Source organism: Anas platyrhynchos, chromosome 1 (assembly GCF_047663525.1).
Source record: "Anas platyrhynchos isolate ZD024472 breed Pekin duck chromosome 1, IASCAAS_PekinDuck_T2T, whole genome shotgun sequence".
NCBI classification, from domain to species: Eukaryota; Metazoa; Chordata; class Aves; order Anseriformes; family Anatidae; genus Anas; species Anas platyrhynchos.
In genome coordinates, this window is record NC_092587.1 from 62058834 (window position 1) to 62130922 (window position 72089).

Sequence of the window (72089 nt, forward strand, 5' to 3'; positions counted from 1 at the left end):
TTTTCCAGAATCTGCTGTGAACAAAGAAAATGAATCATGAACTACCGGTTAAGAACTGAGAATTAAGCTCAGTCCTGACACAAACGGACATAATTTCTGTTGGGAGTAAATGGCATTGTACCCACTTAAGTCAAAGCTAAATTTGGCCAGTAACATACACCAAGCTCCAAACTAGTGATGATAGAGATAATTAAGAAATAATGACAGTGGAATAGGACAATGCCACAGGATAAAGGTCTTCTGCTACTCAACAAATGCTGAAATGAGGCTCATTTATCATGAATGAATGTGGAGGCAGAGTTGGTGTCTTTACTCTTTTGACAATGCTCAGTAGTATTTGTTTCTATTATGTGGAACTAAATGATTATATATATGTAATAATTTTGTTCAGTGGCTATTGATAGTGAAGATGAACAGGTGTTCATTTCATAAATAGTTGACCTATTTTATTCTAATTAGCTTAAACAGAAGATATCTTAATGTATTGTTGTAAAAGAGTGTATTCCTTTTTTCCTGTAATTGCACAGCCACAAATTATTTCAAAGTTGAAACTGAGTTCCACTAAGATTGAACTTTGTTACAGTGAGACAGAGGTACAAAATAAGGGGCTACAAAATCCTTAATTGATTAGGCTTTTCAATGAAATATTTTGGAAACAAACTTTGTAGCTGTTATAGAAGGAACTTTGCCATGAAACAATCAAGTACTGAGAACAAAACCAGAACAAAAAATAATAATCATCAAACAAACTGCTTTTGGCTGGATTCAGTTTGGTAATAGCTTTTGGAAATCAATAAGGAGCATGTTCATAGCCATTTCACTAGAAGGCACAGAGAAACATCAATTCATTAGATGCAGATGAATGACCTAAATTCATCAGCAAAATCTGGCTGCTTTGAACCACACTAGTAGCAAAACATACCTTATTCCACCAAGGCTTATGGCTAGCTTACACTATTAGAGACAGAGTACTTTTAGGAATCTGACTTTGAGGAAAAACTTTCAAAAGTCTTTGAGAAAGAAAAAAAAAAAAAAAAACAACTATTGTCCTATTCAGAATTATTCTGAATTATTTGATCCATCTACTTCCTAAATCACAACATTATTCCAGCATGACTTATCCACAGCTGAAGAAAACTCTCTACTACCAGTCATAAATTCATATCTCAATAACTGAAACTAAGAGAAAGAAGGGAAGGTGAAAGGAAGAAAAAAAAAAAAAGGCAAGATTGCTAACATGCTACCTGTTGATATAATATGTCCTTTTAAGGCACTGTGTCTTACACACTTGTTCAAATACATTGAATACATTGCTTTTGTGTGACTTTGCCTTTCTTCTGTTTTAAGTAGGTGGAAAAGAAAATAAATAAATAAATAAATAAATAAATAAATAAATAAATAAATAAATCAGAGGAGGACACTATCTCCAAATCACTCCTGTCACCTCTGCCAAAGCATAATCAGCCATCACACAACAGGAGTCACTGTTGCTTTGCTCCAGTATCTGTCACCAGACTGGAGCACCTCACCACGAAACACCACATCTTCAACCACCGTTTCAACTCATTTATGACAGAATATTAGCCAGATAAGGTTTTCTAAGCACTCCTTACTTCCATCTACTATTAATTACCACCATTAATATATCAACTGACAGGACCCTCAGGGCACTGCTGGGCCAGACTGTCCCTGCCCAGCTCCCCCAAGGGCTCCTCTACCCCACGTCAGCCCAGGGCCGTAAGCACCTGCCCCAGAGAGACTGCTGCATGGCCTCAGTGTTCCCCAGCCTTCACAAGCCACCAGCTCCCTCAGCCCTGCCATGCTCAGCCCGAGGATCAGCCCAGCTGGGCCTGCCCATGGGCCCATGTCCCAGCCTGGACACCTTATTTCTCTCAATTCTGTGACCCTCAGTAAGCTACCTGCCCTTCATGCACCCTGGCATCAACTGACATGTTCATTTCATGATAATTAATCAATGAACTTTCACAGTTCCTTTGTACATTATCGGGCAGGTAGGTCTTAATATCTTTACATGAGGCACATGGCATGCAGACCACGCAGCCCTTCCCCAAGATAGCCAGAGTGGTCTCTTGGGATCTGCTAGTTTACAGATCCCTTTAGCTTTGCTATTCTTTCCGCTCAGAGAGACACAAAAAAGACCATACCACATGCTTCAGGCTTTGCAGAAATAGTAATAATAATAATAATAATAATAATAATAATAATAATAATAATAATAATAATAATAATAATAATAAATCCACAAAATTGCAAACATTATTTGCTGCTGACTCTCAGAGTTGCATCAGCAACATTCTGTACACATCCTATATATGTCCTGTAGGACTCTTTTGTCTTTTAATCTTAAATATCAACTTCACGACATTATGTGGAAAAATAACATTGTTATTGTTCAACATTTCTGAAAATCAAGGGAGCATATGGTTGGGCTAAATGGGGAGGAAGAGGTTTACATATTGTTTTTTACTTATAGGGAATTAGAAGTTGAAAAAAATCACACAGATTAGGGCTCCATTGTGCTAGATACTATGAAAAAGGTAGGAGTGAGAAGAGCAAATTTGAGAAGACTGTTATAATAATGGAAATTTAATATTTTGTTTAGTACTGTTGAAACTTGAAAGGGTTACTGTTCCAAAGTATTCAAACTTATGTAGGATAAATATATATATCCTACTATGTATAATATATATATAATATATAAAATAAAGGATAATAGAAAAAATTACTAGTCAAGAGAATCTACTCAGAAAAATTAGCAGTCACTCTCAAATTCACAGGGACAGCCTGAAGACTGATCAAAGTAGGAACTCACACCCAAGACCCTTCACTGCTGTAGCCATGAGGCCTCAGTCCTCTTCCAAGCAGGAAGTTTTGAATATTCAGAAAGCTTGAAGCTGTCTCCCTCCTTGTACAATATTTGCTCTGATGACAAAACAATGCCAAGCAGTTACTTTTTCATATCACAACAAGGAAGGAAATTATTATGTTGGAATCATGTGCCAGACTTTCACTTTAGCAGAGCACTTTTTTTGAGCAGAGGCCTAATTGTGACAAAAATGATCTGATCTTCATTCAATTTGGATGAAAAAGAAGAACAGTAGCATTCTTATATCCATCTGACATAATGTTTCAGTCTATTATTACATGCACCTCTACAAAGCTTACAGTACCTTCTCTCTAATTTGAAGGTTAGCAACATTCCTCTTTGACTGTCTCATGGATTGCTGCATAACTGTAATAATGCCTGCTGCTGTTTGTTTTTTTTTTGTTTGTTTGTTTTTTTAACATTAGCAGGGAAAGATGCTTGTTACTGAAAATTAGACAGTTAAAACTATTCAGACAAAGTACAGCCATCTTTAATGTTTTAGAGTTTATTTTTCTATATATATGGGATTTAAAATTTAAAAAGATGCTATCAGGAAAAATTTGTATGTGTAACTGTTACAAATAAAAATCATATTTGTAACCTGTATCTTCACCTTTTTTTTTTTTTTTTTTTTTTCCTACTGGTAGCCTCTTAAATGCTGAAAGCTGAAATTTTTCTTTTTTCCCCAACTCTGTTGCTTTTTTGGTATCATCATTGAATCCCAAATCAAGAAACCAAGGCCAAATTCTCAGATGAGGTAAGAAAATACAGAAATACTTGAAGCTTACGGCTAAGATGAGGGTACCATTTTCTTAAATATACAGAGTATATGAAAAGAAGTACATGATGTACAAGAAACAGAGGACAGCTGGTGAAAAGTGCACAAGTCAAGGCCTAACCATTCAGCTGTATCTACAGAGCCTCTAGTTGGCCATGTCCAGCAGTACCCTCATGGCCAGTCTCTACTTACAAGCACAGCTACAAATTCGGTCACAGTCCACTTTCTATTGCAGACAGACATCTTTGGCATCGTACACTGCCACCCTAGCTGAATTTCAGACACCTGCAGCAGAGAGAGTACCTCTCACTCAACACCTACTAGACCATCTTTCCTTTGTGCGTTACCAGTTTTTCACTCATTTACACTAGATAAATTGTGGCCTTACACTTAGCAGTGCAGTTTAGTTCTGTAAGACATCTGAATTATATCTGTCTTTAGGCTATCCATACTGACTAAACTTCAGAATTCTTATACAGTGTCTGTTGAAGGATACATCTTACAAAACTGGGTATTTCTTCCATCTTATTCCAGTCCAAAGTATAATACCTTAACCATTAGTTGGATATTTCATTGACAAAATGGGGATATGAATATACAGAAATAATGTAAAGAAAATTGATTATTTTTCCTTTGTCAATGTCAGTCACCAGAAAGCAGTCAAGCCAGTATGAATTTTGTAATGACCAGCAGTCAGTATAGTAAAAGTGGGTATGGTCTGGTGCAATCATGGAAGCCATGAGGAATGAGTCCACCATGTCTTACCAAATTACACATGGTGAGACAGCCTGGGAGCACTTCCAAATGGGAAATAAGATAACTGGGCTTTGTAGGCACAAGGACACACAATGCAATTGCATATTCACCTGAGAACTGGCAGACTATTAAACATACAAGTTTTGGAAGCTGAAACTAGAAAGCAAGCATGTATGTCCTTTCAGATGCAGGAAAAATAAATAAATAAATAAATAAAGTTTTCCACTGAAACAACATGTTGAAGAAAAATGGCATGATTTCTAACCTGAATTCACATTTTTAACTAAACTTCTCAATACAGATGGGAAGAATTCCCTTCATGAACAACTTGTCTCCAACAACAAAAAGTATGTCTGGATACGACTTAGGATAAGACTGTCGTGTCTCATGAGAAGAATTGTTCATCTCCTACTAAAACTCATCTCATAGTACTAAGGCTGAGAAAAAAAGAGATTGTTGATGAAACAGAGTTTAAATCAATGCTACTTACTAAAGATTAGGATAAATATGCAGTGATACTACTGACTGTGGCTGGTACTTTCTGTGTACATAAAAACATTTTCAAAAGTACTTAGGACACCTAAGAGAGGTATCTGGTTCCAGATACCTATATGAAAATCTCAGTCTTCATAAATTTTTCATATATACCAATGTTGAGTATACATAGAATAAGCTTTTCCTTATGTATGTACCTATCAATACTATGAATGATAACAGCAATAAGATGGTATGCTCTTCACTGAAACAAAGCTTTTGTGTGCAAAAGCAAACAATGTAAGAATGTACCTAACTCTCATTATATAAGTGAATAAGCAGGGTTGCAAGCTAATTTACGTGTGAAATGTTGACTCAATTGTATTCAATGGCAACAGTGCCAGTAACCTTAGATGATAGATTTCACTCATGAACTCTGATACAACCATTGGCACATAGAGTCTGTAGACAAGTTCAGAAATAGAGCAGCTTAGCTCTCTGGCTTTAAATGCAGTCCTCACTCTCTTTAAAACCAATTTCTGGTCAAGACCCTTTCTTCATCAGTCTGTAGGTGTATCTCCTGTAAGCTTCTGTTAGAGTTACGAATTTGTCTCAAAGATAAACAGACTGCTTAATTATTAGTTGGTGGTGCATGACAGAATTTTGGGAACAGCACTGTTAATGTCACATGAACAGTAAATATGCTCATGCTTTGAAGTTTGGAAGTAGGTACCAGTTGCCTTCACTATAATGAAAATATGCACTTTATTATTATTATTATTACTAGCAAGCCTATTTTCATGAGATAATCATACTGATTTAGATCCCTATGAAAGCTGAATGACTGCTCAAATAGGGCTCCTCAGTTCTGTGCCCTGAATAGTTATAATAAGAGTCCAAACATTCTAGGAATTGTCAGAACATTTTGCAGCAATAACATAGAGTTTTGACAATGCTAGTCTCAGTAAATGCATGAGCAGTGAAAGATGTATTTAGTAGCATCTGATATTTCTGAAATGCCTGCTATGTGTGTGAAAAAGCTTTGAGGAACATAATTTCTGTAGCTGTTACAGTTTGTGTACTACAGAATCTATTGGTTTCCTAAGATTTTGAAAAATACCTGTGAATGAATTAGTATGCATAAATGCAGGAGCCTTCAAAATGCCAAATGGCTCGTTTTCAGAAGCAACTTTTCTTTTTTACAAGCATCTATACTATACAAAGTACAGAATTTCTGAATTAAACCTAGATAAACATTTCTGTAGTATTTCATAATTTACAGTTATTGATGGTTATAAAGCTTTCAAATGTTAAGCTTTGCATTTTGTTAGAGACAGTTATCAATATTCAGGTAACAGATTTAAAAAAATGAGATCGGGGGAAAAAAGCACATCAGTACACTCATGCTTATGAAACCAAGCCACACTAGCAGTAGACTACAGGCAGTGCTGTTAAGCAATCTGCTAGCGGACTTCCTTTCAACTATGCCTAATTAGAATTAAGTATTGAAAGACACATATGCCATCAAAGTAGAAACATTTTTCTTCATAAACATAAAAAAATAAATCAGAATGTCAGGAAGTATACTAACAAATAGCATAAAGTCCTGTTCTGCTATGCAGCCAGTAACTTAAACAACTACTAGCAGTATATGCTGTACTGATTTCTCCATGTGTGTCGAGCACACACAGCACAGAGAACTTTTTATCCATAAACAAACTTAAAAGAAGAAGAAAGAAAGAAAGGAAAAAAAAAAAAAAAAAAAACTTTTTGAGGAAATACACCAGACAATTGCAAGCTTACTCTAACTCCTTTGCAAGTTAGAGGAACAGCCGAAGTCAACTGTTTCATAACTGCTGCTGAAAAGCGTCTTGGAGATCTTTTTTATTATTATTTTGTTGTTGTTGTTGTTTGTGAATGAAATTATCTGATGTTGCTCAGCAGACGGTATAGAAGATTACACTGCCCGGCTCATCTAAGAAATGATGTCCTGGGAAAAACGACGGGGCCGGGTGCTCAGTAAACTCTTCTTCTTCCTTCTGCGACCAAAGAACCCCACGGGACCCCCACCCGCCTCCGCCAGCGGCACCCCCGCCCCTGAGCTCCCGGCGCCCCTGAGCGCCGCCGCCGCCGCCCCGCCGCGCTCCCCCCGGGCGCCGCCGCCCCTCAGCCGGCGGCGGGGCGGGGAAGGCAAACTTTCCCCGAGGGATGCGAAGGGCCCCCCCGCCACCTGCGCCCCCCTTCGCCAGGCTGCCATTGGCCAAGCCGCCTACCGAAGCCCGCTAGGCACAAAAGGCGTTGCTAAGTGGATGCTTTTTTTTTTTTTTTTTCCTCTTTTGATTTTTTTCCCCCTCCTCCCCCCCCCCCCTTTTTTTTTTTTGGCGTCTCCCCCCCCCCCCCCCCCCCCCCAACCTTCACTACTTCTTCTTCGGATGAGAGCGCGGTTTCACTCGCACCGCACCCGGCGCTCCGCCGCTCCCCGCTGCCGCTCCGCTCCGCCCCGCTCCGCTCCCCGCGGGAGGCTGCGCGGGTGCCGGTGCGGTGCGGCTCCGGTGCGGTGCCGGTGCGGAGCCGTCCCGCACCGGCCATGGCTTAGAGCGGCCGGCCGGGGCAGAAGAGATGAGTTTCTCCGCGGAGGACGGCGTGGGCAGCCTGTGCCACAAGGCGCTGCAGATCATCTCCGAGCTGTGCCTGGGCGGGCAGGTGGAGCGGGAGAAGTGCGCCGGCATCTTCCCCCTGGAGACCGCCCGCCAGGGCATCGGCGGCACAGGTACCGCGCCCGTCCCGCCGCCGCTCCCGTCCTGCCGCCGGCGTGGGCGGCCGGAGAGCGCAACTTTTTCCTTTGCCTTCCCTGCGTGCCGAGGGGGCGGATGGGGGGGGGGGGGATTAGGGGGGCAGGCTCGCAGCCCGCTTTAAAATCCTCTCCCTCCCGCAGCCGACGGCTGCGTTTGATGCTTGGGCAGCAGAGTCGGGCGTTCTTCAGTGCTGCGGGGGCTTTGCGCCCCGTCGTCCCTTTTTTCTCATCTCCCCAGCTGCCCTTCGGGGCGCTCCGTTACGCGCTGGCGGTCCCCGGGCTCCAGGCACCGAGCGGTGACCCGCGGCAGCGCGCTGCGGGACAGGGGTGCGCATCCCCTGTGTTAGCCGGGGGAGAGCTCTCTGCCTGCCGGCAGGAGACAGCAGGAGCAGCACAGCCCTCCGGGTCGCTCTGGTCCAGGACTCGTCCGGGAAAAAAATTTTTTTTGGGGGGTGGGATGAGGGAATTCGTGTAAATTTAAATATTCCGAAGCCAGAAGAAAAACATGTCAGGGTCGAAACCAGCTAGACTCCTAATGAGTTTGTCTTTGGTCATTGATTTCTGGACTGTCTGGATCTTCTGGAACTGGCTCTGCTCATTTGCATTTTTCTGTTCACTACACTCCAGAACCACTGTTTTGCCATGGTGCTGGTTTTGAGGACAGGGTTTGAAAATTAGTCCAAGTTCTTAATTTCTGCCAGAAGTGATCGCTAACCTATTCTGTAAGTTCATAAATGCAGCAGGACAGCTTGCATTATGGCCAACAAATAACAAGCGTACAGCGCAAATTAAATAAATTGACACCAAGTCATGAAAAGCAGCAGGTTCTGAGCATGTGCCCCAGCTGCGTTGTTGCTACCACGGCATCTGTTAGTTGTTTTTTTTTGTTTTGTTTTGTTTTTGTTTGTTTGTTTTGGTTTGGTTTGTTTTTTTTTTTGCTTTTTTTTTTTCTCCTTCTAATATCAAATTTACTGCAAATTCCGAGATATTTAGTATCTCAGCACAAAAACAAACAAACAAACAAACAAAACAACTGTTACTGCTACCGTCCTTAGAGAGGAGCAATTCTTTCAGACTTGGGTACCTGCACGGTTCTCCTGGGGCTTTGTGCTTGAGGCAAGTGCTCAGTTTGCAGCCTGTGAAGGCTGCAGGAGGGGCCCGGACCAACCCATCAGGGCTTGGACAGCCAGGGCAGCAGGGTGAGGGGGTGTAGCATGCTTCCACCAGCACGGATTGTGGATTTGCTGTGCTTTGTAAATACCATCTGACGAGTATATGTACACTCTTTGAGCCGTCTTGTCCAAATCGTAAAAGGTTGCATGAAAATAACCTCATGAAGCTTTGAAAACTGGGCTCTGAAAAGATTAGTTTCTCTATCTGATTTTTAGAGAGTGCTGCACAGGGAGTCAGTATTAGGTGTCATGTAAAAAACAAATGAATATAAACAGGTGGGTAGTGAAAGATACAGAAATGTCCCACAAGGTAAACCAAGTATTGCTGTCTAGCAAATTTGAATCTCCCAACACTTGCCTTCATGTTGTACTGTGTATTACAGAAGCTTCTTTTGAAGAATTGTCTACATTTTTGAACAAATATCTTCATTTCTTTAAAGTCAACAATATTCTTGGTGATTTACATACAAAAACACTAACAAAGTTGTAATTGTGAGATTAGAAAAAAATAATAATTGACAATTAACCAAGAAAGGGCTTGAATCACATGGTTCCACATCTCAACTGAGTTCCTAAATCTAACTTTTTCCTCCAAAAAGAAAAACATTAAGGGTGTCGATTTTATTGACACACACATTAAATTAAACATTGTCTCATCAATTACTAACAGTGCTAGTAATCATACTTTAATACTTTATGACTTCAGAGGAAGAACAGACACACAGTCATTGTTGATAATTGACAATATTTTAATATGTAAACACTTGGATAGACAAGATGTAAATATTACTCTCATGAATTTGCTGAGGTGAAAGATAGTAAATACAGTATCTAGGCTGAGAAAATGTGGTCATCGAAAGGTAAACCGTGCCATAGAGAGGTATTTATTCTGCTCTTCAAATGCATTTATATTTCCATCTCTATGTGTAAAGTTAATGTTGTCCACAATGTTGAACATCCACAGCTGCTGTTCATTAAAGGTAGAAACCTAAAGTGTTCTCCATCTTCATTTGGAGAATAAAGCCATAAATGTTTGTGTTTTCCTGAAACTTTGGTGTCTGGTACATGGGCTTACCAGTATTTGGTGTGAGAGTCTGTGGCAGTGGTGCTGTGGCTGAGTAAATTCTGCACAATTCTGGTGTCATGCAACTGTAGCTGTAGGGTGAAGAAGAGCAATGGCTTATTTAGCCCTATTGGTTTTGCTGTATTTTGCTCTAGCCTTCCCCAAATGATGATGTGGGAAGCCCTTTCCCAGTGTTTGCCCAAGCTAGATAACACGCATCATGGACCATTTCAGTTACTTGCTGTCTGGGGCTTTGTGCAGCCTGTCAGGCATTAACCCCTGCAGCAAGCACTGAAGCATGTGGTGAAGAATCTACTGTAGTAAGAGTAAGAAGATACTTGAGCTGTGAGAAGGAGTTCTGGAGGATGTGGAGATGATATAGAAGACTGAGAGGGTGATTAAAGAATGATGGTTTATTACTGTATGTTTTTATATTATAGAATCAGCTAAACTTTCAAATTCAAAAAGCAGAGTCAATGAGACAGCATAAAAAGAGGTGCAAAAATTAAAAGAAAAAAGAAAAAGTCTGTATATTGTCCTTTTGAACACTAAATTCATTTAGTTTTTCTCATCTCAAAAACAAGATACCTGAAAGTGTCACAAATGTAGTATAAGGAAGAATCAATAAAGAAATTTCATGAGAGGAAAGAAGGCTAAAAGATGAGGAGACCCATATTTGGACAGGAAAGAATAGTACAAGAAACATTTCAGAAAGAAAAAAAGTAGATGATAAAAAGGAAAAAAGACCTTTTCTATTTAATACATGAATACAAGCATGTTCTGGAAGTTGAAAATTTTAAAATAGGTAACTAATACTGCTATGATTTGGTTTTGTTGGTGCGTGTGATAATTGCTTTCTGTTCAACTGGCCTGTAAAAAGCAGCTGAGCTTCTCAGAGGAATCACCACCAATTCACAGGCTCAAAGTAAAACATGAGACAACATTGGCCCTGTGACCCAGGATGTTTCATTGGCAAGTGGAGAGGCTGGGTACTGTTTGTTGTTGTTGTTGTTTTGATAGTGTAGGTGTCTACATATGAGAAAGAAGACAAGGGTAACAGAATCAAACACACAAGAGGGAGCTAGAGACACAGAACAAGAAATGGAAGGTTTGGCTTTGGAAGGGCAGAATAAAAAGTAATAATAATAATAATAATAATAAATGAATCAACAAATCAGGAAAGAGAGCTACTGAGGTTTACTGCCAGCTAAGAAAAAAAATAAATAACCTCCATGTGTTTGGTTCCCCTTTTTCTTACAGAAATAAGAGTTTGGACATTCTTTGCGGACAAACAGGATTACATCAAAGAAATGGCTGATTCTTCAATACATTTTTTTTTTCTCAGTGACAGCAACAAAACCTTAGGACCCTCAAGCTCACTGCTTGGGTCAAGAAGGGGTAATCATATTTAGTGTAATGGATAATTAATCCATGGAACTCAGAGGAAAGAATCTTATTGAGAGAACACATTTTGTAAATTTCCAAGAGCTTTAGACAATTAGTGAAAATACAACATCTGCTGTTATATCTTCTGCCCTGGTAATTACAAGGACTATTAATTCTCTTATCTCAGGGGAATGCTCAAGAAAAAAAAAAAAAAAAAAAAAAAAAAAAAAAAAAGATTAGGAAGCTGTTTACCTGTTTACATTTATGGTACTTCTATATAGTCAGATGACTGTGAGATTTCTTCTGAAGAGAATAATGTTTTTCGTAAAATGCTGAATTAGATGTGCAACTGGTTTATTTATTTTTTACACCTCCTTTATGTCAAATAGATTTGGACAAAATTACTAAGATGTTTGTGAAAAAAAGAGAAGAGTTCAGGTAGAAAATATATGGGAGATAGACGTGTGCAGAACTGCACCTCATAAAATTCATCTTTAATGCAAATAAATTATCTTCTAGAAATGCCCAAAATTCATAGGTACAGCTTGGTTATACCTGTATTTACATTCAGGCTTGGTTATACCTGTATTTACATTCAGGCTATATGATCAATAAGGAACTCCAGGTTTTTGTTCCCTTCTTTTTCTTTCTTTCTTTCTTTCCTTCTTTCTTTCTTTCTTTCTTTCTTTCTTTCTTTCTTTCTTTCTTTCTGTCTGTCTGTCTGTCTGTCTGTCTGTCTTTTTTCTGTCTTTCTGTCTTTTTCTATTTTTCTGTCAGTTAAGCATCCCTCTTCATTTTAAGGAGCCAAGCATATCGAAGTCCCAGCTGGGAGCATTTCTGAAAACAGCTGCATAAAGTGTACCAAGAGGAAGTTAGGCTTCCTGCTCTAGGGACATGTTCAAAATTCACTGCTATCACATATCCTCTGCAAATGGTGGGCACTTACTGCTGTCTTTGCTTTGTTAGGCCTTCTGGTCCTGCAGAGTTTAAGAACCTCATTATCCATTCTCATGGGGAACCAATGTTTATAACAGAGCTGGGAACACAGTTCCTTCCCTGCCAGGAGGACATTTTAGTCATCTAGTGAGCTAGATGAGGGCTAGAGAGTTCTTGAGGGCGATGTTTGCTCTTGCTCTTTTGATTGTCAGATAATGATTTATTTTTATTTTTAAAGTTGACCATGCAACAAGCATCAGCTTCTACAGGATTGTTTTCTATTCACCTAAGTATTCCACTCACAATTATTTTACTACCATAGAACTTTAACCTGACGTTTCCAACCCCGCCTTTGATTGACAGTTTACTACAGAAGTACAGAAGGAGTAAGAAAACTCAAGAGCATCCTAAGCATGGCCATTCTGTAATATAGCCTCGTGCCTCCCTGAAGAGCAATGTCACTGGGGGGGTTCCTTCTGCTGCAGCCAGCATGAGTCTCCTGTTGGCTGTCAGCTCCTTTTCTGCCAGTTCCCATCCTGATGATTGCAGTTGGTGGTTTACATCAGTCCTGGATCCTTTAAACATACTTGTGTGTACATGCATGTGTGGGGGGATACACATGCAGAGTATAAGCTGCAGATACACTTGAACCACCTGGTTATGTTTAGGGGGATAGAGGAACAGATTTATCCAGTAGTATGCTTATAAGTGCTTCTCAACTGTGCCAAAAGCAAGCACAAAGGGGACTACAAATGTGAAGAGTACTGTGATCAGTGTGAGAGTATCATACAAGAAAGGAACATATTTCTTCATAAGAAAGTAATTGTTGTGTGAAACAATTGAGCATTCTGTTACAAATAAATGTGAGAAAAATAAATAATAAACTTTTGAACAGTTAAAGAGAGATCAAATTTTTTATGGTATAATGCATCACCTGGACAGAGTAAAATTATTACCAGAGAGAAATATGGTTTGGGAGAAAAAAGTGCAGGGTTACTGAAAACTGCTTTCTGAAATGGATGGTAACAAGCTGTGAAAAACAGAAATAGCTAATTCAGCAATGTAGTGGTAGAAAAGAGGTGTAAATGCACCACAGAAACAAGATTAATTTACAGTAATGTGAAGACAGTCACAACAATGCAGAAGTGCTCAACACACATACAGCAGTGATGCACAGTAAAGGCAAGCATTTATAAAGGAATCTTCCTCTGTACATATTTTGCAAAGAAAAAATACAGAAATGTTTACAACAGCAGGGGGACAAATCTGTAATAATGCCAATTTTGTGTGTTTTGCTAGGTTTTATCATGTGTTGTATGTTCATTATATAATGCTATGTATGAATAAACTTAACCATGCCAATTCAAAAATGACACTTAAACTATGTAAACCTGGCTGTAGCTACAACATGCTCATAACTGTCAGCCGTCCAAAGGGCCTGTGATGCGTTTTCATGTCCTTTTCTTTTCTGAGAGAGGATAATGAGGTATTCTTGCAGATGTTTAGATATGCTTGCAAATGTGAGAGCAGAATGGGACCAAGCTCAAAGCTGTGTTTTTTGTTTGTTTGTTTGTTTTGTTTTGTTTAATGGAAGGCAGAGGGGGGAAAGAGGCTGAGCAGAGATGGAAATTTATCTCCTTTTGAGATTAAGTGAGAACTAACAAGTATGAAAGTAGCTAAACAGGTAGGTCAGAGAAAGCCTTGGAAGTGGAGGCTTCCAGTTTACATTTGGTATGTTAGAGTGGAGAGGCCAATGTTCAGTCCAATGTCTTTTGCTTCCTACACTGCAGGCAAAACACAAGTATCCAGCCAGGCAAAGTAAAAGCCATCCTTTTTAATTATATACAGCATGCAAATCATGTACCAAGACTTATGGATTACATTGCTGCTGTGGCAAATTCCTTCTGATTTCTGGAAAGCAGAAGGTGATGTATAGAGATGGAAGAAAGCTAACAAGCGTCTGGGAAATACCCAAGATCTACTATACATCCTAAAGTATAAAGGCCTATATAGGGAGTTTGAAATGGTAAAAGAGGATGTTCCATTTGTGGTTGGACAGAAGTAGATTATCAGATGCATTAATAAACAATATAACAGATAAAATTATTTTGACAAGAGATTAATAATTTTATGTGCTCTAAAGATGTAGTAAAACACAGTCATACCTGACTTCATTCAGTTCCCTTGCTGCTAAGAAATATTCTACCCTAGAGTTCTGTTAGCACTAAGAAGTGATATATGAGCCAGGAGGTGGTGATGGCTATTTTGAACAAGTTCAGACATCAGACTGAATTAGCAGCATAGGAGGGAACACATTCACAACAGGGCAAGAGTCAAAAGATTTGGGGAAGTTATTCAAAGCGTGTTTCATTGTGAGACCAGTAGAGGATACTACATGTAGACTTTTAAGTGAAAGGTTATTTTTGTAGTTTGAAGTGTAAGTCAGGTGTTTTGACGGGTTCAGGTTAAAAGAAAATAAGAAAGATTGAACCTGCCACTTTCTGAGGTATGCTATATCCCTATCTGTGGTGATTTAGACAATACTGAGGTAACTGTGGAAGATCTGCTAATGCCAAGTAAAAATGAACACCTGCAACTTTGGATGTTCTTCAGAGTTCCCCAAAGAAAACTTAACAGCAAAAATGATGGGCTGGGACAACTAGTTCACACGAGTAAAGGAGGTTTATCAGACCCAGACCATTTATAATTAATAAAGCTTCCGCTTCTCTTCAAATTCTAGAAAATCAGAGACATATTAATTTATCTGAATGAGCCAACTGCTGATATTCCAGACTACAGAGTTCCATTCAGAGTAGTCCCTATGGAGATGGTAGAGTTGCTTATGGATGATTAACAAGAGAGAAAAAAATAGTTAAAGAAAATTGGTCTGAGAAAACCTTACGTGATGTTGAACTTTAAATGTTTAAGAGATCCAAGATCAGCTATAGACCAAGAAAGGGGTCAAAAGAGGATACAAGCCTTCTTTTTCCAGAACATCCTTTCCTGCTGTTGCTTTGTTGGGAAAGGTACATTCTCTGTAGCTTTGTCCATGTCAGATGTAATTCATCTCCTGCCTGCTGTGAACACTCACAGCACATTTCTAAAGCCAAAGCAAGGCTGTTGGGCTCTGCAACAGTCCTGAAGTATGAGTCCAATATACAGTCTTGTTCTGCAGGCATATCTCTTTTACCCCAGCTGGAGCAATGCACTTCGGCATATCTTCTGGCATGTGATGTGATGTGAGAGACAGCAAATACTGTGACTTGATACAAATGTAGGTGACTGCTCCCTCCTTGCGCTGCCTGCCAGTTATGCACGTGGGCAGCCGTGTAACCACATAAACTGGTCTCCTCTTCATATTCAATACCATGTGTTGGTGGAGTATCCTTTTTCTCAAGCTAAGCACTAAGGGCCTTATGTTTTCAGGGCACTGACTGAAATGGAAATGAACTTAATTTGGTCTGCACATGGAAGTCTGCCAGTGTGCATGTTTGAGAATGGATTCACATGCAGAACCTTCCTGAGGCAAATTTCAAACAAAAATTTGTTGCAAATGATAGTACAGAAACCATTGCTCAAAATATTCCTTGCATCCAGAAAGAAAAAAAATATATGTTTCTGCAGTACTTGCCTAATATCAAACACTGGCTGTCAAGGATCCTCTTATGCTGAATGTGTTTCCAAGGATATTTTTAAAAAATGCAGAGAGAAGATTGTGAGGTAAATATAATTCAGGCATTACCCAAGTAGGTGTGTCTTTCTCAAATGAGAAATATAAAATTGTCCAATATTGCACAGCTTCAGATAGTAGTTTTAAATAGAAAACCATGAAGAAACAGGACGCTTTCTTTCAGACATGACATTTTATCAAGACTATGAAGATGGCATTAAAGAGAGGTCGGTAAAGAAAAATGACCATGAGTGAAATGTTAATTCCAGTGAAATCAGTGAAAGATTTCCCACTGATCAGAAGACGGTGTGAGAGAACGGGAATTTTCCTCACATTGCTAAAATTATCCAGCATGTGAACAAGAATGGCAAAAACATAATTTTGTACACCCTGATGAGTATGCAGAAAGATGTCCTATTCTGTGTAAACTTGTAGTATTGAAGACAAGATGTAATTACAAAAAAGAATTGTCAAAAAACTGCTTGTGGTTGAAAATTATTTTTCTTTTACTTCATGCCGGAGACAAGTGAGAACGTTATTTACAACACTGACAGTTAGCATTGTCCCAGAAGATTGAGTGTTCTTCTGCCTCTAAAAACCTAGTCAGTCTTTGAAGTTGTCACCATCTTTATATAACGCTTACATAAGTAAAGCACAATCCCAGCCTAAAGACACAGACATCCTTTGGTACCCATTTTTCTTCCCAAGCAGATTTCCTTAATAGGGGTGTGAAGAAACTCCTCATCTGCAGGAGATGTTTTGGGGGCTTTTTTTTTTTTTTTTTTCAAACCAAGCTTCCTCTTAAGAGGTAATACATGAGATACATCCGGTGTAACATGTAAAGTGTCTAGGAAGCTCCATTTACTGCTGTTCTACAGATGATTCCAGTCTTCACATAACAGCAAATCTTTCACAGTAGTTACTCAACCAAGGGACTGTCAGAAATGAGGAAATGAAACATGATATTCACATTAATGTATATGGTATAGTGGTTGCTTTTTAGCAATTATGGCTGTAAATGAAATAAATATATTTTTATCCTAATGAACTATTTTTTGGTCCAATTTCTGACAATTACTGTATTTCATGATTTTGTTTAAGAATTTGTTGTACTATCAAGTGCAATATGTGAAACTCTTTAACTTATTATTAAATAGCAAATATGGAGACTGTAGTTTGTACAACTATCTCTAGAAATAGCTCCTACATATTTTCGCTGCTCTTAAGACTTCAGATGTTTCATGTGATTATTTCAGTGTATGAAACTTACAATGTCTGTAAAGATTTTGGTACTAAGTTAGAGAGAATTTAAAATAGTATAATAGAAATATAAAAAAAATATATACATAAAGAAAGTCGAAGAACTAGAATAGGTGTTGAAAAGAGACACCAAGTTATTTGAAGGCTTGAAAAGTGTCTTGCAGTTAAAAACTTAAAATAAGATTGGCTAGAAATGCTTTGATAGAATGTTTTTCAGCTGATAGTGTCTGCTCATCAAATTGTAACCGCTGGAAGGCATCAATGATCATATTTCTGATTTTGAAATAATTTCAGCTATTTCAAAGTACTTACACATCCTGTTTCAACATTTTCTAAATGAAAAATTATAATTTTCAGTTCTAAAAGCCTTCATTTCCAAACATAACCTAGTTATGCCAACCACATCTAAACTGAGCTGGAAATACTGCAAATGACCCCAAATTGAATTTCTTTTTGGTTTTCTTTTTTCTTGCTTTCTGAAAAATCATTAACCTTTTGCTAGAGTTTTACATTTGGTCAAGGTTTGAGAATGGAGAATTAACCAAAAAGAGTTCTTTCAATGGGGCATACCTCTGTATTCACTTCTTAAATTTACTTATGACCATTCCCTGGCACTGAGGCCAATTCACATGTCACAGCCTCTGTCCATACACTTAAAGTCTGTCTTCTACTAACATATAAGGACCACATCCAAAGTGCATATAAAGAATGATTGTTGGTCTTCTGTAATTCCTGATTCATGCTCAGGAATTGTCTGGGACATTATGAAGTACCCCAGGTTAAAGCCATTCAAGGGACTGGTGTAGGTGATTGACTTTCAGGCCTTGTGGGTGTTTTTTTTCCAGCACATTTTGCTTAGGCATGTCTTATGAAGCAAATCATAGCTTTTCACCTCTCATATGAAGACATGAAAGAAGAAATGACTGTAAATTAGAACTACAGAAGTACAAATCAGAAATACAAATTTGCAACAAAGTGATTAATCATTAAACAAGCCGTAAACTCAGCATCTCCTAATGCCTTCTCTTGCTGTCAAGATCAGACACTGCTGTGGCATGTGCACAAGCCAAATAAAAGTTATCAGGCTCAGAAAAGATCTCAGTGTAAACAGTAGATCAAACCAAATAGCCTAATAACCCCTATCAGTCATTAATTCTCTAGAAAAATCATATGCAAAAATATTGTTTGCTTCTTGTGTTACATTGCTATTAGGTATAATTATGCAACCATTCATTTTATGGACATCTTAAATCAGAATTTAGCATATGAATTTCTCCTTAAGCTGACATGGATATTCCAAGGGCTACATTTTGACATTTAACTACAGGCAGAAAAGGATGACACCTTTCCTAGGACTGTCAGAAAATGTTCACAGAGGCATATTTCTCTTCAAGGCAGGACAGCAGTTAGTGCCAAATGCTTTAAATGCAGAAGCACATCCCCTTCTGATTCCTCCATGAAGCTGGCCATGATGTATATGAAATAAGGTTAAGTAGAAACATGTCTTTCAAATATCCAAACTACAAACATCTTCTGTTTATGTTGACTGTTCTCACCTAGTTTCGTGCTGAATGGGCCTTAAGCTCAGTATTATTTAGTGGGTGATATTGGTGATTAGGGGGACAGTTGGACCAGATGACCTTGGAGGACTTTTCATACCTTAATGATTCTATGATTTGTTACTGATAGACATATTTGGAAATGAAAGAAAAATTTCCTAAATGAACTTGTTGAAACTCAATATCCCCAAAGTATTTGTGAGATACATACTGTTTCATAGATTCAATACACACCTAGAAGACTATTTTTCTTCCTGTGAGCCTTTATTAAAAAATACGCTCAAACTCTGGTTGCACTTTTCCATGAGTTCAGTTTAGTAGTCTGTAGCCTGGAGCTATGGATACAAAATATTAGTTGTTAAATTGTCAAATCTTGTTGTAACAAGCAGCAGCAGCCGTTACTTGAGGGGCATTTAGGCAGGGCTTATTGAATATTTTTAAAGCATACAAAAGCCTCCTTTCAAAAGGAAGGGGATTTTTTAAGTCCAATTTTATAAGATTACATGATACTGGAAAAATCAAACTGAAACATGTCACATAGAATAAAAATCCTAATTAAGGCCCAATTGGCATTTCTGGTGATCCACCATTTCCTAAAATGCACGTCTGTTCCCAGAATTTAGTTGGTATGAAATCTGTTCTCCTTACTTTGACAGAGCTATTGGATATGTTAATCCACTGTGGCAGAAAAAGTCAAATGCTTGGCAGCAGAGATAGCAAGTGTACAGTAAGATCTCCATACAACCCAGGGCATTGTATAGTGTACTCTGAAGCCAGCTTCATTTTCATAGCATAATTTTAGATACCAAGATATATGTGTTGTCGTGGTCTATCAGTGCTTAAGATTTAACCCCTGCCACTTATTGGTTGTGACAGACTATATCTTGCTCCTGCTTATCCAGGTAAATGTTAGGTTTAAACATGTTTATGAAGCAGTTAGCACATGAAGTCACAAGTTTGACAAGTCCTGAAGAAATTTCTTTATCAGCCTCAGTGTTTTGAATTAACCTATCTTCATGTACACTTATAGAAAATGTTGACTGTTTATTTTTTTCAGCAAGAAGTGTTCATGAGCAAACACCTTTTGATGACCATGGCTGGGTGTATTCAGGACCACTTGTGTAGTCCCTTATTTCCTGAGAAGCCTGACTAGCAGTGTGTGGCTACTGGTACTGTTACTGGCACCTAGTCTGTGCAACAGTGACTGGAGAATTTGGAAAAGAAATATATAGTAGAGAATGATAACGTTTCAAAGGCGTTTTAGATATATTAAAAACAAAACAAAACAAAAAACTAACAAATACATAAATAAATAAAACTTTAAAGGTTTTGGTAGGATAGTGATTAAAATGCTTCTATCTCCTTACCTGTTTCTTTCTTACTTTTTTTTTTTTCTCCATGTTTGTCTGTTATGATGATCTCTGTTTCTAATTCCTTGCAGACATCTCAGTCAGTCTGTTAGCAGTAGTCGTCAGCTTCTGCGGGCTCGCTTTGCTGGTAGTCTCACTTTTTGTCTTTTGGAAGTTGTGTTGGCCCTGCTGGAGAAGCAAACCTCTCACTTCCAATGCCAGTAATGTCCCTCAGAGCAACTCAAGTGCTCCCACAGAGGTTTTTGAGACCAGCGAGAAAAAGGAAGTTAAAGAAAATGGGAAACCTACAACAAAGGTACTTGAAGCTGCACTGAAAATTAGCCACACTTCACCTGATATACCAGCAGAGGTCCAGAATGCGCTGAAAGAACATCTGATCAGACATGCACGCATGCAGAGGCAGATCACAGAGCCCACATCATCATCAAGGTAAGGGACACTTACGTCTGTGGCACGTTTCCTGGAAAAAGGTACAACCAGAACATGCTGCTGAAAACTTCTAATATCATAGGATGTTTGCTGTGTTTTTACCAGTTATGGGTGAAATGGCAGTCACGTGAATTTAAACAGAATATTCCAAAACAGGTGGTGCTACCTCACTGCCTTAACATATGAAGATCAAATCTCTGTCTTCTACTGTTTTGTAAATACATATGTTACTGCTACTTTAAGCTTTTCCTTTTTAGGTTTTGTGTATAGGAAAATCAATCTGAGTGTGATTTTTGCAAGTACTGCAAGTCTGTCATTTCACAGAGATATTTTTGTAGAGGAGTTGCTTTTGCAGTTGAAAGTTTTCTTCTTCATTAAATAAATGGCAGGTTTGTTGTTGATGGCACATTTCTTCAAGACACGGTTTGCCACTTATAAAGGAATTAAAGTCCCAGTCTAAGAACACAGACCCTTACAGACTGACCTCAAAGCAGTACAGATTATATATAGATTTTTAAATAAAAGTCAAGCATATAATATTGTTGCAGTGATTTCTTTTGTATTAAAGTGAAGGACACAAACTTTAATTTTGTCACAGATCCTGAGTTATCTTGTAAAGTAGTGAAGAAGATATGTGCAGTGACCTGTAGTATCAAACAGGGTTTTCTTCAAATACTGTCAGCAATTTAATGCATGGGAAATAGACAGTGAACTACAAAGATCATTTCCTACATAACAAAATAAATACACAAATAATTTTTTAAAAGAAATGTTTCATAAACACAAAATGGGAAACTGAAGGTTAAAAGAGACATCTGAAGTATTGCATAATGCTATAAGTAAGAGTACAAATGCTACATAAGAAGTGGCTTTCACTCAATGGACTATTTGCTAAATCAACACAAGCTACAAAAGCAAAACAAAACAACAACAAAAAAAAATATCCCTCACATAATAATCATAATAATCATTGGAGACACAAGACTAGAGAAGACATACTTTACGTTTAGTGGGCACATATTTTGCTGGCTTTCTGAGAGTCCCTAAGACAGTGTTTTGCTTGCTCAGTGCATTCATTGAGCTGGTGAGTAGAGAAAGGCATTTTTTCCAGCTATTCCAACAACGAGGAACAGCCAAAAAGCAACCACTGAAGGCTCCCAAAAATTAGAATATTCTATCCAAAGGAGGTCTAACTGACTCTAGCAGCTGAACTGTGATGAATGATGCGACTATACAGCTGGCTTGAGGCCACATTGCCTTAGTTGTGCCTGAGTCCAACTACTGTATCCATCTGCTAAGAGGGGGAGCACAGTATCCAAGTCTTTCCGAGGAACAGTTCCAAAATACTGGAAAAACAGCTCTGACATGGTAACTGCTATAGGAAACACAGAGGGACCAAAACTGATACAGCTTAGCATGATAAAGATATTATGTAACTGGCTGCTATCTAATTGGATATTAATTGGAAGAGTTTTATCCATCATGTACCAACAGGTAAATCTGTAGGTGATTGGGCTCTCCAACTACATGAACAGACAGAAGAAATAGCTAGCTGGCAAATAGATTTGAAAACTCTCGGTGGTAATATAGGGGAAAAAAGAAGTTCCAGGGACACGATACAGAGCTACTTCAGGCTATGAAAATATTCCCACAGGCCTCCAGAGTGATTTGGACTGGGATCTAAATACATAAAATATCCCTGAGGCCAAGGACAGTTTTACAAAATTAAAACCTGTCATCAATCATACTCTTTCTGCATGATGTAAGGAAGCTTTTTCTTTTTACCCTGTCTAGATTATCAGTTTTAAATCTTTCCCACTTTAGCCAATTAGCAGTAGGGTATTTGGAAACACTTTCTTCAGCTTCCTTTACATTTTGCTCAGAAAAAAAAAAAAAAAAAAAAAAAAAGGCAAAACAAAAATGAACAAACAACAACAAAATACCTTGTTATGAAGTGTTTAGAATGAGATGTATCTTCAAAAGTACCTATAAATCATCCTTTCTCTATTTGCAAATGCATTTTTTCTATAACCCTGAGTGCTTGGTGAGTCTAAACCTTCCCACAGCCCATATTAATTATTACTGCCAAGAATGTCATATATAAGATGAAGGCAGGATATTTAGACCAGTTTTCTGGATTACTTCTCTTTCATGTGACAGAATGTTGGATCACATAATGATTAAAAACTGGCTCTGGTGTCTGATGTCTGTGAGACATGTTATTGCACGGAAATGATAAATTTCTGCTTAATTAGAATGACACCATTTGCATAGTTCCTAATAGTAAGAAAAGACCTGCTAGTTTAAAAGGAAGAAAAAAAGAAAAAAAAAAAAAAAAAAAAAGTCCTTCAGTCCTTGATCCCAATTAGCTAGTAAACTACAATAGAAGAATTCCTGCATCAGTGGTGTTTCTTAACATACATTTTTGCTGTGTGTTAGAGAAAGACACTTTTCCCAGAACTTTGTGAAGTTATTCTGTAATATAGTGTATTGCTTCTGTGATATTTCATCCTTCAAATATTCACCTTGACTTTCAGAGTGCTTTGAGCTCCTTGGTGTTAGGTGGGAGAGAAACTTGCCACTCAGCTCTACAAGAGTAAGTCTGCTCCCAAGAGGTATAAATGCAAAAGTGAGGTGCTTGGAAATGTTAAGTTTAAAGAATAACAATCAGGTCTCTTGAATTTGATCACTTCAAGGAGGAAACAGCAGCCTCAGTTCTTTCTAAATACAATTTAATGCTGGTGTCCATTCCTGGATTTGTTCCAAAACATCACTCTAATGTCATGTAGTAAAGCTAGACCAGAGCCACACGTCATAAATCTCAAGTCATTTCATAAATCCGCATCCTATTCTACTTTTTAGTCTTACATATGTCAATCTTATTGAGTAAGAAAACAGCTTCATACTATCATTATTCCTGTATAAGCACATTTCATATTAGAGATTTATGTGCAGACTTACTGTCACTCAAAATGTGTTTGCTCTAAGTTATAGAACACATGTCTATTGTAGGAGTGCTATGTAAAAGCCAGTAGTGGCTCAAAGTACCTGGATTTGCACACATTAGTAGCTTCACAGCATCTTCACAACCTGGTTGCCTGACATCCTTGTACTTCATTATAACAGTCATTAAGTCCTTTGTTATTGCAGAACAAAGGAAGACAAATATGTTGCCATGACAACAATGAAACTTCTTAATAATTAACAGACCGATTAGCCATCTTGGTGAAATGCTGTGACTCAGAACAGATACTAGGCACTATGTAATTAGGGCATTGGCTTACTAGAGCAAAAGCACTGCTGGTTCCCATGGGGCATAGCCATACAGCTGCACTGTTCTACTTAGCAACACCTCACAACAATGACTGTCTTCGCTAGAGGATCTTTTGTATGCAATGTTCAACAATTTGAAAGGAGGTTGGCACCTTAGAAATCATAGATTCATGTTTTTGTAAGTTACATGTACAAGTATTAACTCAGATATTCATAAATACAACAAATTATAGGAGAAAAAAAAAAAAAAAAAAAAAAGAGTTTGTCTTGTATCCAATTTCATTCACACTGGAAATGGCATGCAGGCATTTTCACTGTTTCCCTGCATAGGCAGAAAGTCAGAGATACTAGAGTGCTAGCACGTAAATCACTGCATGCCCAAATTTTTATTGCCACTCCATTCTGGGTGGAGTTCAGTTCCTCCCTTGTGTTTGGCACACCTATGAGATGGGACTTTCCAGTGGGCAAAGGCTCAAGGGCAGCCCTGAAACTCCCTGAGGATATGGTTATGTTTTCTGACTAGTTAGGGCCTTCTCAGTCCTCACTCCAGTCCAGCATGGACATCATATGCTATGAATTTGGGCAGCTTAAACATTTAAGAAACATTTAAGAAAGGTAAAATGTATTATGAGAGGGGTATAACATTCATCCAAATTTGAGATCAAAACACCTGGGTTTTTTGGAGCTACATCAAACCTGGCCTATTCTCCCTCCCCTATTCTTTTGTGACAGTCGGATTGTTCCCTACACCTAGCAGTACTGAAACAGCCAAAATGGGAAACATTCTTGTCTATTATTTAATGACTGCAGATTACCCTCTTGTATCTCTGCCCAGCTAAATTGCAGTAGTTTTGTGCTATATGCCTTCTGCAACCACTTCACTTACAGCAAAAATACAAATAATATCTATAAAATGAGTCCTGGTTGCTTTCAAATGGACAATTTGCATTTCTGATTTAAAGAAAGAAACACACAGCTGTGACACCTCTTGTTTTCAGAACACAACACCACAGGGAAACCAGGCAATAAGGCAAGGCTGCATTTGGCATTAATAAGCAATTGATTGCAAAAAGCAGAGGAAATTCTGACAATTAAATTGCTTTTTAATGGCAACTAAGTACGCTCACAGGAGGAGGTAGTGAGTATTTCCAGTACAGATTGTAAGGGTAGTGAAGTACCAAGGAAATATGAAAATGTCCAAAAAATAAACTGGACAATATGGTCATAATGGAATCTGCTAATGATTAATTCTATGAAATGTTTTGGTCAATATTTTATACTACTTTAAAACTGCATGGCAAAACAGAGGTTTGATTTCAGTCTTAGAAAAGGTAAAAATTTCTGTTGATGTTCGTGAGTCAGGATAAGTCCATAAATATGTACATATATGCTACACAATATTCAGAATTACAATGATTTAAACATAATGTTTCTTGGTACGAGTATATGAATCAGTTTTCTAATATAATACATAGAAGAGTATGAAAACATAAGGAAAATAAAAACTATCACAGGAAAATGTTACCCAAAACTTTGAAATGTATTGCAGCCAGAACAAAATGTTCACAATGTTATTGGAGAAGGCAACCTGTACCTCTGTACTGAATACCCAATGGATATACTTAAAATGTTGTATGATGGCAAAGCACTATGTTGAAAACCTCCAAACGAAGCTTTGCATGGCCTTTTCAGGCCTTTCACAGCAATCAATGTTAAGCATGGTAAACATTCAATTGAAAAACAGCCAATGAATGCCTCCAAACAACAGGAAGGAAGTCTGTTGTCTGTAGGTGATTTTTTTTTTTTCTTCCTGGCTACATTTTGTCCATGCAATAGCACAGTGGGATCAAGTAATGCTGGAACTGTGAAGTTGTTCTATGAAAGAACCTGAATGCAGTTTCAGCTGCATAGCTTGAAAATAAGGTGATAAATATACGTATTGCCAGGACACTGGGTGTCTCTTGGGTCAAGAAGTTAATTCTGAATGATCATTTCCTCTCAAAGATGTTTTAACAATTGTAAAACATTTGGGGGATTGTTTTAAAATTATTTTAAAGATACAAACCCTTATTAATTTAGTCTTCTTGATGTATTTTCTGTTTAGTAATAGCCAGGTCTTTTTCTGGAGATAACTATGGCTCATTTTGTGTGTGTGTGTGCAGGCACAATTCTTTCAGGAGGCACTTGCCAAGACAGATGCAAGTGTCCAGTGTTGATTTTAACATGGGGACAGATCCAATTTTACAAAGGGGAGAGACAACAACCAGCATTGGGAGAATAAAACCAGAACTCTACAAACAGAAGTCTGTGGATTCTGATGGGCAACAAGAAGATGTGAAAACATGTGGAAAACTTAATTTCACTCTCCGGTATGATTACGAGAATGAACTTCTGGCTGTCACAATTATCAAAGCCTTAGATCTGCCTGCTAAAGACTTCACAGGAACATCCGACCCCTACGTTAAGATATATCTGCTTCCAGATAGGAAAAAGAAGTTTCAGACACGAGTTCACAGAAAGACATTAAATCCTGTCTTTGATGAAACCTTTCAGTTTCCTGTAGCCTATGATCAACTCAGCAACAGGAAATTGCATTTCAGTGTTTATGATTTTGACAGATTTTCTAGACATGACATGATTGGGGAAGTAATTCTTGATAACCTTTTTGAAGTCTCAGATCTCTCCAGGGAAGCCAATGTATGGAAAGACATCCACTGTGCCACCACAGTAAGTAATGTGTTACCATTACCAAAACCATTAATGTGATATTTTCATTTTTTCTTTTGTAGTTCATGGCAGAGCATCCTGTTTATCATCAGCAGATTCTGGAAAAAAAAAAAAAAAAAAAAAAAAAAAAAAAAAAAAAGTCAATATTTTCCTTTAAGCACAGAGAATAAGATGCTTAGGAAGCTAGAAAATTTAATTACTAAAAAAATCTTCTGAGAACATACCATCATCCTCATGGCTCACTGTACAAATGTGCATTAGGTTTATTAATTGAATAGTACATCACAGAAAGTCACTGCTTAACAAGAGCTATTAACATTTTCCTGGCAGGAAAATACCCTGTCCTTCAACGTAACCATCTATTAAAGAGTAGAGCCTGTTCTGCACTTGTTAGCACATTTTCATGGGGTTGGGATCCTGTGAGAGACATGAGAGGCTCAAAATACTTGAAGCTTAAGATGCTCTTTGCAGGCTGCCCTTTGCCTAGGGTCCCCTAGTAGATGTATCTGTGTTGCTGCTGGTTGCTAGCAAAACTCAAGAGACACAGGGAAGGAAAGTTAGGAAAGAGAAATTGTTATTTTGCTGTTGTTGTGAGCAAGAAAAGGAGGTCTGTGCAATTCACTCATAGAACAGATGACAAGCTACCATCAGGAAAAACACCAGTGTCCAACCATTATCTTTGTTAACACAGAAATCCAAACTCATCTTCCCTAGCTAGAATTTGAGAAGAAGGGAGAAACAAGTGTTTTTTGTTTGTTTTCTTTGTTTTCATTGTTTGTTTTGTTTTTTAAACTATGTTATTTATGTAGAAAAATTTCCCATCCATTTTTCTGTAGAGATAACCAAAACAGTTTGTCATGCATGTCCTTAAGCATGAGCTGGACTGCCATCTATAGGGTAGCAGGGATGAACAGAGGACAGAGAAGTACTAGACACTGCTTCAATGACAGAAGCTTCACACCACTCTTTTGATAGAGCCAGAGGCTTCCTATGCTTCTTTTCCCAAATATTTTCATGCTGTGCATACCTGCTGGACAGGGAAATTTAGGTCTGCATGACCAGGAAGACAAAGAGGACTTGGATTTGCTCACCAGTATTAGTATGAGCAATATGTTTCCTGAGAGAGAAGTACAAGAGAGTTATGGTCTCATAATGAGGGCAGTTTTCAGAATTTTGTGAATTCTGGAAAATATTTATTTTAACTGTGGGGTTTACCAAACTGGCCTGAACAACCTCTGGTACATGTCCAGAAAACCACAACTATGTACACTTTATTTGATGAAGCTCAGATATAAGGTAAAATTAAGAACTATGTTCCCAACCTTTAAAACTAAATCTGTGTTTAGGGTCTTGGATTACTTGGATTAATGGAATAATACCCTAGTAACATTATATATATATATATATATGTATATATATATATACACATGTGTGTGTGTGTATATATATATATATATATATAGGCATATGTATGAGATCTTTAGCTGACAACTAGAACAATTTCAGTAAGTTAGAATACCTGGATTGTTCATCACTGGTTTTAAGCAAATTGAAATACCATACCAGATGATGCTGTGGGGAGGGATGCTGATAAACATCTGTATGAAAAGGCTTGCTAATCTTGGCACTGAATTCTAAACTAAGTTTCTTCATCACTAAGGATTGTAACATGCAGCTATAGTGCTTAGTTCATTCTGTGTTGTTTTTTTTTAGTGTGCATGAAATTTAGGAGAAAGCATTTAGTTTTTGGATTTCAGCCTTTTGGGCTGAATAAGTTGTCCTCACCTAAACCATTAACAATAAACACACACAAAAATAGGAAATATATTCTAGTATTCAATGACTATTTACTTTCACAAGCCTTACCTTATTCTCAGCTAACTGTGTAAGAAACTGATTTGTTTGATTTTCCCTGTGAAAATGAAACCCTCCTATAAGGTGTCCTGTTATTATATGTGCAATGTGTTGCCTTGTGTTTTACTTCAGTTGGTTCATGTCGATTAAACTTTGCTCACTAATAATTTCAACACTTCAGAAACTGTAAAATGAGGGAGCCAATCCTGCACAGCAATAAACAGTGCATAAGATGTTAATCAGTAGGGAATTATAGAGTTACATACCAGATCTAAAGTTTACCAGTGTCACTCACTAGCAGTTAAATAGGTAGCACTTGCCAGAGTCAGTAGAACTTGGGTCAAGCTTTGAAAAATATGACTCAGATAGTTTTGCAATTAGTGAGAAATAACTGTACTCCAGGAACACATGCTTTGGTGTTCGTAAAGAACATATAACAAATAAATAAATAAATGAAGTGGTTGTCTTAGCAGGAAGGTCCATACTTACACTGTATAGCATAGGAACCAAGATGCCAATATGCAAATACATTTCTCTCACTCTTTTTCCTTCATCACCTCTGCTCTGTTTTCCTGTATGTTGTATGAAGTTTCCAGCCTTACTGTTCAGACATGCTTTCCATACCTAATGGTTTACTCATACAGTTGCTAAATGATAAGTGGTAGAAAACAGGAAAAAGTAAGAGCTCAAAGAGCTCAAAACTTAAAAGAGCGCAAAACTTAAAATACAACACAGAAGTGGCCTCTCCTCAGCTTTGAGTCTTTTATGTCTATTACATAGTCAAGGATTTTCTGTTGAGAAGTTAGAAACTGGTTAAATCCCGTTACTATTACCTACTTGGAAAGAATCTGATTTTATGACACAAGGCTCTACAGTCTAGGAGTTGAAGAGATTTACAGATTTACCAAGGAAATGAACTGTAAAATTTTGCCAGTAAAAGACATTACCACAGCAGATCAGATTCTCCATTATGCAAAGACTGTCACTAGTTAAGAGCATTTTTAAAGGTTTTGCTTGCAAGGATTTTTTTATTTGGTACAGGAAATACAAAACCTAGGGAAGATCAGACTGGATGGTTGCATTGAGTTTTTTTGGCACTAAAACCTATGAATCTGTGGGAAACCACAGTTTGAATCTTTTTTTTTTTTCTTTTTTTTTTTTCTTTTTTCATTTGAAATGATTTTACAAGTGCAGGATTGGTCCCTCACATACTCATTTTTACACTTATAGTTTACAATTGTTGATGTTTATTCATCTTTTGTAGTTTGTATTTTCTTCATTTAATTTTTCATTCATATCATTGTTTCTCTGTTACACATTTTGTTGGAAACCTGTAGCTGTTGTATAATATGTAGCATGTACCTGTTATAAGTGCTAACGCATTTTCATTTTTAATGTTAATTTACCAAGATAAATTTGGTGTAAAATTGATTGTGAAAAAATAAGTATCCCAAATATCTGATGATATTAACATCCCCAATTTTTGCTTCTAACTGGGTGGTTGAACTTTCAATAAATAATCCATCATTTACTTTTGTTTGTTTGATTGATTAATAAAAAGACAAACCAGGGGCAGCCTTGGACTACCTGCAGAGGTTGTTTAGTATTTTTAGTATATTGGAATACTGCAGTTCTTAAAACACTGTAGGAGATTAGTTCATAACATCAAAAGCAAACAATATTACATGAACTATTTAGTCAAAATAATCTGTCGTGTTTTTGCAAAGTGCTTGTGAGCTTCATGTATATTTCTGAGGTTTGTTACTATCAATACTTACTGCATACTTAAAAAACAAAACAACCAAAAAAAAAACAAAAAAGCACAACATTAATTTGAATTGATAACAATCATTTAAGTGCAAATATTCACTCAGAAATCACTCAGACAAAAATTCCCCCTCTTGCTATGATCTAACACTTTCTGGATTTAAAAGTGTATTAACTTCTGATTATTCTTTTAATCTTGATAGATTGCTTTGGAAATCCCTGCCTCTAACATCATTGACCAAAATATTCGTGGAAAGTAAAGGTATTCTGTGAACTCCGTTAGTGTAACCAATTATATGACACTGCAATTGGATTAAAAAATGAATAGAACTCAACATTTAGATGAAAGCCACTTCCAGGATAATGGTCATCTCCTGGGGATGTTAGTCATGGAGATGTCACATATTTGTAGCCTCTTGAATTATCTCATGTAGATGGATGGAACTTGATTACTACTTCATTTCTAGCACCAAACATTACAGTGCTTCATTTTTCCCATTTGTGAAGTGGGATGTTAGTAAAAGGTTATGTAAGGATACAGACTTCATATAATGCACATGAAGAGTGACTGCTACTTCTAAAGCACTTGGAATATAAATGAATAACATTGCTGGAAAAGACAGAAATGTTTAGGTAACTTAAAAACAAACAAACAAACAAAAATAGACAGTAACATTTGTCTCAGTAGATCTATCTCAAACACTCGCCAGTGTAGGACGTCACACAGGTAATCCTATTTGACATTGACTTCTGTTATGAAGAGAGATTGAGAGATTCTTCTGATTCAAACAAAATCAAACAAAAATTAAGCCTACCTCTGCAGTCCATCTAGAGCAATTGCAGCCATTGTCTTTGACTAGTTTTCCTCATAGTTCCTCATCAAAATGGGTTTACACTATTGTTTCTGGAAACGTCCATAAAAGCCATGAAACAATGTTAAACGTGAAAAAGTAAAGGCCCCCTAATATTAGAGATATTAGGCTTTATCATCTCTATAATGGGAACAGCCCCCTAATAACCAAGAATAGCTGGCACTTGTCATTTCCAATCAGTGATGATGATATAAAGGTGATCCATGTGATCACCTGCTGCTGAGTACATGAGAAAATATTCTGGGGCAGTCTTTACAAGAAAAGTGTTTAGGTTTTTCATTTAGGTTTGGGACTGCCTTAGGTCTGGGTGATAACAAGAAAAGACAATAGAGAAAGGGCAAGTTTCTTTCTAGTTACTGAAAGCAGGGAAGGCTTTGATTATTATTGAATGATTGAATTATTGAACAAATTGAGTTAAATGAATTATTGAATTATTATTAGTTTGAAACAGCAAATTATTTGAATATTCTGTTTTGCTGGAGGCAAACTGCTACTTTCAGTCTACCTTAAAAGTAGGAAATATCAGATGAATGAAAAATATGATTTCCTCAAGGAAAATTAATATTTCTGTGTCTAGGTGGTACATGGTAGCTATGCTAAAGTGTTCAGCTTGATGTTCTGCTGATGATCTGCTTAGGGCATAGACTGCTATGCCCTAAGCACTCTATGAGTTTCTCACTGCAAATATTCTCTTTGTAATCAATGCATTGCTGCTTCAGAAGTGCATCTCTGTATTTGAAGCCACTTAGATGCCAATAGATGCCACGGATAGGTTACATAAGCATCTCTGTCCCCAGCTGTTCTGAAGCAGGAATGGGCTTCCTTGGTGTCTGGCAAAATGAAACTACCCCCATACCACACAAGGCAGATGGCTATGTACAAAGGGGATGACAAAAGAAGCACACAGGAGGTTTCCTGGTCTTCTGTTGAGAGTATTCAGCCTGCTGGACCCAGCCTGCTGTCTCAGGGAGTCCTCTCTGCAATCAGGACCACAATCAGCAGCTGCACTTACCTAGAGCAATCAGGATGTCAGGCTAAAACAAGATTTAGGCCTCCAGAAGCAGTAGACACAGTCATTATGAAGCAACAGGCCCCAGTGTCTCCAGACCATCTTCCACAGGGGCAAGAAGAAACACAAATCTGATTGATTTATTTCCCAGAACAGCTCAATCAATAAGAGGTGTTGGGAAGAAGAGTTGAATTTGATATGCAAAGACTAACAGGAGAGGGAGATAAATATTAGCTGTGGGGACAAGATTTCCAAAGTGAAATCCCCTTGAGAGATAGGAGAATTCCCTGTGTTATTGAGCTTCAGGTAGGTAACTTTTGACAACATCTGTGATAATATAAATACCATCAAAGTCAAAATGCACAGATGAGAAAACAGATTGTTAGAGCTCTGTAGTCTTCTTTTCTATCATTCTTCTAATTCTTGATCTACACCTCAAAAGCAGAAATGTCTTAATACATTAAGCTTTGCTGATTCTCTGAGGGGACAAGCTTCTCTTTTCTCTTTTTTTTTTTTTTTTTTTTTTTTTTTTTTTAATTCAACCCCTAACATTTAGCTTTATCTTTTATTTCATCCCTGATTCTTGACCATTGAGGTCATGCAAAGATAGCTTTTGTTGGAAAAAATAAATTTCATTTTGGGAAATTATCTTTCTGCAGTATTCAAAAAATCCAAGTTGTTTGGTTTTTTTGTTTGTTTGTTTTTTCTTAATTGCATACTAAACAGAACGACAGTCCTCACTGTGATTGAACAGCTAAGAGTCTAGAAATACAAATGCCTAAATGACTTATTTTACATCTAGTAAATGATTGTTAGTACAATTGCTCATTCAACATACAGTAAGAAAATTAAAAGAGAAAATGTGTAAATCATTTATTTAGGAATTAATTGCAAAATAAATTCATGTCACTGTAAGGATTTTCACTATTTTACTTTCTCATGTAATCATTAAGACATCATTTAAGCTACAATTATTAGGAAAGTAGTTCTAGATAATAAAATTGAGATTAAGAATTAATTTATTAACTTGGATTATGATAATTGGAATGAAAATGAAACTACCCAGAATGGTTTTTAGGAAATTAGATTTCTAGTGCAGTATTAATTATGCAAATAATTCATATTTTAACAACATAAATTAATGACACTCTAGTACCAATAAAAGTATGAAATATTTTGAGTTCCAGTAACATTTACATAGATCACTGAGTTGTTTTAAGATTTTATTTAAATTGCAAGATTTGAAAAAGGGAAAGGCACAAAACAAACATCAGTTAAACAAATGGCTAGAGTACATTTCCCTTCAAAATTTGATGCAAAAATTACACTGTATTTCATGTATCAACTCTCTGTCAACTTTTCTCTCCTGCTAGCACATGAAACCAGCAAAGATCTTGGAGGAACACTGTACGAGTTATCTCACTTTCAACTTAATCAGTAAATATTTTTTCCCATTCAGTTCAGAATTATGGGTGGTGATATATGACAAGAAACTTCCTTGAATGTTAAAGGTTGTCTTACTAACTTCCTCACTGAATTTGCAGATATTCTTAGCTGAAAGTTCTCTCTGATTGAATTCAATGGCAACTGGAAACATTAATCAGAGTGAGAAACAGGAAAACTTTCTCCAGCAACAATAGTTCTAAAAACTTGATCAAACTAATTTATGTTCCAATTCAAGGGCTTCAAAATTCTTACACCCCTCCACTGTTTATCCATATTGTGAACATGGAGCATTTCCATAGAAATGCTGCTACTGCCTCTACAGGATTAAGTGTGAAGGTGAGACCACTGCTCTCCAGTAAGTTTGATTAAAAAAAAAAAAAAAAAAAAAAGTATTTTTGGGTCTGACTTTGCCAACCCCTGGACTGCTGGACTGATATCCCAAAACCCCATAGAGCAACGTATGCATACAGATCCTTGGCAACTGATTAGTGTATCCATTTAGGTTTGGTTTCTTGTATGGGATAAGAATTATACTATTCAAAGAATCTGTGTTCTATAGCTAAAAAAAAAAAAATCAAATTCATCTCAGTAGCTGACATACACATTTGAAGTCTATGTTTTCTCTGTTTTATTTTGTTCTAGTGTTGCTGTACCAGAAAAATGAATTGGACAGTGAAGTAGATTGGGGACCATAAAAATAACTGAAGCTGGTATAGCACTTACCACCGTTCCAGTTCCTTAGTTCTGTATGATGGCTTGTGTACACAAAAGGGAAATAAATGAAGAGAGAGACATTACAAACAAATGTTTATTTTTGTCTTACTGCAGCTATGCTAGTGTGTTTTTTCTTTTTTTATTGTTTGTTTGTTTTTTGTTGTTGTTTGGATCATTATAAGCAACTGTAATGTTGGCTGTTAATTGAAATCTAAGATTAATTTAAGAAGAAAAAAAAAATCAAAATAGGCAAAGGAAAGGAAGAATATTTCATGAGAGTTACCTAAGTAATGCACAACTACTCTAACAAAAGTTATATGTGAATATATAGTACATGCAATATAATATGAAGGATAGTTTTAAAAGTGTGTGAGAGGCAGCCTCTGATTCCAGGTTCATGTTTTCTGAATTGTGCTTTGTTTGAAGTGGAATGCAGTGCAGACATAGTTATTGATGTGGTGATGCCTTGGCTTCCATAGATTTGCTTGTACTGAAGGGTTCCTGTCAAATGAGTTGTGTGAACTTATTTATCAAGTGTATTATAAAATGAGAGAAATATGAATTTTCTAAAGCGCTGGGATTCTGAAGTAATTTAAATCCTATTTTTAAATCTCAATTAAAATCAATAATACTTAAGCGCCTAGGGTGTTTAAAAATGTTACTCATGATAATCAGGGCAGTAGACAGACTTTCTTGAAAAGCTTAAATGCGGAGTTTTACTTTGTTCATTATCCAAGTCTGAATCTGTGTTTTCATCTCCAAATATATGAACCACTAACATACAAGTTAAGAAAAATAGAAAACAAAGCTGGTGATGACCCAGCCATTTTATGTGATACCCAGCCTCTGACAGTATTTATTTATATGTGAATAATTTTATCCTCAATTCTTCAAAAGAACTTCAGAAGGAGGTAAGTTACATGGTGTCTACTGCCTACTGTAGGGTAACTACAAATTTTATTTCTAGCCCTTTGATCTTACAATGAGATGCTCATAAATGTCTTTGATGTAGATTATGTTTATCTGAAGTAATATGTATTCTATTCTACTGAAGAATTTATCTATTGTAGAAATGCATAGAGCAACATGAGTTGTTCCACAGTGTGAAAATCAGGCATTTCAGGGCAACACGAGCCACTTTTTCTCTAAGCATAGGTCATAGGTGTCAGAAGATTCCTGCATAAATACTGGAATGGTAAAGACAATTTTTCCAACCCATAACTTTTTGCTTCAAACTGAGGAGTACCAGAACACAGATTACCAAGCCCTGGTAACCTCAGTGAACAGCCTGCTGTGTGGAGTGAAAACATCCCCCTCATTCATTGTCTAATTGTTATTTTTGCATTAAGGCATCTTTCTTTTTCATTTCATGGTCAAACACACTGGGTTTGATTGCAAGGGATTTTCCAAGCTCATATTCAATACAATTTCAGCGCATGGGGATTAGACAGGAAAGAAAAAGGACCAAGCATAAGCCTCAAATTGTTGCCATTAAGCACTGAGGTTTTCACAGGTTTGCAGAAAACTAAGGTGAGGTAACAATCATAAAGAGTTTTGAAAGTATTTTGAGCAATGTTTTTTTAAAAGCATTTAAGTCACGTTAAATAGCGCTGTCTGTGTTCTTGTTTATAATTTCAGCTCACCCAAACTTTTGAGTGTATATAATTTCTCTCCAGAAAGAGATAATAGAAGATTCAAATTCATACACACCTCTTGGGGGGAAAGACTTTTTCTCTATTCACCTACACAAATCATGTCTCTGAAAGAAGAATTTAAATCCCTTAGTCTTTTTCATGTTCTGCCCACTATGCTCTATGATACAATCTATCTTCATCACCTCTCTCAACACAGAACTCACACTTTGAAGTGCTAGATGTGGGGCAACTGTGTTTACTTCTATAACAAAAGAGTGAAATCTATTTTGTACACACATATGAGGATCAATGATCAGATTCTGAATTCAGAAAGCAATGTGTTTCAGAAAACTAATAGAAGCTGTGTTTAAAACAGATTTCAGATGTGACAAAACTGCAAAGTATAATAGAGGACATCTACCACTTCAATAAATGAATGAAAAGAATTACACTTCATTTCTTCAAGTTCTATTTATATTTTCTGAAATAGGAAAGTAAATTTGTTCATTTTCTGTTTGTGTATTCTGTGGCACAAATTCTTCATTGTGTGTGGCAAAGTAAGGGGTTGGGCAAAGGGAATGCCAAATGCCTGTTCATCCAATGTAAACTGAATGAGCTAAATCATTTTGAAATTCTGAGAAATCTTAACATGTATGAAATTTCCCCTCGTAGCATGTTAATATATATACCAATCTATTAATTCTCAAAACAGAAACCCAGTAAAATGACTGAACATGTGAACCAACCAGCCAGAAGCCTATATTTTTTTAACAGTACAGCAGAGAATTTAAAGATATTCTAAACCTACATTCTTTGAGCTAGAGTCTGCAAGGCAGGAAATAAAATAAAATAAAATAAAAATAAAATAATAAAAGAGGCACTTGGTTAAGTTCATCAAGAAAGATCTAAAGTACCTACTTCAATTTAGATAAAGCATTAACAAAAAATAAGATAATAAAATATTTCCAGTAAGCAGCAGAAATATGTGAAGTCCCACTCTGTCTCATAACTATGAGCAACATATTTGTCATACACACAACAATTATTTTAGCATATATCACACTTGTGTTCTGATGCTAGAACAGCTGTACCATAAATCCAGTACTTCTCAAATTCACACTAAGAGTAGTTGCAGGTTTGACAGATTTTGAAGCTGGAATATTAAAAAATAGGCTTTTTAGTAATGTCAAAATAGTCTTTTGAGATGAAGATTGAGAATTGTTGCCTTACTAAACTGACTACCTTACAAGTTCCTTAAAAACTTTCATTTAAAAATTCTAAATTGTTCTTAATATGTTTTTGTTGTTGTTAGTTGTTGTTGTTGTTTGTTTGTGTGTTGGATTTTTGGAGAGGTATTTAAAATCTTAAAAGAACAGAAACAATCTGGAACATAAGTGATATCTCAACAACTAATCTTGTGTGGTATTAAAGAAATCACATATTCTCCTCATGAGAGAAAAAACAGGAATTGATGGAACCTCTCTTCTTTAGATCACATTCCTCAAATGTTGTAGCATATGAACTGTATAGCAACATCATTTTGTTTGAATTTGCAGCACATGGTCTCAACAAAGAAATTATCTTTCTGTGAGTATTAAGATCCCTATATACCTTATCCATCTTTTCTAGTATACCATCCTCCTTGAAGTTATCCCTTAGACAGGAAAGTTAGAGGTGTTACTCTTTTGCTTTGCTTTTCTTCTGGAACAGAACCCCCAAAACACAATAAAAGCAATAAGGTTGGCAACATTTACAAGTGCTTTCATTTCTTCAAATCTCTGAGGATGAACTTTTCATGTGCATACATATGTGCACAAATAAAACTCCTACATTTCAGTGGCTAAACTGCAAGGAAATGTGTGTCATTTAAATATACCACTTGATTTCTTTCTACTGGGGATGATGGAATCGGAGTCTTTTCAAGAGCAGGTCTTAACATTCTACATTCATCACCTTTTCCAATGTGAATTCAACACAAATGTATCAGACATCAAGAAAATTTTGACCATGTTTTTGATTTAAATTCTCAGTTTGGCAATTCCAGATCCTGTCACTAAAATATTATCCTATTGTTACACTTTCCATATTTTGTAGAAGTAATTTCTGAATATTCTTGTTTACAATCTCTTTGAATGCATCTGAAGCTGCAAAAAGAAGTCTCTGTGAATGTAAAAGTATTTCTAAAATTTTGCATGATCTGAATTTTGCATTTATTGTTGGCCTTATAGTCAGATAATTGATTATTATTTTTCTTTTTCAGGAAAGCATAGATTTGGGTGAGATCATGTTTTCCCTTTGTTATTTGCCTACTGCTGGGAGAATGACATTAACAGTCATCAAATGTAGAAATCTCAAAGCAATGGATATAACTGGCTCATCAGGTGAATCTACTTCTTTTTTAAATAACAAGGTCGAGTCTATTCAAAAAGTGGATTAATAGCAACTCTTTTTTTTATGTGTATGTTTAACATGGTTGTGAAAGGAAGCAGTAAGATAGTGGGTATTGCTTCTGTACAGATCTACTTGCTATCTCTGGTATGACATTTAGTACATTTATTCAGAAGCCTATACCTTTCCATTGCACTGACAGCATATTGAAAACATAACTTCCCAAGGTCATAAAATGTTTGTATTTATATGTCTTACCAATATGACATACCTACAAAAAAACTGCTTAATATGTTTGAATGACTTTGAGTCCAAGTGCACACAACTGATTATTTGCTACTCAGATCCGTATGTCAAAGTGTCACTAATGTGTGAGGGTCGAAGACTGAAAAAGCGGAAAACAACCACGAAGAAGAACACACTCAATCCAGTTTATAACGAGGCCATCATCTTTGATATCCCTCCAGAGAATGTGGACCAGGTCAGCCTCTCCATTGCAGTGATGGACTATGATCGGTAAGCACAGTTTGCTCTCTGAACGTTAATCTTCAGTGAGACAGTATCTGATCATTGCAAGCAACTAATTTCTACCTCTCTGAACATACAGGTAGCTTCAGTATCACAAAAGACAAAGCCTTCAGACCTTTTCCTGGAGCAGTTTAAAGCTTCCTCAACTTTTAAAGCTCAGTTCATATTATTTTTGTCATAAATAACTGTGATGAGGACGAAATGTCTCAGTCTCCTTACCTGCCACTAACATTCTGTCCCCGTCTGGTGGCTGGACTATGCAAAAAGTCTGTCAAGTGTGTCTTCTAGTTTAAAAGAGAATGGAAGAATTAGGTGCTTAATTGTCTCATTGAATTAAGGTATAATAATACATAATTAATTATTTGGTTGATGCAATAAAGAAGCTTTGTAACCTTTGGGTTCAGCCCTCATTGATAATGTTTCCAAGCCTCAACAAATCTGTAACCTCACTGAGAACTGAAGAGACTGATGCTTAGAGTAGCACTAAGACTGCAGGTTAAATTAGACAATGATTGACAGCATCATGTCTGAGCCAAGCCTGCAGGCCTGAGGAAAGTAGGAAACGTTATTCTAAGGCATCTATAAGCGAGGTGCAAAAAATGACCTTCTGGATTCCCTCAGCAGGCATGTAGAAATATTAAGGTATAGCCTGTTATGGTTACACCCCTTGTCTTTCTCATTTTTGGCTGAAGTTCCAATTACCACAACAGTTAGAGTTAGGAAATGTAGTGTGAAATTATGTCTGAAGCATTTGGAACAGGAAATTTATTCCCTGGAGCAGAAAATTTATTCTTTCACCTTCTTCAGCAACAAAATTTAAATATGCTTTCCTTCTAGATCATTTGGTGTAATATGGTTCTTTTCTGTCTTTGTGTCTTTTGGGCTGTAACCTTTTTATGGCAAAGGTTAAGTCTTCATTGCTATTTTTATGGCTTCTAGAAGCACTCTGGTAGTGGCTGGAGGTTTTTGATGTTGCCATTACAGAACTTCGTACTACTATATTACCACTAAAACTAATATCTGTAATAAATAATGGGAGAACCTTGGGCATGCATTCTGTGCTGCATTAATCTAGTAAATTGAATTATACATCAGATTTTATTAAAACTATTTTTATTTAAAAAAAAATATCTGTCTCTATGTTTCCCAGAGTAGGGCACAATGAGGTCATTGGGGTATGTCGGACAGGAATTGATGCTGAAGGGCTTGGAAGAGATCATTGGAATGAAATGTTGGCTTACCCACGCAAACCAATAACTCACTGGCATCCACTGGTAGAGGTAAGAAGTAACACAATTCTTTCCTCAGTATTTTAAATGTTTTGTGTTATTTTCTCTCTAACATGTATGTGCTTCTGAGAATCATTAAACTCAGTGCAACACGGGAGTCACTGACCATCTATCAAGCAGCTATAATATTGTTACCTCAATCTAAATCTAGTTTCATGGGTTTACTCTTTATTTAAATTTTCCATTTCAAAAGTTTTCATGATGATACGGCATGATAGAGCATTGTAATATTAAAACATTTAAAATACCAACAATTAAGGAGCTTACATCCACTTATAAGAAATCATTTGCAACCATTTCAAAAGCAATCATTTCCTATTCAGAAATATTTAACGTTAATAGTTATGTTGCCAAAACATTAACCTGAAACTGGCCTTCTAATTGTGCTAAGTTGAGGCAACATACCAGCAGCTACCTCCAGAGTTGCTCAAGCAGACACTGATTGGAAGCTTATTTGCATGCATGGGTGCAATGCATACCTACAAATCCCTGGGCTTAGACTACCTCTTCCGCCTGCTATGGCCACATTTTATGGATTTTCTTTATATAAAATGCTCATTAGCTTTGGGTTTGAAAAGATTCGTACTGAAGTCTCAAGAAACAGTGGATCCTACTTTCGGACACAGAGGACACACTTTCTGCCCTCCCCTAAATCAATCTCTGTAGAAAAATGAGCTGCTGTCCAAAGCAACATGGTCCATTTGGCTTCTCGATCATTTAGCACATGGCTGCACAGCATCTTCAGTAATAGATAGAAGCAAACAAACAAACAAACAAAAAAAAAAGACAACCAGCAACAAGGCCTCGGTATAACATCTGAAAAAGATCAGTGCAAAACTGAAGCCTCTTTTGAGTGGTTTCTTGCTTTCTCTGAATTACTTATGTTTGAAGAAGGAGGTACCCTGGGTGGTTAAACCTACTCCTGTGGAAAGAGTCAGAGATTTTTATGAGGTCACTTTAGGAATTTTCTTACCATTATCAGTTCTGATTAAGAGTTTGATCCAGAAAGGGTCTGGTTGTGACTCAGGTTCTTCTTTGAGGTATTCTCTCATCCTCTGAAATGAGTGTGAGTCAGGGACATATTAATGACATTTATTATATTAACATTTTTCTCGCAGTTACCTGGTCGAGCAACCAGTTTTGACAGCCAGGGATCCTGTTCATCACCAAAACCACCGCTTACACCCTAGGGAACAAGAGTGGATTCATCATGTTCAATGTACAACGCTCCTATGTAGCTCACATCTACATGAACAGAAGGTTTGGCTTCTGCTGACGAACTGTATCCATATTTTTGTATTAAAACACATTTTTCCTATTCTGTCTTATATTACAGTTTATAATAATTTCTTATCTTATGAGTGAAATTGACTTGAGCTGAATATAATCTTTCTTCATAAAAATTCATTCACCTGTTTTCTCTGGCATATATCCAGTGTCATATCCAAGTATGGTTTTTATATGACCTGTATCTTTGCATAGACAAAGAAATCAGAAAAAAAAAAAAAAAATCCTTAAGCAATTCAAAACCATTGAATATCATAATGCTTAGTTCTTTTGAGGATAAGCAAATAGTCATATATGGCTATTGTATTAAATCTCTAAATTGCACTAAATCCTGTATGAGTTCTAAACACTTCAAGCTGAATATTGCATGAGAAAAAGCAAATAATATCAACAAAAACCTACTGTCACTTTTTTACTGTATGGAAAACTAGTTCGTTCATTGTGCAGGGAAAGAGGGCTGATCAAAAACCCACTGAAGCCAAGTTTACAGAGTAGGACCCTACTGGTTTCACTGGGTTTTAGTTCAGCCTTTAAGGAAGAGGTCACACAACTGTATCTATGCAGTTATAACTTTCCAGCAATTAGGATGCCCACTGCACCTACAGGAAACCTGTCTGTCATAACCACTAGGCATGTGTGCCCAGGCAAGCAGCTGTGCTTGGCAGCTATTTTGCTTCAGCTACCCACGGGCTGATGAAGAGCTAGCTCAGATGTCTGCATGGCACTGAACTATCACTGTGGACAGCAAATGTGTCTACAAGAAGCTGTGTGGAGGTTGATATAGCTCCACAGAGATGTAGTAGGTGTCTCATTATGAGGTGCATCTAGCCCCTTCAATAAAGCCTGTTTTCTGTGGGCATCATGCAGTCCTTTTCAGCCTTTATTCAGGCCAAACCAGAGATAAGAGAATGCTCTGAAATAGAAGAATTTATTTAATGAATTTTAGTATTCAAAAACTTGATCAAATTTTTCAGTTTCACAAAACATTTTTCCGATTCTTGACTTAGTATTTGTTTGAGATTATTTTGACTGAGTGCATAGCTCATGTAGGATAGTTTCTGATGCTGGTTGGATGCCTCAAATTAGATGTCTAATATGAATTTGAAATATGTTTTGTGTCAATATATATGGGAAAAAATAAAATGTAACAATTTTATAAACTAGTAAACTTATTAAATAGAATACAAAGTGAGAGCAAATACAAAATACATATATATATTGCCTGAAAGAAGGTAATTTAAAAAATGGAAGAGAAGTGCATGTTATTTTCTGGATTTAACTCTTCCTAATACAGATTATCTCAATCAGATACTTTTTCTTCCTTCTTTTTTTTTTTATTTTTGTTTTCTATGAAGAGCACAGAAAAGACTGAATGATTGGGACTGAGATTTTGAAAGCTGAATTGCAACTAGAAAAAATTGGGTTGGTGGCTCTTTTTGTATCTTTATAACATATGAAACATGTGAAGATAGTATTTTCCAAAATGTTTTTTCTACAGAAGTGTCATACATGAGAAAAATAGAAGATTATCTTATGATAATGGAAAAAAAATATGGGAATTAATCTAGCTTTGAATGGAAAGGGGGTCTTAGACTTCGAAAGAACCATTTGGGGTTGGTTAGTTTGGCTTGGTTGACACAGAAAACATTAATAAAGATCCAGCTCCTCCTGTAACAGTCAGACAGTCAGTCAGTTATACTCTGAAGTGTCTTGACTGCTCTGAGAAAGCTGGGAAGGCTGGTCTTAACATTACCGGTGTTTCTAAGGAAAAAAAAAAAAAAAAAAAAAAGGAGTAAATAAAGCTTTCAGGCATTCTTTGCATAATAATAATAATAATAATAACATAATAACAAAAAAAGGCTCCAACCCAAGTTTTTGAATGTCTGTTCCAGGTTGCTTTTCATGGATTCTAGACAGTAATAGATTTCCCAGAGACAGTTGGTAATGCTGAATACTGATCCTCCTAGATTAAGATTGTATTTTCATCACCATAACTACAGAACAACCTTGCAGAATTCATTCCTCCATTTGCTCCAGGTGACTAATATTTTAAATTGGAGAACATGATCTCTTTTCTGTTTTGTTGTTATTTTTTTCTCCTAATATCATCATCATGAGATTTTGTGGCCTAGATCATTCTCACAGTTCTTATTCGTACATAAATATATATGTTGATATAGAAAAACTATTTTGTGTATACATGTATCTTAATATAAATTATATCAGCAGTGGCCTTTGTGGCCTAGAAAATACTTTTTGTAATGTGGTACTGTAACAGTTGACTAAATATTCTTTGCACTTTTTTGCACCTAATATCCAAAAAGTTAACAATTTCACAATCAAATGTAGCATAACTGTTCAGCAATGAGCAACATCTTTTTAACTTTTTCATTATCCTCTATGAGTACGATTCATCATAAGTAGTATGATATTTCAACAGTCATTTCCTTAAATTGTTGTCAGACGCCAAAGGAATAATAGCTCACTATGTGCCCTGTTGCTGATTCTGTTGTTGTTGTTACGTTAGTTATGCTCCTGTTTGGGGGGGGGGAGGAGGTTGGTGGTTGTTTTTTCTTTCCTTTTTGTTTGTTTGTTTGTTTGTTTGTTTGTTTTTGGTTTTGTTTTGTATTGTTAATAATAATAGCAAATGACTTCTGTGTCTAAACTTGATTTATGGGTGCTCTGCGTATATGAAAAATCAGGCTGCAACATTATCAGGACATCTAATTTCAAAAATTATCACCTGGTTAATTCTTATTAATCCCTTTTCAGAGATTAATAGAATTAATGCAAAAGGTTATAATTTTTCATTTTTGCTTCACTATCTCATGAGACAAGGTATATATTTAGTTAACCTGTCCATTGGTTTTGGAGCCTGGTTCACACATTACTATATGAGTGAACTCACAGATGTACCTTTAAGTAAAAACTTAGCACAGTTTGTCAATTAATATGTTGCTTTATGAATCTCTTTATTAAGATATGTAAAATGTTTTTATTTGCAGAATAGTTGTAAATTTTCTGCTTCCATACTGAATATTTATTTGTTGTTTATCCACATTTCTGTCATATCACAAACATTAGCCTAATTTGAGAGAAATCAGATCTGGAAAATGGTGTAAAATATATTGTAGCAATTTTACAAGAGTTTTAAGAACTCACATTCCTGAAGCTAACTCACAAGCCTGAGTTATTTTTATTGAAATGTTTTGCTGGAAACAGTAATTGTACTTAATAAGAATTGTATTTTGCACTGCAGAGCTTTTTTGTACTTTCACAACAGTAAACCACAGATCTGTACAGAGAAAGTACATGATGGATTAAGTGGTTTCAGGGGAGCTGTTAAATTTTACATTTATTTTCAATAATGCACTGTAAAGTGAAAAAAGCCCACATACAAATGTATCTAATGAGCCATTCTGGTCTTTTGGGTAAATATTGTTTTCAAACAACTGCTTCCCTTTCTCACTTTAAATAAGTTTTCAGGGACCATTAGATTTGCTCTGAGCAACCATAAAATTGTTATTAGGTCTATGCAAAATGTTAAGTAGGACCCTAAAACACAGGTAGATTTAGGATTCCAGTGATACTGCAGACAGTAGCATAGGTTAGCAGATATTCAGTAAGGTGTAGGTCATATATTGTACTCTATGAACTCAACTTTGGATGGCTTTATTGTATCCATCTGATGGTATGGGCCTTCCCCACACTCTCTCAGCAAGTTACTATCTCTTTTCCCGCCATCTTTTTTCTATACTGGGTTTCTGTTCAAGCAGCAGACTTGACCCATACTTTTGTCTGTGCTGCTAAAAGATGACTTCTTTCTTAAAATGCAGTAATATGAAACCTGTGAGGTATAGGATAGCTAAATCTCTCATTTTCATTCTATGAAAAACTGTCAGGGAAGTAACTTCCATGTTCCACAGTCCCTTATGATACCCGGAAGTTTATGGAATCAATGATACTGTATGGTTTTTGGCTCCCAGAAAGCAATGAGGGCAATATATGTATCTCAGGGATATATATATTGGCCAAGGACAAAGAAAGTGTCCGGAATCAATGAGACAAAATGAGAGAATCAGGACAAAATCTCCCCTGCAACACTTCCTTTTCAATATATGGAAAAATTTTGACTTAATATTTTTACATATTTTTTTTAATGAATCACAACTTTATTCAACATTTTTGAAGAAAATTTTGAGCAAGCATGAAATGTTTTCATTGTTTTTTGTTTGTTTGTTTTTGCTTTTGTTTTTGTTTATTTTTTCCAAAGAGAAAAAGCAATTACTTCCTATCATTTTTCTATCGATACATTTTTGGAGCAATATTAAGAAAATTAAGTTTCCAAAAACCACTTATTCAATCTAACCATTTCTCCTAATTTTCAGGTTTTTTTATTCACTTCTATTTAATCCTTTTGAAAGATTTTAACACGCACAACACATGCATGATTCTTTGGTTCCCAGATTATTTTTGCTACATTTTTTAATAAATTAAGTGATTATATCCAATAAACTTTTATATGTATTAACTTTTTGTCACATTATCAATTAATTTGATTAATGATCTTAAAAGCTTTATACATCAGTTTCTGAAATCATTTGACTATATTTTTAAATGTGTAAAAATTTTAAAGTAACTATTTTAGTGAGTAACTATTTTAGAACTCCGTGATAGAATTCTTCTCCTGCTGAAAATATTTTTTTCAGAGATCCATAAATGTGCCTGCAAAATTTGAAAATGTTTTTTAATAGAGAATACAAAAGCTTAGATTTGCACATACAAGTATTTGCACTTGCAAAATGTATATATAATCAATCATTATTGTTTAGCACTTCTATCAAAACAAAACACCCCCACCTTATCAGAATAGATTTCAATTCATGAAAAATACTGGACGAATCTGTGCTGAGGTTCTTTGATCTAAAAAGTTCATATGACTATTTCTAGAAATATGAAAAAACTGTAGGTGTAAAATATGGTCTAAGTGTTAATTAGACAGTGAGGTAACTTTTAGGCAAATCTCATACAATATCTGTCAGACCATCCAAAATACAGATAACATACAGTATATATGACAGGAATATTAATGCAAGTTTTGATGGAAAATGTTCTCTCTCATTCACAGCACTGCTGAGACTCAGTTTAAGCCTTTGCTCAAAATTCACTTTCACTTGTCTTCTGAGGCTTGTCAGTCTAAACCGAGCTCTCTGGTGTCAGAAAATAGATTGTGCCAGAGAGCAGACTGCAGAGCTGAGAAAGACAAAGGAAAATGTGGCAACAGATGCACAGCTAGTCAGTTCAGCTGTAAATGTTCTAAAATGAAAAGCTTCCCTTCAAAACTGATGGTCATCCCAATATTTATATCACTTATCTTTTCATTATGTACTGTAAAGCAGGAAGAAAGAGGGAGGTACCCGACAAAAAGTTAGCATTAAGTGTAAGAATTAATTGAGGTCCTTATCAGAGTCATTTGCTGTATCCAAGGCAAATATTTTAACTTCAAAACTGTCTTTTGTTTACTAACCCAAATGAATTAATGCCTCATACACAATTCCCCTTTTCCTTAGTCCTGGTTGGAAATAAGCAGTTTTGTAACAGCACACAACAAACCAGGAGCTGGAGCCCTAAGAAAATATGAAGCTGCATGTGCGATTTAAATATCACAGGGGAATCTGGCCAGAAAATGGAACTAACACCTTCAATTTTGTGCTAAGTGCTAGGGGATGCTTGATGATAGTAAGTGCTCAGGACTGTGATTTTATATTTTATCTGATAGCACCTCTACAGTGTTGCTGTTGCTGGGAAACCTCTTTGAGTCTTTATTGACTCAAAGAAGAGAATGCCACTGGTATTTCTAAGTAAAATTTTTCCACTCCATTATAGACCATGACTCTTACATTATATGGAACTCAGTCTTCTGAAAGATCACAAAGCGTGTTAAATTAGCAAAACAGAAAAAATCAATTCAAACTGCACCATCATGAGGACTATTCTCTTCTTTGATAATAAGGACAAAATTTGGTGCCTTAGTAATCCAAGAGAGCATGTTCATGAGTGCTCTATAGTGATAAGTTCGTGGTGGTGAACTGTTTTAGCACTGTTGAAGAGCCTCACTATCAACACTGGAAAAATAAAATTAATGAATGTAAATACAGGATAAATAGATTATCAGAATGCCAAAGCACTATCTAGTGGGGAAGACATAAAGATTCTCTAAGCACTATCTAGTGGGGAAGACAGAAAGACTCTCTAATATATAATTCATTACCGTGTTCTGAAAGCTGGATCTGTAGGAAGTCAGATACCTGTTGTGATGAAAGTGGATCTTTGTAATAATTTATGAATACAATATGTTGACTTGTCTATTGGTCTCAAATTAGGGGGGAAAAAGAATATGGAGAGAATGCTTGTCAGTGGCATGCCTCTTAGAAGAACGTGAGATTTTCAAAATGTTAATATCTGTCCTGGTGGACCAGAAGATTTGACAGATGCCCCAGCCAGTCTGAAAAATGCATCTCACCTAAATTGATCATAGTCCAAGCAGGCAAAGGAAAAAAAATATATAGATAGGAAAGATCAGGAGATCTGTTTCAGAACAGGCAAGATTTATGTCTGAGCAGGCTAAAATGCAAAGCATTGCTAAATTTTACAAAGAAATCAGGCTGGATTAAACTCCCATTAATGGATGGAAAAGCTTTAACAGAGTGGATATGCACATATAGACCATTATTTTCAAATCCATTTCTTTGAAATATTAAAGCTTACATATTTAAGCTTAGTTAAATAACATTCTATATTTAATTAAGTGGAGTATTCAGAGCCTTCCTAAAAGAAAAGTTGCAAATCCATTCAGACTGTCCAGGTTAGCACAGTTACTATAGAGACAGTGTCCCAGAGCCCAGAATAATTGTGAGAATTGTGAAATCCTGACTCTCCCCTGAAGTGGTGAAGTCAGAATGCCTGACAGGAAAGGAGATCTGAAAACAGACCAAGTTAAAAATAGGGGTACATCTATTTCATTACATCTTCAGAGTTTACAGAGAACTTTCCCACTCATTTATTACACATGGCATATCAATAGAGTGACATCGACATGTTTTCATGACAGCAACATAGCCTTTATACAGCATTTTACCGTCCCTCAAAATACAAGCACGTTTTGGAGAGATTACTTTTTAAAAATATTTTGGTACTTTTGCATACATAAGAAATTCAAACACTTGAAGTAAAAGAAATCTGTCCATGCATCCATGTATAAAAAAAAAAATAAATGATGATAATAGTAAAAAAGATGTAAAATAATAGTATGGATTTAAGACCAGATAGTTTGGGACCTCTTAGAGTTAAAAGGAAAGGCTGTGCTTTTCTTTATTAAACAGTCTTTTTCTGTAGGTGCAGAATTCCTATTTGTGTAATTCCCACATAATCCCTGCATAATCCCTAATATCAGAGATATTCCAAAAAATGCTTGTCAACATAACAAACAGACGTTTTAGGCATGACCACCAAAAAGGAACCTGCATTTTGGGACAGTTTGCAGGTAAATTTCAGGGAAGGAGAGATTGTGAGCTATTAGCAGGTTTTGTGAAGCAGATATGCTGATATAAATACTGTCTCCAAGAAAAGAGAGAGAAGGGGTTTTGTTCAATATGTTGTGAGTTGAGACTGATGATTGCATTAGAAGTAAAGAGTAATGAACAAGAAGATATTTAAATCTTGTGTGACATCTGAGTCATGAGCAGAAGAGAGGAGAGGAGGGAGAAAAACCTATTAAGCGTGTAAAGAGCTTTATAGAAAAAAAAATGTTTTTTTGTTTTTTTTTTTTTTAAAGTAGATAATACCAAAAGTCTGTGAATTGAGAGCATTTTCCATAGTAAAAATGTACATGTAGCACACACTTCCAGAAAAAAAAAAAAAAAAAAAAAAAAAGAGAGATTTTTGATGTAATTCCCTTACCTTGTGTTTTACAAAGCTGTCTGCAAGTTTACAATGGGAGCCATGTTGTAGACTCTGGATCTATTCTTAAAATAAATATAGTCCTCCACCCTACAGATCCTGATCCCAGAGGAGCTACACTGCAAAGGTTGCTGGTAGTTGCACAAGACACATTCTCCCCTTCTGGTCCATCTCTTGCAGCATAATTGAGGCTGAAAAAAAAACACCAAGGTGCACTCAGACACATTCCTTTCTAGGTGCTGCAATGGCCTCCTTTCTCTTGGCACCTGGAATAAACTGAAAAGTTTCTGACAGGTGAAAAAATCATTTTTATATAATGCCACCTCTTCACATTTTCAAAGCTTCAGACAATCAGTAAATGAATTAAAAACCAACAGGCAACACCTTTAAAATGCTGCTGAGGCACAAGGCACTGGTTTTGGTTTTGAGTCAGGGCTAGACTTATGTCACACAATGGTAGAAGAGTCACTAGGCTGTTGCAGGTGCTAATTCCTCAATGACTCACAAAACTGAAGTCATAATTATGGTGTATTTCTCAGTTAATATCCCAGAGATCTTTGTGTATGAATAGCGTACTCGAACCGATGTTCCAGACAAATCCTGTCTCCTCCTGTTTTTCCTACTCATGCAGGTTCAGCTGAATAATGATTTTTTATTCCTTTGTCCTAAATTGTCACACAGTACTGAGTGTACTAGATTGCTTCACCCTGGGAGTGGCTGCCTCTTACTGAAAATCATTGTGATCAATACGTGACCATTACCTCCCTCACCATGTTTTTCTGAGGCTTAATTGCATAATAACAGTTATGAGGGAAAGGACTGCATAGCTGAACAAAGCATAGAATTGCCAATTGTAATTGTTCTTGGCAAAAGGGTATGTGTGGATGGGTGTGTCTTCTTTATGTGAATGGAGATTTGGCTACCCCAGGAAATGAAAAAAGGAAATTTGTTAGACTCTCCAAAGGGCACTTTATACTATGTTGCATTTATTCCTTTCAACTTTCCTTCAGTGTGTTTCATGATCTTAATTGTCCCTGAAGGACAAGAACTTAATTCGTTTAGTTAAACCTACAACCTTTTCACTTTGCAGTCCACCAAACACCATTCCTTACCAATTACCAAGGTAAATTTGGGCCAGATAATCAAAATCACTGACTACAAATTGTAGCTTTATCTTAGCCAGCAACTGAATCTGCACAGTTAGACCTTTTCTGTATTATTCTGAAAGGGAGCCTGGCACTATTGCACTTTAGCTACTTGCCAGTAGCACACAGAAAATTGTAGGTCACAGTTAGGTTTCAGAGAAGCTCTGAGGATTAACCTCTAAAATCTTGGATCTGATTCTGCATGCCCTCCAGAAACAGGGCAACCCATGAAATGAATGAGCAGTCCTACCTAAAGAGGGCTTGATAATGAGAATGAGAAATCCATGCTGAGAAAAGAGATTTCATTCAAATTAAGGAATTTCAAGGCATTACATATATGCCTTTTTTTTTTTTTTTTTTTTTTTTTTTTTTTTTTTTGTACTGTTGTTAAACCTTTTCTTAAAACCAGACTTCACAATTTAATCTCTAGCAGGGCAAAAAGTGGTACTTAAGTACCAATCTACTCATGCACTGAAAATAATATTGATGCAAAAAATAAAATAAAATAAAATAAAACTTAAAGCCTTTTTGCAAAAAATACTAATGGCAGTAAAATATAAAGATGCTGAGAAAAAGACATTTTGCTTATTTTGAGATTTTTTCCCCCCTTTTTTAAAAATAACATTAGAATACTTCACCCCTTTTTCAGGTCTTTCTCAAGAAAACCACAAATTGTTAAATGTATCTACTGTAGCTTTAACATTTATTGAAATAACATAGCACAAGAAGGTGATTTATTTCAGCCTCTTAATGCATAATTTCAACAACACACATTTGTATATTTTGTATTAATAAAGAAAGCCTACCAAAATCTATTAATTTCCATTATATTTCCAAGGTACAAGTGTACTATGCTTTCAAACCCATCTTTCATTTAGGTCTATCACTTGCTATTTTCTATGGCAATTGTTTTTGTGTTAATTATTTTTATTTTTTTTTAATGTTATGGCAGTAGACCATTAAATCAGCCCAGCAAAATTATTCTGTAGGTCTTTTAAATATGTTATTTCATTCTGAAACTCAGCATTATGTAAGTGACCAGTCCACTGTTGAAATTAAGCAGAAACACTGCTATTGATTTCAGCTGGCTTTGCATTAGCTTGTATGTGATGTTGTATGATAGCAACTTATGAAGTGAACTGAGTTAGGAGTCTCAAGACAAGTAGAATGAATTCTCTTATATCCACCATGGATATTTGCAGTTTGCTGACAATTCAGATTATGCTAAAAGTCTTCAGTGTGTCCTTAGGGTATGAACTACTGTTGCAAATGCTAATTTTACTAATACTGGTAAGAAATATGAGCCTCAGCTGCCTGATTTGGTAGATAAAAATGTCTAGTCTCTGTAGTCAGGCATAGAGGTCAGGTGTATTTTTACTGGATTTTTCCTTTTTAATAGTGGCCTACAGTTTTCCACGTAATGCCATCTTGCTAATGAAGCTCAGAGGGTGTCTGTATAGGTAAAAATCTTTAATATATAATATTTAGATAGTCATGTTGCAGATAAAGGAATTCTTTTTAGTCTATATTTCTATGGGAAAAAATATTAAACAAAATTTACTTTTGTTAAATAAATAGAAAATTATTTCTCAAGAAAAGGAGAAAGTATAGATATATATTTCATGATGTTTCTTGTTTAATTTTCTTCCAAGTATGAGTTTCATTCCCTATTCTTCTGTATTTCCACGAGTAATCTTAATAGGATACATTCAACTTAAATATACGTGTAAGGACAGGATATGGCTAGTTCTCTACCCTACAAGCAGCCACTGCTGGCGTACTGATTTGGTGACACACTTCTGACTTGTGTGCTTTCTCCGCTTTGTGGTAGAGATCACAATGAGGGCCTTTGTTCAGCAAACTATTTGCAATGTTTTTAAAATGTGAGCTGCTAGTTGAGTCCCATTGAAATCACCATAGCTTGGGCATGCACCCTGACCTGAGCATCTGCCCAGGGGTTTTGCATTGTCTAGGAATGGACAAACATAGGGAGTCATGGCTAGACTGGATGCTCATCTTAGTTTAGACTAAAAGCACATCTCAACACCCTCCATGCCAGCATAGCTATACTAGCCAGGATGGGAGAGGGCAAAGTCAAATTGCATTTCCTTATTATCCTGCTCTGCCCGGTCCTCACCATCTTAGACAGCAGGCCTGCAGCAATGGCTCCTCTGCATGTAAGGAGGATGCCTTTTGAACCACTGCAAGGGGAGTCCCCAAAAGCCTCTCCTTTCTTCTCATGATCTTGTAGTCCACATTGGATTTAAACCACTCATCTTCAGTGGGCTACTTGTGAGAAATGAAGCAGAGGAAGTAGAATACAGAAATTAGCCACATCTTTCCTTCAGCAGAGATCATTATGTTTTTCTAGTATATGCTTATTTGTGGAAAAGGCATTCTACAGAATGTATGCTTCAAAAGGTAGGAAGTTAAATTGGAGTTCCTGGCCACAGGAAATGTTAAAAAATACTTAATATTGAAACAATAAATATTTTGAAATATAAAAAGAAAGCACCCAGCACAATGCCCACCAGAATAAGTATCTTTGCTGTAACAATATGGGGTTTGGATTAGGCCCCATCTGGCCCAAACTCTAACAGAACTCCCTACCTTTAAAATAATCTTTTGATTAGAACAGAACTGTTGCCAAGTCTATGTAGCTTACAAAGAACTGCAGAGTTCTTCTAAGATTTTGTCTGTTCTTGCTATGTGGTGTTGGCTGACCAAGACCTAATATTAAATACCTGACTGTTTTAGTAGTACCCTTTATTTCGTGTTCATGACGTGACTTTTTAAATGAAGTCTGTGATTTGATACTTAGCCATTGTTCAAGTCAATATCCTTGGCTTCTGCGTTATAAAGAAAAAGAAAACTTTGGACTCGTGTAACTGGCTTTTTGTATGCGCTAAATGGCCATTTGTGAATCTTGAGAGCATATAATTGTACTACTGATAGTAAATGTTTTTTTTTGCACTAGCCTTTAAGAGCTGTAATACATTTCAGTATTTTTACAATGTATTCTCTAGAAAGTGTGAATTTATTTGTCAGTTCTGAAAAAAAATACGTAACAATGAAACCTCAAAAGATGTTATGAAGTGTACAGTTTGTGATAATTTTATATTTAAAAAAATAAAGAAAGAAAAGAAAAAGAACACAATTGAAATAATTTTATTCTAATTGTTTCATATGTATTTTGAAAAAGAAATAAAGTGGTTAAAACTATTCTTATCTTTGTCTTTTTTGAGAAACAAACTGTTCAAGAGAAAACACAATCAGTAGGTTATAAGTTGCTTTTTGCATTTCAATTTACAAGAAAATACTGAGCCATATTGGAAAAAAATAACGCTATCTGGTTTACATTTGGAGCTGTAACTAAATAGATGCATAGACCATCTTCCCATTTCTTCTCTCTGTCTTCCATACCAGAATTCATTGTGCTCCTGAGGTATATTTCCATATTCTTGATGCCTTAAGATCAATGCTAAACCTAAAATTTTATTTCATTTTCATTTCCATAGAGAGGAAGAACAGCCTTTATAACCTTTTGACCTCACATTGAAAACACTTCCTATACCCAAGTATCATTACAAAATGTTTTCTTCTAATGAAGTTATTACTAAAATTCTGAACCATGAAGGGGACATTTTTGCCACCAATTTTCAGGGCTGAAGACAAACATATTTGAACGAAGACCAATTAAATCAAATAGCTCCATTACATTAACTAGTACTTTGTGTAATGCTTTTCACATTATCTTCCATTTCCTGCTATGATTTTGTTTACTGTAATCTTCAAAGTCATTAGAGCATATTTTAAATAATAGGTTAATTATTCAATTTAAGATTATTAAAGTATTTAAGGTTATTGAAGTATTTCACTTAAGAGACATAAGTCTGAATTCCAACTGCCTTGTTCTTAATTGCCTAATCACTTAGATCAAACAGACAAGAACTTTACTACCATGCAAGGGAGACAAACAGATATGGGTAGGACTTATTTTATGTTTATGTTCAGCTGAAGCTAATGACAACATGTTATGAAGCAATGATGATCCAGGGTTGACAGCCTTAAGCACGTCTGATATTCTGTTGGCTTTATCATGAGGACACTTTTTGAAATAAGAAACCTAAGTTTCAAGTGTCAAACTTCAGCTGGATATGATGTTTTTTCATTCTACCAGATGCCTAATTCCATCTGATAAAAACAGAGATAAAACACCACTGTTCTATATCTTCCAACCTGGAGAATACTTTCTGAAGAAAAAATAGTACCCAAGTTCAACATACAAGCAATTGTCTTTTGGTATGCCTTTGTAATTCTTTTGAAGTAAAAGTAAATACACAATATTGAGGTTCCAATCCTGTTTCTGATATCTGCTGGCAGAACATTAATCTACCCTTAGTCAGATGTCCACTTCGGATATAACATGCAATTCAGTTTTCAACTTCATTTCAGGGTCTAGGTTTACATTGGTGATCGAAAGAATCAGTTTTCTTTGAAGAACTGCTTATCTTTATCTAGCAGAAGTAATGTCATTCTGATTTGATATTACCTTTAATCTTAACATTTCCTCTTTAATGTAATAGAGTACTTATTTGCATTAGAGGGATAGGTTCTGGTGGTTCTGAGTAGTATAGTTTCTTTTGGAAAATTAGCTGCAACTGAAGTAGAAGGAATACCACACTCTCCAACATTTCACTGTAGTCTGTGCAACATAATTTCCTATTAAATTCCTAATCCTTGCACTTAAATCATTCCTGAATGTCTCTGCATTCCTTACAATAAACAAATTTACTAATCCACTGAGGAGCTGGAGGATATGCAGTTTAAAATAGTGGAAGAACCAAAGGGAAATTAGGAGGTGATTTGTCAGGAAATGTGGAGAAGATGGGAGGGCAGACAAATCTTTCAGAGGTTCAACCTTTCTACTAGTTCTGCTTCCCTCACAGAGAAAGAAGCAGGTGCTCAAGAGCAGTGTTGTGGCTTCTCCATGGCTTCCCAGCACAGGTTGCATGAGGAAGGCTGTTCTAACAGGCACAGACCTCTTCCCTCTTCATAGAGCCAGGTCATGTTGCAATGTGGGAGGCTTCATCTCTCCCTCAACTTTTCAGAGAAGGACTGTACATGCTACTGCAAGTAGAAGAGCTCATGGTGCACTGTGATTTTTCCAAGTTTTTCCAAGTCCTTTTTTCACACACCATGAGGTTTGGAGAAAACTCTAACTTCTGGTGGCTATTGACTGTCTTTCCAGCTTTCCTCAGAAACACACTAAAACAATTACATCTTATTGACTTCAGGAAAGGAGAATGGCTTTTGTGGGTGGTCACACTGTTCTAGCCCACTGAAAAATAGACATGATGTAATTTCACAACTTATTAAATATTCTTACATACAGAGAACAGCACTCTGTCTCAGCCAATGCATGCTATATTAGCACAACATTTAAGAATGATGTAGCAAAAATCAGGCATCTGAACTGAATATCTCCTGTCTTCTAGGCTCCAAAGTATTTCTCTAGATGAACTTATATTTTGCATGGAATACATGACAGTTTCTCAAAAGAAAAAAAAAAAAAAAAAAAAAAAACAAAGGAGGCAAAAGTATGCATATATATAATGTCCTTTTATTCTGCTAAAACACGTTAGTTCAGATAAGGAAACAGAAATATTACTTTCTCACAATATTGCCTACTATATCATTCTGAAAGCTGAATAAAAGCCCTCCTGCTGCTGCTGTTGTAGATAACAGAGTCCGTTGTTTAACTCAAATGACAGACATGTATTTTTAGAACAAAAGGTCCTGCATGAACTTCACTCTCTGTGCTTCTGTGCTGATTGTAGGCAGCTCAGCTGACCACAATGCTTGTTACAGTCATACCAGAGAGTTTGTTTTAAAAGCTTTAAGTCTCTGGCACTATAAATACAGAAATATTTGTCACCTGTCACATTCTGAAGGCAGTATTTTGGCAGAAGCACAAGTACTCTGATTTGCACATGCACTGATTTTGCCTAACATGCCCACCATGCCTAAATTGCCCAATTACTCTCCCTTTTGGAACTGTAAAATGCAGCAATCACATCTTAAGCTCTGCTACAGAATTGGTGAGCATATTCACTCCCACTCAGGTGCTTTTTTGCCTTCTCCAGCAGAAATCTTTTGTGTCCTCAGGCTTCGTACTACACATCTCTTCAAAAACATCAGTTCTTTTTGTGTCATTGTCATACATCCCATAGAGCAGTGCATTTCCAGTTAAGTTGACCAGCCACTGTAACCAATTTTAACTTTTTTCATAGTTTTTATAAATAAATTCTTTTCACTGTAATGACATTTCTCAAGGAAAATGGTGAAGAAAGCCACTTGGCTGCATTCTGAAGTTTGGCTGTGTTGGATATTTATATATACACACACACACACACATATAGAGAGAGAGGTATACATATAGATATATAATGGCTAATTTCCATGTGCTGCAAATTACTTTCCTTTTGTAAATCAAAAGTGAGATTCACAAGAGTGTGTTGCCTCTTCCAACTCCAACAGAATTTCAAAAGAACTTTTGAGGATCAACTTTTTTTGGAATGACTGAATAACACTTTCCATAAGGTTAGCAGTTATGAAACACTCACTGAGATTCAAGAAGAGAGTCAAGACCTGAGACTTTACATATTAAATAACATATGTGAGGTTATATAAAATTAACTGATATATAGTCTTTGCAACAGTGTGATTGGGTAGGTAAGCTTTATATAAAGTTGACTAAGTAAATATTAATTGTGTCAATAGTACATAAAAAAGCACACTTTCTTGAAATATTAGAATATATTAATGACTTTGTACTTAAATATGGATGAAAATAGCAAAACAGAAGCATTGCTAACTTACACTGAGATTTTATCTAAGTTAGAATTTGGATTTGGGCTATCTGAGCTCTTAATTTCTGAGCTCTGTGTCCATTAGATCAAAAAAAAAAACAACAACAAAAAAAAACAACCAAAAAAAAAAAAAAAAAACACTAATAAATTTCTTTGACCTTGATTCTTGTTCTTTAGGAAAAGCTTGTTAAAGGCAGTTTGTTAAAACTAAGACACAGTTATCATGTTCAGACATTCTTTAATTAACAATCAAGAAAATATTTTTCTTTAAGAAAATGTCCTGCTAAAATCCCTCTGCTACCATACCAAAATGGTTTGACTTAAGCTATCTAACCAACTTTGCTAGTCATCTACCACCTCATATAAAGCTCTTATAAAGTCCGTATAAATCTCATATAAACTGATTGTCTTCTGAGTGCAGTGAATTACATGTAATTTTGACTGACATTGTTGTCTGTTGTAATATTTATCACCAACAAATTACAGACAAACAGAAAATTATCTGTGCCCAGAGGTCCTTAGTGCCAGAACCCTGACCAGCATAGATGCCAATCTTCTGAACCTGGAAAGCATCCAGAATACAGCATCAAACAATTCCTCACTGATTTTCCTTAGTGGATTCTGCTTCTGACTTAAATGTGACAACATTTTTGTCAATAATTTTAGGCCTTCTAACTTTCTAACTAGAGCATCACTTCCACATAGTTCACTAGCAGCAGGGAATTGGCAACCTAGATAGTTTTGCCCATGCCTACAAGCAGAAGTAGAGGTGTTTCACAGGAGGAAGCTGTAGTAACATTTTGATTTGGGGTTGTGGCTGCTAGCTAAAAGATCAATGCAGATGTTTTGGGAAATGTTTGTCTGCTGAGAGAGATCAGTTCTTTATTCCTAAAGCCTGATAAAATCAACCCATTATGGCTGGAGTTTGGGAGCTGGAACCATCACACAAGCATACGAGTGACATGCATCAGAAAAATTATTCCTTCCTCTTCTTCCCCAGCTCCATAGAATCACTTGTGTATTCAAAATGACCACCCACTGGAATAACATGGGAGATGGTTCTCACTGTCCCACAAACATTATGGCTGGCAACAGAAATAGGTTCACACACTCTGTCTGTGGCACAAATTCTCTTAAATGAGATCAGCATAGCCATATATTCAACCACCATTTCAGAGAGTCAAGCAGTCATTGGAGGGAAATGGAAGAAACCCAGGATAGTTAAGAAAAAGAAAACAAAATGTATTGTCAAACTACACAATGTTTGGTTGCTTTCAGTTGATTCCTTTTAGTTCCTTTGGCCTGATTTTAAAGTGATTTTAAATAAATATCTAAAGCAGAAAAACAAATGTCAATCAGGCAGATAGAGCTATTTATCTGAATAGTAGTTGAGCCTGTTTTATAATTCTTTCAAATGTGAGAAGTAAAGCTATCTGACATTACCCTTTCATGGTATCACATGGGGTCTTAGCCAGCTGATTATGATAACCTACCTACAATGTGGTAATACAAGCTAATTTTGGTATCTATTTTATTGCATAAAGAACTTGCAAGCTCATATTAACTGTGATTGTCTTCCAAGTGCAGTGAATTACATGTAATTTTGACTGACATTGTTGTCTGGTAATATTTATCTGTGTGCTTCCCTGGTAGTAATAATTGGATTTAAATATTTACATTGAGTTCTAATTGAATTTGATATTTAGGTTATATTATTCAGACAAATACAGGCTGCATACTCAAGTAAAATGACATCAAGCGTAGCTTTCAAAAATCTAATTGAAATGCTGTAAGTAATGTTTTAAAAGTGCATTCTGTATGAATGACTGTGAAAGCACACTGTGAAGTTCTTTTAAAGCCTTTATCTTTTTATTCTAATTCAGGAATTAATAATACATGTGGATAGGAAGCTTACCTCTATATTCTTTCCTATTTACTAATGAACATATACCTCTGTTTCAGCTAGAGACCTTACCACAGCAAGTTGTAGGGTTACACTGAAAGGAACTACTGTATTATTTCTTTTCAGGAATGTCACTTATTCACCAAAAAGCCTTTCTTCTCTACCATTTATTCAGCTTAATTCCTTCACCCTTCATGGTTAATGTTTAGGTTACTGGACTGAGCCTCACCACTCTTCCCATGAGCAAAACTTAAAAAATCCAGGATGAGCCTGGGGATCTAAATCTAATCTGTGACATTTCATTGAATTCGTGGCTTCTATTTTTAATTCAGTAAGGAATGCATGTGTGATGGCTCTCTTCATAACAAGTTATTCTTTCGTCAATGCAGGTCATTTCTATTTGAAATGATTATTTGAAATGAACTATAACTTAGACCTTTTCCTGTGTTCTCTGCCTTCCTACCCACATGCAGAGGAAGAACATGACATGAACCTTGGAATGACTTCAGCTCTAATGTACAGAACTTGCAAAAGATCCTGTGGGATGCTATCTTCCTCCATTGTATAAGCAAGACCATGGCCCATATTTCATGCTAAAGTGAGCACAGCCCATGGACATGCTTTTTCCTACCAACATAATTTTCAGCAATAGGGGTGACTATCTGCCTTTGTCATTAGTATCTGTTTATGTTAAACACTTCCAAAGTAAAAAGAAGGATGAGGAGATGGAAAAAAAAATAAAAAAAAATTTAAAAAAAAAAAGCAGAAGGAAAAAAGAAGATGGTATATATTCAGATCTAGTGAATGTCAGAAAATCATGCAGTTTTGATTCTGTAAGTGCATTACAGCTGGTGTTGCTTGGTTTTGTTCATACTACTCAACATGACAGACTGGTAGCTATTTCTGTTTTGTCCAAAGAATGTGAATTTAAAACTGGAGCTAAATTTAAAACTGATTGTACAAGGTAAGATGCTAAAGTGTAAGCATATTTTGTTACATATCTTCAAAAGTTTTCAGAGTTGCATGGCAAATTGGCTGGTGAGTGACTACTCTTGCCAAGTGCCAGCTCCAGTTCTGGGTTCACGAAAAATCCACCAAAAATATTTTTCTGTGTTGAATTCAGGCTGCCTGCTGCTGCCAGTATTAGATTCATCACCAGAATATGTTATTCTTCTTTTGTTTCAATAGCACAGTGCTTGATGATGTCAATACATGTATTAATGGAAATGCCCTAGGGCAAGAACAGAGGAACGCAGACATTTCCTTCAGCTGTTTACCTAGGAAATAGAAAAACTCAATGAGTTTTATCATACATCTTCTGTAGCAATGCTTGGTGACAGCAGTTAGACAAATCACTTTGAGTGTTTACTGTCACTTCGTATTATTTTTACTTAATAATCAAGCTGTTTCCACTTCTGATTTTGGATCATAACTTGAAATTGCAAGCATTTTGATTCAAATATAACTGTGCTTTACTAAAACTAAATATATATATATATGTATACATCTTTACATATAAACATGGATTTTCCCCTGCAAGAGGATTGTTCTTGTTCCCCACATCCAAAGAAGATTCTCTCAATGTGCAAGTGAATTCATTACAGTGCACAGTCCTGTTTCCAAAGCAATCTTCTTGCCCTCTGTGATGAGTAAGGCCAAGTAAACATTGTTCATTTCCTGCTTCTGAGGAGCACTGCTATACTGGCATACAGCAGTGGCTTCTGTATACAAGCCATAAAGGGTTTTCAAATAGTAACATATTTAATTATTGTCTATCATGATTACTACAGACTTCATTTTAACCTTCTTACTTGTTATAGGGTTTTTGTCTGTTCAGGAAGGAATTAAAACACAGGCCAGGTAATTTTGAGCTGGCAGTTGCCACATCTGTCGTGTTCCTTAAGAATTCTACACTATTTATTCTGAGTTTTGTTTTTGGTTTTTGGTTTTGCATCCTAAAACCCTAATCTCTGGCTCCATAAGAAGGTTCGAGACCTTAAATTTTATTAAACCAAATGTTGTCACTACTATGGTCAATAAGTTTGAAAGTGTAACTGAGGTGTCTGGAAAGACTACAAATTCATACACATGTAAATGTTGACATTCACCACCCACAAGTACATACCATATACTTTTTGAAATAGTCTTACGAATCTGGGATTCTTTTGGATTTGGAATATTGCATTTACATTCTTGAGAAATCTGTGGTTGTCTCCACTTTTGAATATATACAACAACTAAAGCCAAGGATTTGCTGGGTGGATTATTAGAGAGAGATGTGCAGGAGTTTGTATGATAGCACCTTATTTATGAAAGGCAGAATAGAGTTTCCTGAGTTGTAGACAATGTGGGCAGAACCAAGGTTATCTCATTTGTTTGCTGTCTTACAGATCTTCATGGACAAATCTATGGACTCAAGTTGCGTCAGGGGAGGTTTAGGTTAGAAATTAGGAGACATTTCTTCTCAGAAAGAGTAGTCATGCATTGGAACGGGTTGCCCAGGGAAGTGGTGGAATAACTGCCCCTGGGGGTGTTTAAGGAAAGGTTGACCTGGTGCTTCGGGATATGGTTTAGTGGGTGACAGTGATAGTAGGGTGATGGTTGGACCAGATGATATTGAAGGTCTTTTCCAAACTTAGTGATTCTATGGTTCTATGCACTTCATAGTCCTCAACTTGCTGAACCCTTATCTCATAAATATAGAAGTATCATCTTCTTCTGCCACAGAAAAGAGAAAATTTTCTCTTTTGCTGTGGTCCATCTTCTCTTGTATCCAAAGTCTACGCTATAAGGACAAGGCTGGCTCTTCCATCATCTGAACAGGCATGTGTAGATGAATATAACACATGTCATGCTGTATTTGAGAGAAATAACTCATTGTTTCACTTTCTGAGGATATTTATGCAAAATCAGACCATCACCATAACTAGTGACCTGGTTTTCTGATAACGTTGAGCACTGTATGTTGATTTTGAAACGTGCAATACTTATATCCCAAGTTCTTTAGGACCTTTTGTTATTCAGGAGATTGCTTACTTTGTCAAATCTGAACGAGTGCCACAGCTGAACAAGCTCTTTCTAACTCCATTATTCTGTCTCATTTAACATAGTGACAAACTGCTTATTACTATTAGAACCATGTTTTATTTGTTTCTTACATACATACTTAGAACAATCTCTTTCCTCCATTAAAACAATTCTGAAACTTCCTATACAGTAAATCTCAGAAGACTGGACAGAAAAACTGTAGGCCTGATTATTACGAACACTACCTTCTCATCACCTTTCTTCTGTTTTTCTCCTAGTCCTACTCCCACTCTACAAGTGGCTGCCACCACCATGTGATTTGCTTCTCTCAAAGAATCTTGACACCTTTGCTGCTTTCACAGTGAATAACAGCTTCTCCTTTTTATTCCTCCATTGTTATGACTAAACTACTTCCTAATTCTAAAGGGCTAACTAAAGGTCACCTACTTATGCTGACACTCTTGTCCGCTAGGCTTGATTTATGTCAACTTCCATACTCATGTACATACTTCATCTATTCAACATATTTGGAATACTTTTTTGTATTGATTTTCTTCTTACACTTTTTTCTTTTCCACTATTTTTTCTCACCTTTATATAAAGGTATCCTGAAAAAAATATATATATTGAATTCAAATTTAGCTTGAAAGTAAGCTTCTGTAGCCAAGATATAAGAAGTACATCTGGCAATGCTTCCAACACCTCAAACAGTACAGTGACCTGCTAAAGTTGCTCCAAAACTATATGTGGAAATAGCATTGATTAGAAATTATAAGACAATTCATTTAGGTCTTTCAAATGGAAAGAAAGAAGAAGAACAAAAAAAACAACTGGCCTGGCTGACCAGGGATCTGGAGCTTAGGAGAAAAAATGAAGTGTACGGCTGCTGGAAGGAGGGTCAGGCAACGAGGAAGGAATACAGGGATACAGGGATGCTGTTCATGTTTGTAGGGAGAAAATTCGTGTGGCCAAAGCCCAACAAGATTTGAAGCTGACCATGTCTGTGGGAGACAATAAAAAAGTTTATTTTAGTTATGTGAACAGAAAAAGGAGAACCAAAGAAAACATAGGTCCACTACTTGATGGGGAATGTCTCCTCACAGACACAGACAAAGCAGATACGTTTAATGCCTTCTTCGTCTCTGTCTTCAACACTGATGACAGGCTTCGGACCCAGGGTGCCCTGAGCTGGAGGACCATGACGGTGGGAATGATAAACTCCCAACCGATCCTGAATGTGTGTGGGATTTGCTGCTCCACCTGGATCCATACAAGTCCATGGGTCCGGATGGGATTCATCCCAGGGTGCTTAAAGAGCTGGTTGACGTCATCGCTGGACTTCTCTCAATTATTTTTCAACAATCTTGGGAATCTATGATTCTATAAGTATATGTACAAAATGCCCACCCATCTCTGAATATAATAATGTCATCTTTGTGTCATAGAACACAGAAGTGGGGCAATCAGCTTGAATATGAGAAGATCCAGGCAATGCTACCCATATCAATTACTTCAGGAGAGCAGCACTCATCTGTCATTCATGTCATGCTCTTCAAGGAAAAGTCCAGGATACAAGGACTATGTACAATTGAACAAGTCCTAATATTCAGGGTAAATTCTAATCTTACTTTTGTATACATCAGTAGTAAAAAAATGAATAGTTCAGTTCATGCTAGCTACCTAGCTTACAAGTAGAAGTATAACTATATTCCAGATGCAGGATTAAAAAGTGAGATCTTAAACAAGACAATGGTATGAGGTATCACTGGATTTTTCTGTGTCATCTCTGGAAAGCATAGACTGAGTTACAGCAATTCCCATCTCTACTGCTCCTAGAGAGGATGTGTTAACCTGTGGGCAAGGAAACCTGTTCTCACACATTGTCCTCAGCCTTCCATTTGTAAAAAATAAAAATAAATAAAATAAAATAAAATAAAATAAAATAAAATAAAATAAAATAAAATAAAATAAAATAAAATAAAATAAAATAAATAAAATAATAAAATAAAATATTAAATTAAATTAAAAAGGAGAGGAGAGGAGAGGAGAGGAGAGGAGAGGAGAGGAGAGGAGAGGAGAGGAGAGGAGAGGAGAGGAGAGGAGAGGAGAGGAGAGGAGAGGAGAGGAGAGGAGAGGAGAGGAGAGGAGAGGAGAGGAGAGGAGAGGAGAGGAGAGGAGAGGAGAGGAGAGGAGAGGAGAGGAGAGGAGAGGAGAGGAGAGGAGAGGAGAGGAGAGGAGAGGCAAGCATGTAAAATTATTTCAATAAATTTAATCTTGTTTTCATAGGAATAAAAAAAATGTAATTTTGCATTCTAGTTTATTTAGATGCATTTATATGTTCTTCTTAGATAAATGGTGTCAAACAACCATCCGTGTAATGTACTTTAGTCCCATACTGCAGCTATTTGCAGTGACTAATATCTTGTTGCCCATCACCTAAGCTATTACAATGCCTGATATGCTAATTACTTCCTTGAATGTGCAGTACAAAATGTGCTTGGCTTGAAACCATTCTTTAGACAAGTAAAGCACTTTTTCTTTTTTTTTTCCTGGCAGTTTAATTGCACTACTGTCAGATGGATCACAGCAAACATCTTTAACTTCCTTATCTTTCCTGGCCTAGTCTGTCTTCATGCAGTATGTTTGAAATTGTTAAGTAGCAAAAAAAAATAAATAAAAAAAATCTATGGCTTATAAAGTTACATATGTGGCCTAAGTGCATGTATAAATATATGTGAGTAAGATTATCTTTAGGAAAAGGAAAGAAATGAAAAGCCACTGAAAATAACCAAATTTCTGTGAACACCTCTGGTATGTCTATCCTATGGAGCTTTACAAAAAGGGAATATTTACACTGAAAAAGGTGGTGTTTGATCTGCTTACATAAAGAGGAAATATATCACATCCAACTATGTGAAGACATTCACTGCATCTAAGACCTATATTACAAGCAGGTAGGGATGGAGGTAAACTGAAAGGCAGGCAAGGGTCATCAGGATACATCACAAGGGCTATACCAGGAAGATGGATAATGGAAGGACAAGGGCAATTGTTGAATAACTGCAAGGTTACATCATCTGAAAGGCGGTTTGTTTGTGTGTGTGTTGTTTTTTTTATGGATGTTATAGAATATAGACTTCCTAGTTAAACATATCTACCTTCTCTAATTTTGATAATCAGGGTGATAGTTTTAACTCCAAACAGTGCAATTCTGCAATTTTAAAATTAGTTTTGGTTTAAGATAAATCCTACTTTATCTTTGAAAAACAGTTTTTCTTCTCTTCCCAAAATCCCTTGCTCCTCCACATAAAAGTAGGAAATCCTCAGAGTTCTACCTTTGCTTAAGCTAGGACTCCCTGCTTCCTTCGACATCTCTGTGTTGAAAACTACCCAGATCAAGGCTACATTCTCCATCTACTCTATCTACCCACAGGAGGACTCTTGGTCCATGTGAGAACACACTTCATGTGCAAAATACCCCAAATAAGAACTTTTATTTTGTGTCTGGCTCAACAGCCTACATCTAACCTCTCTATGCTCTGCCAATCTGTGACCAACTTGAGGTGGATGAGAGTCCGACACTCCTTCCTGCTAGAAAAAGCCCAGTGGTGAGTGCTGAAAAGACAGATGGAACCTGCAATCTATCTAAATTCAAACTAAGCATCAGTTCCCTATAAGGTCAATATGGACATAAGATGCAAGCTATCCAGTGTATTCTTGGTGTTCAGATTGCTGGTATAATATCTACTAAAATGTGAACACAGACTGAACACCTTCTTTATCTCATTCATGCATACAGAGGCAAGGAAAATCCTTAGCATTTATCCATAAGAAAAAGAATAATTTTAAGTGGTATGATTTTCTGAATTTCACTCTACTCCTATGCTGAGACAGCAAGTAGCCTTGGATCTTGTTTCTTAGGAGTGTTAACATCTCTTCAGCCACTCTGAATCCCTTCAGTTGTTGCCCTGTGATGTATAATGTGGTCTTGAGTGGAATTTAAACATTCAATGTCAAAGTAAGTTTTGTTTAGCATTGTTGTTATTAACACCGTTCTTTTTGAGAGTTTACTATATGTACCATGTCTTTATGAAGTTTGAAAAACTATCAGCCTTTCAACCTCTACAAAGATTTTCTGAGCATACAGATAAAATTTAAGAAATATTACAAAATAGTTTACTATAATTCAATAGCAGAACAACAAACAGACAGTATTTTGAGGTGTGTTACTACTTTATATGCATGGAAAATTTACAAAGAACGAAAGAACAAAAGAACGAATGAAAGAAAGAAAAGTTGCTATACTGCTTTGCACATTGATACAATTAAAACCTGCAAATTCTTCAACTTCCTTCTCTAAACCAGTCAAGAACATTCTCTACCTTTTGCTTAGTCATGATGTGATAATGATAGAATTCTAATCTGCTAGTGATAACAAAACAGGGGCCTTAGACATTTAACATGGAAAAACACAACCTGAATTTAGACTCCTGGTCTTAATTGTAACTAAATGGAAGTTCTTGGAAGAGGAATATTAAAATCATGTATCATTATTATTTATACATAATCCCTTCATAACTGCAAACGTAACTGAGAATAACAGTAATGTAAGAAAGCACCAAGAACAGGAGAGAAGAGTATGACTTACCACTGTGCATGTAAACCCTCCAATCAGAAGACTTAACAATAAGAAGTACATGGTGTTGTAATCCAGCTGACTACAGGAGATGAACAACACTGTAATTTTTCCTCAATAGCCTTCGAAAAACAATACTTTCCTTTCAGCCAGATCCACCATAACCAAACCTGCTATTTAGAAGTCATGACAGCACCTTAAATATCTTGTTGTTTTTTAAAGGAGGTGTGGGGTTGCTAGGAGAGATAATATATTTTGTTAGGCCAAGACATGAAGTTGTTATCTGTGTTGGTAACTTTTTTATTTGCCTATGATTTTGAGCCTTCAAAGCTAATATTATTTTTCTTTTTTTTTTTCTTCTTTTTTTTTTTCTTCATGAAGGAATGTCTTTTTATAATGAAATGGATATTCTTACGTATTTTACATACATTTAGAAAAAAAAGCAAAAAAAAAAAAGGCAAAAAACACTACCCTTCATATAGTTCAGTGACAGAGAAAATAGAGAATTAGCAGGGCTGAAAACACACAAAATATAGAAAACCCAGCATTTCCTATTAAAATAAATCTGTACCCCAGTGTTTCCTATTAAAACTAGTAAACTAGTGTGCATTGTGCAAGGATGTAGACAGATTTTTCAGAGCAATCCAAAATGCAACAATTTGAAGGTTTCTAAATATATGTATTTACTTACAGTAATTCACAGAATTTCAGTAGTATTCTGCAGTTCAAGAGTTACTTCTCAGTGTAAATTTTATATACAGTATTTAACACTCTTTACAATGAAATACGAAAGAAGTGGTTTTCAAACCCAACGTTTTTCATCTGAGGTCTACCTTGCCAGTCCAAAGATCTCTATGCCCTTCATTTATATGTGTAAGAAGAACAAAGTGCAGCCTAGCGGTACAAAAGCATACCCTTCCCCAGCTCATATGTCTTCCCCCACACACTAAGTCATCACCAGGCAGACAGTCCCTGTACTCTGTACCATTGCAAATTCCATCTATAATTTTACTGGAGAGTTCATACATATCTTCTGAAGAGTCTCTTTCTTTGAAGTATGTATAACATTCTAATACGCTGCATGCTGATAGACTGATAATGCTTTTTTTGCATCAGGCACTTCTTGCCATTGCCCTCAGCTAACCTACAGCTCAATGGCACATTATGTCATTGAATACAACTGTGATGTGCAGCTCCACAGCAAAGCTAGGTAGATGAAGCTTGAACCCAGCCCAGAAGCCTCATATTTTAAACATTTCCAGACTTATCCTAAATCTTTCATTCTGCCCTAAATAGCAAAATATCTAAAAATGGCAAAAGCCTTAAAGAAGGAGGATGCAGAATATGTTTCTTACTCACTTTTAATCAATTTGGCTTTGGATTTATACTGAGTCTCTCTTGTGCTCCCAAATCCCAGGAATAAAATGTTGGTTTAATAAAATAAAATAAAATAAAATAAAATAAAATAAAATAAAATAAAATAAAATAAAATAAAATAAAATAAAATAAAATAAAATAAAATAAAATAAAATAAAAAAATAAGCAGTAGAGAGAAAAAAGATATACCAGTATGGATGTACTGATGCATTCTGTGCTGTAAATTAACACGTGTCAATCAGAATAAGAGACAATTTTTATTTCTGCTTCTGCTATTGTTAAGTTGTGCTAAGAAAATGCAAAGCACAAGCCCCATGCATTCAGCTTTGGAGGTACTATTCATTAGAGGTAGTTCACATTTGGCACTTTTATTTGTTACAGTGTCATCCAGGGAAGTTTCTTATTGTGTACTTTCAGAAAGATGATTGTCAGATATAGAAGAACAAAGAATAAGCTTCAGCTGTTCACACCACCATAGAATATTTTTGACTATAATCCAAGGAAAGAGGTGAGGAAAAATGAGCTCACATTAATATTATTTCTTTTAAGGTTGTGCAGAAGGCTGATGTATGTAGAATGGAAGTTTTCTGTTTACATGGAATACAGAAAAAGACAGGCACTGCGTAAGTGTGTCAGTGGTCAACTAAGCCAATATTTGTGGGGTTGCTGCCAGATATGTCAAAGAAAATAGTTCATTGTATCTGAGTGCTGCTCAAGTACAAAAAATCTGGGAGTTCATTGTCTTCAGCTGTGCTTATTTCACAGTGACCTTAGAATAGCTAAACGTACTAGAATAGATGAGGTATGGTTTATGTTTTGTTTTGTTTTGTTGTTCCCTGCAACTACTTCGTCAGCACCTTCTTCCCTGAAACATTTTCCATGTGGAGTAATGGAGAGTGACTGGCAAGCAGCTAAAGTATCATGTTTCTCTCTCATTGAGGTAGTTGTCTGCTAAACAAAGACGGACATATTACTATATCTGAATCGCATAAAAGTTATAGGTTGGTAATGAGATTCTGTACATCTTCAGATGGCTACACCTGGAGTACTGCATTATGTTCTAGGGTCATAAGTGCAAGAGAGACATGGACATAACAGAGAGAGTCCAGAGAAGGGCTACTAAGATGTTTAAGGGACAGGAGCATCTTTCCTAAGAAGAAAGGCTAAGAAATCTTGAACTGTTTAACCTAGAGAAAGCTCAGGGGAATCCTATCAATGTATATGAATAACTGAGGAGAGGAGGAGAGGATGTAAAGAAGACAGAACCAGGACTTTTTCAGTGGTACCCTGTGATACCCTGTGGGACAAGAGGCAATCAGAACAAACTGGAATACAAGAGGTTCCCTCTGAACAACAGGGAGCACTTTAATGTGTGGGTGACCGAGCACGGGCATAGGTTTCTAAGAGAGGTTGTGGTGTCTCCCTCCTTGGAGATATTCAAAAGCCACTTAGCATTCTGAGTGAACAGTTATAGGTGGCCCTGCCTGAGGAGGGAGGTTGGACAAGATGACCTCCTGGTGTCCCTTCCAACCTCAGCCATTCTGTGTTTCTGTGATTCCCCAGCTACACTGTAACCACATATTTAACACCAGCGACAGGACCCGCGGGAACGGGGTTAAGCTGAGGCAGGGGAAGTTCAGGCTTGACATCAGGAGGGGGTTCTTCACAGAGAGAGTGGTTGCACACTGGAACAGGCTCCCCAGGGAAGTGGTCACTACACCGAGCCTGACTGAATTTAAGAAGAGATTGGACTGTGCACTTAGTCACATGGTCTGAACTTTTGGGTAGACCTGTGCGGTGTCAAGAGTTGGACTTGATGATCCTTAAGGGTCCCTTCCAACTCAGGATATTCTATGATTCTATGATTCTATGATCTTAGCATGCAGAGTCTATGCTAAACATTGCCCGACTCCCTTGCCAAGTGAAAGAGGTATTTGATTCCTGCCTTCTCATGTTTCTGTCCCTCAAATTAAAAGGTCTTATACCTGAAGCTCTTTTGCATGTCAGGAGAACATGGTATATCAGATGACTGAGTGAGAGGAGCAATTGTGATGATAGATGAGGACAGAAGAGATCAAGAAAGTAAAAAGGAAAAATGATATGAATCAACCCAGAATTAGTGGAAAATAAGGTGCCTAGAAGAATGTATAGGCAAAATGTAACTACTTTGTATAAGAAGGCTTTCATCATATGGAAGAAGTTCTTGAACCAGATTAACCTAATTCTTTCATCAGAATAGGTCCTTTGTCTTGAACCAGATTAACCTAATTCTTTCATCAGAATAGGTCCTTTGTGTCTTTTCTCAACATCCATCTCCTTGCAGGACCTCAGAAAGCTGTGACATGGGAGTTCACTCCAGTCATAGGACTCTACTACACAGACCAGGGTTCACCACTAATCTGAGCAGTTTAACAAATAAAAGAGATAACATTCCAAAACAAATTGTTATCAGGGATGAGAAGTGCTTATGAGCAATATAGACTCATCATTGACAGATCACCTTCAGAATGACACTTCCTAAAATTAGGATCAAATGTCAGTGTTGTTCTGCATGCAAAATGTTCAAGATAGTATTGCTCCTCTCCTCGATTCAAAATAATAAAATCATCAGAAAATAGTGTTTTTAACACTAGAGTCCAAATTTCTTTACACTGTGCTTTTTGATCTGGACTATTGATTTAGCTTTAATGTAATAGTAGATTCTAATATTGCTTTCTTGGCATAATATTTGGGAACTACTTGTCTAGCTTCCCTGGCAGAAGTGATAAGCAAACATAGCTGAAGTCAGTGATGCTATGAGCAGTGACACCAAGGAAAATGGTGCTTCCAATATGAAGCAGGGTTTGATTGCTTTGTTTTTGAAAGAACTGGAAAAAAAAAAAAAAAAAAAAAAAAAAAAAAAAAAGAGAGAGAGAGAGAGAGAGAAAAGAAAGTGGATATTTCCACCAAGTGAAAAATGGATATATTCTTGCTCTTCTTGCTCCCTTGGACAAAGTATCCACTTCATCCACTTTTAAGGACAGAAGAAAAAAATGATGAAATATAAAAATGAAATCACCCAAGCAAGCAAAATTAATCATAAAAGTTCTATGTGTGATGGTGTTTAGAAGTTTGTAAAGAATTTCCTTAAAATTATATATATACAAATATATATGTATAAAGGCATTTGGTACTCTTTCAAGACTGTTTGTACTGAATTCTGTTGTTTTCCATTTAAAGTTTCAGGCTTTCTCCAAGAGATATGCAACTTGCTTTTTTGTTTGTTCATTTTTTTGTTTAAGTCAGACAGTAATATTACAGTAGGTTCCTTAGCTATATGTATAATTATTTAAATATATATATATATTATATAAAATAAACTTTAAAACTTAAGGCCCAAAGGTATACACATAACAACAAGTCAGCTTTTAAAACAAAGAACTCTTTTCTAAAGTCAACACTTTTAAGAACAGTGGTTTAATTTACAAACAGAAGGACCCTTTAGGGAAGAAAAACCTGACTGGATAGATACTTTTTTCTTTCTTTTTTACTTCCCTATGGAACTGTGAATTTATTTTCTGCAGAGTGAATAGGCCTTTATGAAGTTTTCTTGCATTAAATTGATTTCTTTGGCACTAATCAGCTGTTTTTAAAGAACAGACTTTGAAATACAACTTTTTCTCTCTCAGCAGGATATTTCATATTTATGTGGGAAAAAAGAAAAAAGAAAAAAAAGAAAAAAATTAAAAAGAAAAAAAAAAACACCTACTGGCCTGCTAGCAAAGATTGAATCTTCTTTTCAGTAAGCCAGGTAAGAGAAGTCCCAAGTCTACCAAGGTATAATGGAAGATGGGATCAATGAAAAGCAG

General features: G+C 36.3%; 1 protein-coding gene and 1 long non-coding RNA gene across 2 annotated transcripts; one reads left to right on the top strand and one right to left on the bottom strand.

Moving 5' to 3' along the window:
- The first annotated feature begins 7317 nt into the window (after positions 1 to 7317).
- Positions 7318 to 53648, top strand: SYT10 (synaptotagmin 10). The gene is made up of 7 exons (XM_027443617.3): positions 7318 to 7665; positions 20177 to 20534; positions 25970 to 26534; positions 38091 to 38211; positions 38563 to 38734; positions 39897 to 40026; positions 41154 to 53648. Exons 1-7 carry the CDS (start codon positions 7515 to 7517, stop codon positions 41223 to 41225), a joined length of 1569 nt encoding a protein of 522 aa, XP_027299418.1. The 5' UTR covers positions 7318 to 7514; the 3' UTR covers positions 41226 to 53648.
- LOC113839768 (uncharacterized) lies at positions 20437 to 31706 on the bottom strand. Its single transcript, XR_005261188.2, has 3 exons — positions 30971 to 31706; positions 26469 to 26632; positions 20437 to 20565 (listed from the first exon to the last, which is right to left on the bottom strand). It is a non-coding gene; the product is annotated as an uncharacterized lncRNA (long non-coding RNA).
- Positions 53649 to 72089: the final 18441 nt, after the last annotated feature.

What these genes read in the sequence shown, in the direction of transcription:
- SYT10 (XM_027443617.3), top strand. Translation starts at nt 7,515, where the DNA reads ATGAGTTTCTCCGCGGAGGACGGCGTGGGCAGCCTGTGCCACAAGGCG. An exon ending in GAGCCCACATCATCATCAAG is followed by an intron (nt 20,535 to 25,969) that starts GTAAGGGACACT and finishes GTGTGTGTGCAG; the next exon opens with GCACAATTCTTTCAGGAGGC. An exon ending in ACATCCACTGTGCCACCACA is followed by an intron (nt 26,535 to 38,090) that starts GTAAGTAATGTG and finishes TTTCTTTTTCAG; the next exon opens with GAAAGCATAGATTTGGGTGA.